General features: G+C 39.8%; 2 long non-coding RNA genes across 3 annotated transcripts; one reads left to right on the top strand and one right to left on the bottom strand.

Annotated features, from left to right (window-relative positions):
• The first annotated feature begins 24,191 nt into the window (after window positions 1-24,191).
• Window positions 24,192-49,045, top strand: LOC116420837. Of its 2 annotated transcripts, none has more exons than XR_004231299.1 (2): window positions 24,192-24,400; window positions 48,656-49,045. It is a non-coding gene; the product is annotated as an uncharacterized LOC116420837 (long non-coding RNA). The 2 variants fall into 2 exon arrangements; XR_004231298.1 differs by lacking the exon at window positions 24,192-24,400 and adding an exon at window positions 33,259-33,290.
• On the bottom strand, window positions 43,290-51,330 carry LOC116420836. The gene is made up of 3 exons (XR_004231297.1): window positions 51,102-51,330; window positions 48,606-48,738; window positions 43,290-43,858 (listed from the first exon to the last, which is right to left on the bottom strand). It is a non-coding gene; the product is annotated as an uncharacterized LOC116420836 (long non-coding RNA).
• Between the last annotated feature and the right edge of the window lie 16,999 nt (window positions 51,331-68,329).

Below are 68,329 nucleotides of genomic sequence, written 5' to 3' on the forward strand. Positions count from 1 at the left end.
TGAGAATTCAAAGCAATTGCAGCCCATAAACTTCGAAAGCAGGCAGAGATAAATATCTTTTAGTCATAAAAGAACAAACGAAGAGGGGAATAAAAAGAGAGAGAGAGGGGGGAAAAAAAGGTTGGAACTTTTTTTTAGAAATACAGTAAAATATGCTGCCAAGTTTTCCAGGAAGCACAGTGGACATTTAGAACATGTGAATTAGTCTTGAGAGAGAGAGAGAGAGAGAGAGAGAGAGAGAGAGAAAGAGAGAGAGAAAGAGAGACAGAGAGACAGAAAGAGACAGAGACAGATAGACAAAGACAGAGACAGAGACAGACACAGAGACAAATAGAGAGAGAGGAGAGAGAGACAGAAAGGCAGAGAGAAACAGAGAAAGACAGAGGTAGAGAGATAGAGACACAGAGACAGAGAGACAGAGACAGAGAAATAAAGACACACAGAGACAAAGAGAGTAAGAGAGTCAGACAGAAGAAGAGAAAGATGTACAGAGATACAGATACACAAAGAAAGAGATACAGAAAGACATACACAGCCACATAGAGGCAACATAGAAAAATGCTTAGCATAGTGCCTGGCAATCAATAGGTGCTTAATATTTGTTCCCTTTCCCCTTCATCCCCTTGCTTTGGAAAAAAGAAAACTAGAATAGTAGACACACCAAACAGTAAAGCTGGGAAGGGCTTAGAACAGGAGATGTCAGAGCTATAAGGGCCTCAGAACAGGGAATGTCAGGACTGGGAAGGACCTTCGAGATCTTTTAATCTCATTTTACAGACATTCAGGTAAAGGGTTTTCCCCCTAACCAGACCCTGCAAAATAGAAGTCCCAAGTGACAGAGAAATTTAGCAATGAAAACCAAGAGAGGGAAAACAATCAGCTGATACTTGCCCCAAATGGAATCTGTAGCCTTGGCCTTGAACATGTGCTCCCAAAATGTTTCCACCTCTCTGCTCTCTTCTTACACATTTGCAATCCCATTGGGGATCCTTTACAAACAGGTGATTAGACCCAGTGACCCGAGAGCCGGGGGTGCGGGAGTTGGCCCAGGATGAAACAAGGCTCCCAGGATGCTCCGAGGAGATCGTGCTCCCCACCACCCGCTCTTACTGCCTGTGTGCTGTGCAGTGGGGTATTTTACCTTTCCGAACCTGAGTTTTCTCTTTTGTATGTTAAGGGCATTGAGCTAGAGAGCCTCTAAGCTCACTTTCAGTTATGTCTATTTTTTTCTAGTGAGTTAGCAGGTAGGGATGGAATGTATTTCCTTGCTAAACCATGAACATTGACTTCCAGTTTTGCACAAGGTGTGGGGGCGAACACCTCTACCCATCACCCCATGGGGCACACAGGATGCAGGAACTCTGGGAACAAGATTTAAAAAAAAATTTTTTTTTTTTCAGAGGGGGAATGTAGTTGGTGCTTATAAAGTGCTTTTAGGTCTGCAAAGCAAAGCAAAAGAGGTGATTTCTTCTGAGCTTCCTAACAACCTTGGGAGGTTGGTAGCATGGAATGGTGAACAGTATCAAGAAGATTTGGGTATAAATATTGCCGTAGCCCTACTAGCTGTTTGACCCTGCATCAGTAATTTAATTTCTCTGGTCTCATCTTTACAAGGAGGAAATGGGCCTCTAAAATTCTTTCTAGATTGAAACTGAGTATCTTTTGGTATTATTCTGTTTAAATATGGGAAATCCAAGTTTCATAGAAGTGAAATAGCTTCCTATGATGTCACAGCTGGTAACCGTTAGAAGCAGGATTTGAATCTGGTTCTTAGGTACTCCAAGGGCCTTTGGATCTATGTTACACCACTTACTTCTAATTTGTGCCCTATCTGGTTCCTGTCTTGTCTAGGCTGTGAATTCCTGGAGTCAGGGCCCACATCTTCCCTTCAAAGATCTTCCATAAGTCTGAGCTCCCAGCAAGCTCTAGAGATCCTTGGTGTCTGGTTTATTGATATTTGAGAACAATACAAGGAAAAGGAGTGGTTTCTTCAGTGTTCTTTGGAGTTGGAGGAGTTTCAGAAGAGCCCCAGGCTCCCTCCTTGGAGCAATACAAGCTGTTAATTTGGAGGCTTTGTCTATGAGGATGGGTAGCAGTTTGCTTCCTGGCCAGTCAGTCAGCCTTTTCCTCCTCTCTTTATTGTTTTCCTTTCCTTTCTCTTTCCCTTTCCCTTACCTCCTCTTCTTTCTCTCCTTTTCCTCTTCCTTCCTTTCTACTTTCCTCCTGTTCTTTTGCTTTGATTTTGAATTCTTTCCTTTTTTTTTTTTTAAGATATATATTTCATTGATGGATTTGGTTCTTACAGCACAATAATTTCCATATACACAAACCCTGTGCTCTGCCCTTGCCATTTTTCCTCATCATGGGGCTTCTGCATCTGTTCATAGAAGTCTTCCCATGTTTCTTTGAATCTTTCATATTTGTTATTTTTTTTTAAAACTTAATTAGTCAAATGCACCTATGAGTTCATTACAAAGTTTTCACTGAAATGATATCTATCAGCTTTCTCTGATATCAAAGAAAATCAGTTGGGAAAAAACCATTTGAGGAAGTGACCTCTCTGATAACTTATTCCTCAATAGAAATTGCGACAGCCAATTTAAAGTCTTCTCCAATTAGAACTAGAATTCTAGACATGGAATGGGTTGCCTTAGGAGGTATTTCCCCCCATTCTTTTGAGGAGGCTAAGGTTGGAGATTCATTTTGGGGTTGATATGGATACTAAGTCTCAACTGATATACCTTTCAACTCTAAAATTTGGTGATTCTATAACTCATTCCTCTCTAGCAAGACTGATCGATATAGTTACTCATAGATTACCTTCATTTCAGTGATTTTAGAACAATCTCATTAATGTCATTGGGCTTGTTTTTCTCCTTTCTGCTTAATATTAAGAGCTCACAAAGGATCAGAAACAATGGATATCCACCAAATTGGGAGTGATTAAACAAATAATGGTTCATGAATGTGCAACATAAGAAATTATGAATATGAAGAACATAGAAAATACGTGAACTGATGGAAATGAAGAAAACAGAACCAGGAAACCAATATGCGAAGACTCCAGCAATTACATGGAAAATAGGGGTATGTTGGAGCTACCAGAGCCAATTGTTAAAATTTCCCTGTGAACATTTTATACTTTGTAAATGTCAAATGCTACAGATCAGGACTCGATCAAACATCTTGTTGATTTTCAAGATTTAAGAAAGTGATGGAGAAAATGTAAGCAATCCAAATTAAATTTAAAAGTTTTTCTTATGGGTCATTTCCCCACCTCCACCCCAGAGTTGTTTGTTAAACATTTATCCGCACATCCCTGATGGAAAGTGTGTCTGCTACCAAACAATCTCAATTGAAGCTTGAGAAATTATAATGACCAAGCTCAGTCCCAAAGAAGAGATATTAGAAAACACTTCTCCCTGTTTTTTTGACGAGATGGGAGATCATGGGTATAGAAGATTGAAACTATACAATTTTTCTCTGTGTTAGTTTTTTTGGAACTTTTGTGGTCCCTCCATTGTTAACTCTTCTTCTTTTTTAAAATAAGGAATATAAGGGATGTAAGGGATGGACCTCTAGGAAAGGGAAGAGAGGAGAGACAAAATGGGAAATATGGATGATGTAAAAGAAAAAAAATCAATAAAATTTATTTTAAAATAAGTTTGCATTTATATTATACCTTACAACTTGCAAAGTGCCTTAAAACATTCTAGAATTCTTTGAAGAAGAATCTACAGTTACTAAGAGAAAAGTGTGATTCAAAAATAAAGCTCCTGGTCCAAGGTCATTCAACTAGAACTTTTCATGTAACAAACTTTGGTTTCATAGGTCCTCAGAATCCTGGATTAAGAATTGAAAGGGGTGGGGGCTAGCTAGATGGTACAGGGAATAGAGTATTGGTCCTGGACTCAGGAGATCTGAGATGAAATCAGATCTCAGATACCTAATACTTCTTAGCTATGTGACCCTGGGTAAGTCACCTAACCTCAATTGCCTGGATAAAAAACAAACAAAAAACCTGAAAGGGACCTCATCTTGTCCTATCCTTTCATTTAACAGATGAGGAAGATATACCTTTCCAAAATTAGGTTAGTTAAACATTAAGCTAGAATTAAAACTAGAATTAAACTAGAATTAAAACTAAAATTAAACTAGAATTAAAAATAAGATAAAAAAGAAAAAGAAAGACAGTTCCAAGAAGTCTACCTTTCTAATGTTGTTCAATTATATTGTTCAATTTCTTGGCAAAGATCCTTAAAAAAATGATATGAAATATCCACTGATAGATCTTTGAACTCTAAAATTCAGTGATTCTATAACTCATTTCTTTCTAGCAAGACTGATCGATTTGGTTATTCCTAGATGACCTCCCTTTCAGCCACTTTAGAAAAATCTCTTTGATGTCATTGGGCTTATTGTTCTCCTGTTTTTGCTTAATATTAAGAGCTCACAAAGAATTGGAAACAAAACAGATATCCACCAAACTGGGATTTCCTTCTCCAATTCTTGTTATAGATGAGGAATAAATTTAAGTGACTTGCCCAGGATCACACAGCTAGTAAGAGTCTGAAGTTAGATTTGAACTTATGAAGATAAATCTTCCTAACACCAATCATACCACCTAGATGCTTTACATGCATTCTAATGGGACAGAGAATATATAAAAAGTGAAATGGCAAGGGAAAGGAATGGTGGGGAAAAAAAAAAGTCTAGACAATCCAAAATGGAGGAGTAACTATGGCTAACTTGGGTACTTTTCTTAAATTGGGGTAACTAACTAACCAGAGGAAAGTGCTAAAGGGTGAAGTGATCTTTCAAGGTGAGAAGCTGCTGGGCTGGGGTATAGGAAGATGTCCAGAGAGTAAAGAAAGAGCAAGACCCAGAGGAGAACTGAATGACAAAATTGGGATTTAAATCCAGATCCTTTGACTCCATACTCAGAAATACCCATGTCTACTTTCCATGACACTGGGTTGCTGTTACATGAGTCTCCCTCTTCCTTTCTTTCACAGGCAATCACTTACTGAATCCACATAATTTTTTCTACATCTCCCATCTACATCCTCTCTTTGCTCCTCTTCCTCAGTACAAGCCCTTCTTACTACCCACATGGATTATTTCAAAACCCTTCTAATGGACCTTTTCACTTCTGCACTCTTTCTGTGCTGTAATTCATCTTATATTGAGCCCTGCTGGACTGACATATATTTTTTAAATGTGTAGATGGATAGTCCCATTACTCCACTGTTCAAGACTCTGTGAAGTATTTGCAAAGTATCTCGTTGTCCATCAGAACTCTTAGTCTGACATTCTGTACTCTGCAGTGGATTCAAATTCTGCCTTTGCAACTTAGCATCTACATGACATTAGGCAAGCCGTTTCACCTCTTTTTGCCTCAGTTTCCTCATCTGTAAAATGAAGCCATTGGATTAGATGATCTGAGGTCCCTTCTAGCTTTAAATCTATGGTGTTCCCTCCAACATTTGCTATCAGTGTGATCTTGAACAATCACTTCTCTTTCCTCAGCCCTTTCCCCCCTCATCTGTAAGTGAATGAATGGGACCAGATTGTCTCTGAGGTTGATGATTTATGATAAATAGCTAGATGACTCAGTGGATAGAGTACCAGGCTTGGCTTCAGGAAATCTGAGTTAAAATTCAACTTCAGACCCTCACTAGCTGTGTGACCCTAGGTAAGTCACTTAATCCTATTTCCCTCAGTTTCCTCATCTGTAAAATGAGCTGGAGAAAGAAATGATGAACCACTCCAGTCTCTTTGCCAAAGAAACCCCAAGGGGGATACGCAGAATCAGACATAATTGAAAAACAACAACATGTTCATCAAACAAGTATTCACTAAACACCAACTGGGTGCCAGGATCTTAAGGAGTGGAAACACAACATCAGAAATCAAAGTTCCCAGCCTATTCTGTTGGAAGAGAAAGCACATACAAAAATTGTGTCCTCCGAATGCCTGGAAAACAGACTGTTTGCCTATCTCACTTGTCTGAAGTCCGGGAGAAGTGGCCAAGGAGTTTCTCCTAGTCCAAGAATCATCTTGCTGACCAGATAAGGCTTCATCTCCAGCCTTCAGCGGGGAGGTAAACAGAGATGGTGGCCAAAGGAGCGTCAGGGAACATTTGCCATTCATCTTGTTCTGGACTCTCCAGATCCCAGGCAGAGGTGAAGACTGGAGCTCCCAGGCCCGAGAGGATACAGTATGGGATCTGGCTCTGTTTACCCTTCAGCTTTGAAGCCGGCCTGGGAAAGACTAACAACTCGGAAAGTCACAAACACTTTGTCTTTTTTTCTCTTGCCAAAAGCAATCTTTAATCAACCTACCGAGTAATGCCCTCAAAATAGCATAATAGAAACAAAGCGCTTAAAATACTTTCTTTGGTGAATAAACACAGCAGGGGGAAGAAAGAAACCTCAACAGTCCCATCCTTTTTTTTTTTTTTTTTTTTTTTTTACTGTACACACAACAAACAGCTCCTAATGATAGGGGCTGGAGGATAAGAGACAGATGTGATAACAACTATAGCACGGTGGATGATGGAAAGAGAGCTGGATTGGGAGTCTGGGGACCTGGGTTCAGATCACATTTCATTCACTTACTGCTTGTGAATTAGCCTCTCCAATCCTCAGTTTCCTCCTCTGCAAAATGAGGGAATTGGACTAATCTAAAATCCTTTGACACTAAAGGATGGAAAGAACAAGGCATTTGATGCACCCAATGGGGGCTGTAATTCTCTGTTTTGTGGATTATCGTATGGGTGACTACAGCAGGGGAACTCAGGATTTGATCTGGAAGGCAGAAGAGTAAGACTTAGGATCTTAGGATCTGAAGAACTTTGGACAAATCCCTGAACCTCCGTGGTCTCAGTTCACTCTTTTGTAAAATGAAATAGTTGCCTTGCTACAATAAAATTTATCTCAATTCCTTTTCAGTTCCTAATCTACAGTCTTATAATGGAAAGAAAGGGCAAATCTTTTATCCCCACCTTAGTTGATGAAGAAACAGAAAACCCAGAATATAATGGGAAGATATAAATAAAGTATTAAACTAAATTCCCAGATCTCTTTGGGGAGTGGGAATATCTTTGATGAAATTAAGAGAACTCAAAAGAAAGACTTCAAATAGCCAAATCACAAGAGCATGTTAGGATATTCCTTGTGGAAGAGATCCTTGCAAGGGGGGAAGAGGGAATTTCTTTCTTTCTTTCTTTCTTTCTTTTTTTTTTTCTTAATCCCACTCTATGCCCAATGGCCAGGGGACTCATAACAGAGAGAAAAACACTATATCCAGTAGTTCAAATGCTCATTTATTTGAAATAATTTGAGGTGTATTGAAGGAACACAGACGCATCAGGTAAATATGCATACAGAGAAACAGTTATCTGTGGAAAGAGCCAGTTTCAAGGAACAAGACCCCCGGTTGCAGAGAAAAAAGCTATGGAGAGGAGCTGATCCTGGGGACCTGACTGAGCAACCTGCCCAGCAGAACTGCTGTCTCCAAGGATTGCTAGATGAGAACTCAGACCCTTCGGTCCCAGGAATTGTGAGCTGCCTAATGCCATACAAAGTATCCTACACACGTACCTCACTATGGTTGCACTTTAAGGTTGAGCCCACTTGTATCTGTGTATCCATTGGAGATTATATTTTAATTTTAACTGGGGGCAGGATACTTTATAGCAACTTTTTTTGTTTATTTTGGTATCTGAATAATATTTTTGCGAATAGTTAATAGTATCCATTAGCTTTTGATAGGAAGAATACCAGGGGAGGCTTGTGAACATTAAGAATATCATTCAACAGGGTTATACCCTATAGCCTCTGATCAGAAGCTACACTCTTCAGACCCAGTTCATTAATGGGAGAAGAATTGGAGGAGCATCTAAGAGGACATGTTACCTTTTGAAACCATAGGATTGAAAGACCAAGCTCTACACGCTGACATATGATATACCTAACCTGAATGTTTTTAGGAAACTTACCTTTTGAAACTGCTGAATTTTCCTTCTTTCATGGGTCATATCGGTCCAGGGCTTTGGGGTTCTCACTTATATCTTTGTCTCTCATCTCTCTCCTGCCCTCTCAGACAGCCACCAGCTCAGTTCAAGACTCTTATCACCTCTTGTCTCAACTGTTGCAACAGCCTCCTGAAGGATCTTCTTGCTTCCCATCTCTTCCCTTCTCCAATCCTTCTTCTAAACTCTGATCTTGTTCCTGTCACCTGTCCATCTTTCAGTGCCTTTGTTTTGCTCATATGGAACACAATCTGGGTATGGGCTCAGTGGGATATGGATGGAGGCAGGACAAGGGATGCTTGTCTATTTCTTTGGGTTCACCTTATATTCCTTCATGTACTTTCTGTTCTAGTCCACTCGGGACCTACTAACTGTTCCTGGTGCCCAATATTCTATATCCTGCTGCCATTTTTTTTTTAAACAAAAGCGTCTCCCTAGGTCTGGAATACTTTTCCTTTTCACTTTTACCTTCTAGAATTCCCAGCACAGCTCACAGACTTCCTTAACAGCCTCCTCCCTGAGGTCCTTATTACAAGTATTACAAGACCTTGGAAGACCTTCTTAAAATAGGGATTCTTCATTTTCTCCTCTGGCTACATATTAATAAAATATATCCCTTTTCCACCTCAGTAAAATATAAGTTCCTTGAGGTCAAGGAACCTTGGTATGGCTGGAGAAAGTCTGGCACATAGGAAGTATTTAAGTGTGTTTGTCTGGTTGAATATGTTTTTGTTTCTATTCTTGTTATAGATAATAGCTTAATATACCCTTGAAAAGTTGTAGTGAATAACTTTTCCCCCTCCCTCCTCCCCTAATTAGCTTTAGTTCCTTGGCTTTAGGCTTACATAACATCTTGTTCCTTTTGGATCGCCCCTTTGGATCTCATTATGTGATAAGACATAGGAATGACTAGGTAGCGGACTGGACTTTGAATTAGGAAGCCCTGGGCTCAAGTCATACCTGAAATACTTGGTAGGTCACACAACTAAATGCCCCTCAGGTTTAATTTCTTCAATCTATAAAATCAAGGGATTGGACTCAATGACCCATCAGGTTCCTTCCAGGTCTAAACCTATGATCTTGTAACCTTATTCTCTTCTCCTTTCTTCCACTCTTCTTCTCTCCTTTCCTTTCTTCTTCTCCTCCTCTCCTCTCTTCCCTTCTCTTGATAGGTTTAAATAGCCTTGGTGGCAAAGTAGAAGGAAGCAAAGGAAGGGCTTTCTTGGCAAAAAAAGTTTGCTATTTCCTTCTCTAGATCATTTTACAGATGAGGAAACTGAGGTAAACAGGGTTAAATGACTTGTCCAGGATCACTCAGCTAGTAAATGTCTAAGACCAAATGAATCTTCCTGATTTCAAGCCTGACACTCTATTGCATCACCTAGCTGCCTCAGTCCTCTCTTTAGGATATTGTACATAGTTTGTTCTTAATATTTTTTACACATGTTGTTTTCCACAATGCAACTTAAGTTCCTTGAGTTCTGTGAGTATTTTATCTTTGTATCCCAGATCTTGGTACAGTGCCTAGCACCCAGTAGGAGCTTACAAAAAATGCCTGTTGAAGAAAGGAATGAAATAACTGGATGCTACATCCCACTGTTGAATCATGTTGAACTTGCCATCCTTGTGGATCCATGAACTTTTTTTCCCCCTAGAACATGCTAAAATATTTATCTTCCCAGACTCTATCCTCAAGCCCTGTTGAAATGAAAGGACATCCTTCCATGACTAATGATACAGAGTGAGAGAACAATAGAAATTGGCCTCAGTGTTTGGAGAGGAAAATTTGGCCCCCAGTCTTCTGACGTAGTTGCTGGTCCCGGGTTGCTAATTGTTTCATATTCCCTAAATATCCATCCTGGGGATGTAATTGATGACATCATTTCTTTCTGAACATTTTGGTATGGCCTTAGTAATCCCAATGCTTCTGATGCTTACAAAAACTTAGGATTTGCTGCCAATGCTGTTGGGTGATTTTGAATGTTTTTATTTGTGGGTGTGTGTTTGGGGAAAGGCGACAGGAAGCAGAGGTTGTAGGTGCCGCATTTTGATTGCAAGGCAAAGGAGTGATTGCATTAGAGTAGGGAGAGATAGTGAATGATTATGCTGAGGCTGGTTAACAGTCAGAGCTTTCCTTGAGAATTCTGGTGCCTCTGTGGAGCACAGTTGGGAAGAAGCCTTTGGATATGGGGGTGGAAAGAGGAAGAGAGACCAGAGACTTTGGAACACATGTTTCCATTGAGGAAGAAACCCTAATATATTAGACATCATGGGTAATGAACTCTGGAGATGTTTCATCTGCTCTTCCCACACTCAGACCACTATAAGTCAGTGTGATGTCAGGGAAATAGTGCTAGCTTTGGATTCATAGGCTTCAGATTCAAATCCTGCCTCTGACATTTATTACATGGCTGATCTTGGCCATGTCGCTTAACTTTTCTGGATTTTAATTTCCTCATCTGTAAAATGAAGGTGGGTTTGGTTGGCCTCTAAGGTTCCTTCCAACTCCGTGATCCTATGAAGCCTCCAACCAGAGAAGAAATAGCCCAGGGCTGGTCTGAAGCCATAGAAGAAGGAGCCCAGTTTTGGGGAGTTTTTTATTTAATGAATTATTTTTGCTTTCTAGCCGGATAGACATGGTATGGTAGCAGTTTGTGTAGCCTCAGAGACTAAGTCAGCTTCCTCAGTCACATCTGAATCGTGTGATCTTGGACAAATTGCTTAATTTCTCAGTATCCTGGGCAATTGTCTAAAATTAGAAGTTGCAGAATTCTTGCATTAAAGGGAATTTGGACATCAATAAAGGGAATTTCCTCATTGGGAATTCCCCATATCAATGAAATCATAGGTACAGAACTAAATAAAAACTAAGTGTTAAGATTAGCTAGTTCTATGTACTGTAGGAATATCAGTATTTTCAGTGTCCTCTAAATTTCAACAACCCGAGACAAAGCCCAGATGGCCCTATCCTAGTTACAGCTTTGCTAACAGTATATACAATGCACTCAAAACCAATCTTTAGCAAGTTTTTTTTTTCTTGCCCTCTTGCCCCAAGGGACCAATCTTTTCTCCTTGATTCCACCTATTTGATAACAAAGCATATGGCTTAGGGGAGTTTATAATTTTCAGTAGGTCCATTTGGAATTTCAGGTATTATTATTCCCAGAGATTTTGAGGACTGGGATGTAGTCTCAGTGTTGCAAAAAACACAGAGCATAGATTTTTAGCGATCTCTTCTGGCCGACAGAGGCAGAGGTGGTGATGAGGTCCAGATGAGACTCTATTTGGGCTGCTTTGGCAGGAGTCATAGATGTGCCTCATGCAAGCCAAGGATGAACCTTTGAGGGGAGAGAGAGAAGAAAAGAGGAAAAATGAGGCCCAATTCCCAAAAGCCTTCCTCAGAAATTCAACTGCACTGGCCAAAAGAAAGGGTGGGGGGGGGGAAGCTAGATTGAGATGGAATGGAACCGACAGGGTGCTCAACACACGCAGGGCAGAGCTGTCACTGAGCAGAAACTCAATTATTTGCTTTCTCTCCGAGATGCAGCAAAAGTTTTTTTGACATGCTTGCTATGTATCCTGTCATTAAAGCTGAGACATCTTGATAATAATGGGGAAATTACACTTTTAACATCTCCTCTCCTCCTCCAAGTGCTTTGCATATTTTCCAGTCTTTTCAACGATTCCTTAAATCTTAATGAGCATTACAGATTGGGTTTTTTTTTTTCCCTCTGCATGCATGCATGCAGAGTGTGTGTGTGTGTGTGTGTGTGTGTGTGTGTTGCTCAGGCAGGCCAGCATATATATATTTTTAACTTTTGCAAGAAAAAAAAAAAAAGACTTCCAGAGAATACAATTGGAGAAGTTAGAAAAGTAGGAGAGCAAAAGAAAAGAGAGAAGAGAAACTGAGGAAAGAAAAAGCAAGAAGCAAAATTTCCAGGATTGTTCTATTCAAGTGAGGAATTGGACCAGGTGTTGGAGTCAAATCAGAACAGTCAAGAATGGAGAAAAGTGAGGATGGGAGACTCTGGGCTGCCTCATGAGATTTAACCGGCCCTGTTGTTGAGGTAGAGCTCGCCTTAGTCTTGAAGTCAATTATATTTGCTTAAAGGTTTTACTCTTATCATCAAGTTGCATTTTGTAGGGGAGTTAGGAGAGCCTGGGGTCAGTTAAACAGTCACCCTTCCATCCATTCAGGTATTGATATGTGCTTTGGTATCTCTGGAAGGAGCATAGGGATCAAAAGTTTAAGGAACCTTACAAGCTGGATATTCCAGACCCTTCTTTTTATGGAAAAGGAAATTGTAGTTCAGAGAAGGAAAGGAGTTTACTCAAGGTCACACATTTAATAAGTATCTTAGTGATCCTGGATCTTTCTAAGTCAAAGGTTATTGCTCTTTCCCTGTCCCCTGCTCCTTCCTTATACTTGAAGAAGAATCCTTTCCTCTCCTCTATTCAGAGTCATTCTGCTTTCATCTGAAGCTGTCCAATGGAGGTCTTCAATAAGCTTATTCTCTCCTGAGAGGGTCCATGCAACTGGTGAAGACTTTGAATCCCTAGGGATTTTTTTTTTTTTTTGATGAAGCCTAACTTGGCCTTTGTGCTTCTTGCCCATTGCTTTCAATTCTATTATTTGGGGTCAAACAGACCAGGGCTAATTTTTCTCTCATCTAATAGTACTTTAGTTATTCGAATACAGCTCTCATGTTTACCCTACACCCCACTATATATATATATATATATATATATATATATATATATATATATATATATATATATAAATTTCTAGGATAAACAAACTCATAAATGTAGCCAGAAAGATCCTCCAAGGCTTCTTTTCTCCAAAATGACCTCCCAAGTTCCTTCAATGAATCCATTCTGATTTACTTTCTGTGAATGTTCTCTGCTTTTCGATGTCTTTGCTAAAAACATTTGGTCTGACCAATGGAGGAGTAGGAGAAGGAGGCAATGTTTTTCTCGTTATAGCCTACCCATAAAGCCTTTTTGGTTTGCCTGTTCCCCCATTATTAAATTTGCACTTTAATAAAATCTTTTCCTTACTAAGATCTTCTCAATAGAAACTATTCCATCCAATTGATAGAATGTAAGTTACCTGAGAGCAAAAAGTATTTCACTCTTGACTTTGTTTCTTCAGTGTTTTCTCTTCCTCCTCCTCCTCCTCTTCCTCCTCCTCCTCCTCCTCCTCCTTCTTCCCTCCCCTTCTTCCTCATCCTTCATTTTTTTTGCAACTAACATATAATAAGCACTTAATAAATGTTCATTAATTTGAATCAAACTGATCCCCTCACTTATGCTGAGGTGAAAGGCAGTTTGGGAATAGTGGTAATGAAATTGGAGTCAGGAAGATCTGGGTGGGAAACCCATTTCAGATACTTACTATCTGGGTGAGCCATTTAACTCATTGACTCAGTTTCCCCAAATGTAAAATGAAGACGTTGAATACTGATTAACTTTTATGATCCCTTCTAGCTTTCAATCTCTAGTCCTATGATGAGGCTCTGTTGTGCCTTATCCCAAGATGGAAGAGATGAATGGAAGTGAAGTTAGACTTTTCCCTACTGCATCATGAAGTCTCATTTCCTTCTCTCTTCCCTTCACTTCTCTACCCTCAGCAGAAGGTCAGGGGCCAACTGCTCAGTTTCCTGAACTGATTTTCTTCACTCCTTTCCATTCCTCTAAGGGACAATCTCCCTGCCTCAGTTAAGGTTTGGTTTGGGGCTGGGACAGGAGGTGGATGTTTATATGTGTGTTGGGGCTGGAGGAACTGGAGTCCTCTTTTTTCCAGTAGCCAGTTTACTAGAGCCTGGCACAAGGTTGGAAGAGTGGATGAGATCTTGCATCTGGAACGAGAGACTTCGCTTTTGGGTATGGGGTGGGGGACGTCTCTGGGATCTGTCAAGAAACAGATTGTGAGGGTGGGTTTGCTGTTCCCTCTGTTCTCCCTCCCCCATCCTTCCTTTTTAGTGCTCCCTTTATTAGATGAAATAACGGGGCCATAATCAACGTGTTTGAGACTGCCCAGCTGTGAGCTGCCCAGCTGACAGGAGGCCACAGCTGGAGAGAGAGTAGCTGGGACATTCCAGCTGCAAAAAGAGAGGTCAACACCTTGCAACAAAAAATAAAGGGAGGGAAGAGAGAGAGAGAGACAGAGGGAGGGAGGGAGGGAGGGAGGGAGGAAGAGAGAAAGAGAGAGAAAGAGAGAGAGAGAGAGAGAGAGAGAGAGAGAGAGAGAGAGAGAGAGAGGCTTCAGCTCATGGAAATGACCAGGCAGTTAATAATAATTTAAAAGGAAGGCAAGGATCTTTATTGTTTTAATTGGCAGCCCTCTCTGGATTCTTTTATCAGACAGCTTGGAGCCCACGACAGGGAGAAAAAAAAAAGTCTGTGCTTGTGTCTGTACATATGTGTGTGTGTGTGTTCGTATGCATGTGGGGGTTGGGACACGTGCGAGTGTGATGTTGGTGAATGTGAGGATGGAGAGACTGGGGGGAGGAGGGGAGGAGAGCTGGTCTGCGTGAGGGAGCATCGTGGGAGGCAACAAAGAGACAGTGTAAGTGAAAACAACAAATCAACAAGCAGAAGGATGAGAGGGTCCCCGAACCCATGTGGGTCCTAGCCAAAGGACCCACCAGAATGTGTCTAGTTCAGAAATAGTTTCCTGAAACTGAACTCCCCCTCCTTCCCCCCTGCCTGCCTCCCTTCTTTGTCCTGAGGAGAGATAAAGTTGTTGGCTGTTTGTTTTGGCTTCTGATAAAGCCCAGTAAGACTGAGAAATCCTTTGATCATCAGGCTATCCGGGGCTGGACCTCTGACAGCCAATTCATTTGGCAGCTCCGCCAACTGTGCCAGCCCCATCCCGGCTCCATGGACCTCTTCAGACAGGACCGTGCCTGGGAGGTAGAATAGGGGAAAGCTCCCCAGCCTTTAAGAGCTGCCCTCAAAGGCATCCAGAAAGAATTTCCCAGCAGTCCACTTTAGCCTGATGGGAGCCTGGGGGTAGAAGTCAGAATGAACCAAGGAGACATTCTCTTGGGGAAAAGGAAAGTGATGGATATGGCCTGGACTTTAGAGTGAGTGAATCAGAGTAACCGAGCTGGATAGGAAATGAGGGGCTTAGGACAATGTGCCACGTCAGAGAGGGTTCAACCAGAATGGCAGCCTTTTCCATAAGAAAGAAATCATTTGTTAGACTCTCCTGTGCGAGGACTTGACATCCAACATTCCATGGACATCATTCTGATAGAGATATCATGAGCCAGGTTCTAGTTGTGCCTTTTCTGCTGATCCATTGTATGATCTTGTTCAAAACCCCTTTCCCTCCCTGTGATTCATTGTGAAATAATAGCATCAAGTTCTAAGATCAGGTCTAATATTCCTTGTTCTAAGAACCCTCCCAGACCTGACATTCCCTTTCTAAGGCCTCTCCCACCCAACATTCTTTCTTTCTAAGAGCTCTCCTATCTTGACATTCCGTGTTCTAAGGTCCTTCCCAGCTCTGACATTCCCTGTTCTAAGTTCTCTCCTTTTTCTGACATTCTGTGTTAGAACACTTTCTAGGGTTGCCAATCTATGTTTTAAGGTTTTTTTTTTTTTATGTTCTGATATTTCTTCAATCTCCTATTTTCTATGATCACTGATTTGTTGAGTCCCACACAATTCAGGAGAGAAAAAAATGTACACAAAATTAGAAAAGTTGTGTGTGTGTGTGTGTGTGTGTGTGTGAGAGAGAGAGACAGAGACACTGAGAGAGAGAGAGAGAGACAGAGACAGAGAGAGACACAGAGAGAGACAGAGAGAGAGAGACAGATAGACAGACACACTCACACACACACACACACACACACACACACACACACACAGAGAGAGAGAGAGAGAGAGAGAGAGAGAGAGAGAGAGATCTGGGGTGGGGGGACAAGGAAATAGGGAAGTTTTCTCCAGTCACACTGGGTCCTACTATTTCATTTTTTGCTGTTTCTGGTTTGGAAGGATACTTTGCTTCTACCTCTTAAAATAAAAGCAAATAGAGTCATTTTTCTAATCCTTGTGGGCAGTAGGGAATTACTAATTTGAGCTCTGGTTCTGTAGCAGAGGTATGAATGTTTTCCTTAATTTCTAACCCCAGAATTTCTCATGGGAAATGGACTGGCTGCATATCAGCTGATGAGAAACTAGTCCATCAATTAATCAGTATTGATGGAGCCAACTGCGAACCCTGTCGGGGGATTTCAAGGAACATAAGCATCATGTCCATATCCTTAAGCTATTGTTGGGCTGAGTAGATGAGAAATTACACAGAAGAATGATTTAATGGAAAACCTCCTGATTGTTACAAAATTTACAGTTAGAAGGCTTCCAGAAAGTCAACTAATCCAGCCCCCCCCCCTTTTTTTTTTTTTACAGAAGAAGAAACAGAGTAATAAGAGAAGGCAAGTGATTGCCTTTGGCTCCTTTCTGGAAATCCCAGATCCACCTCTCCCTTTGTCTCCCACTCTGACCAACTTGGTTCTACTTCAGAAGAGATGCTCTTCTCCCACTTTCATACACACCACAATGCCCCTCTTGATAGCTTTTCATCTTCACCACTATACCATCTCTTATCATTGTAAAGTGGGACTCCCATTCTATAGGGAGAGCCAAATCTTTCTTCTTTAACTGGGATTTAATGTTTTTAGATCTAATAATACTACTGGTATTCTCCCATATCTTCTCTCCCATTCCTTCTTTGAAAACTTTCTTGATACATTTTTTTAAAAATATTGCTCTCACCTCCCAATACTCCCCATTCCTAAGACCCCTTCCTTATAACAGCCATACCATTAAAGAGCTAGGTAGCAATGTGGATAGAGTGCTGGACCTGGGCCTCAGAAAATTGCTAGCTTTGTAAATCACTTCATTCTATTTGCCTCAGTTTCCTTATCTGTAAAATGATTTGGAGAAGGAAATGACCAAATAGTGTCTTTGCCAAGAAAATCCCAAATGGATCATGAAGAGTTAAACAAAGCAAATGGAAATATTGACTGTGTCTGCCATTGTTTGCCTCTTTCTATACTCATTGTTCACTACTTTCTGTTTTATTATCAGTGCTTTTTTCTCTCCTGAATTGTTTGGGACTCTGTATTTCCACCCTTATGTCCTCAAGGGTTTTTTTTTTCTTTCTAGGTGTTCAAGACAATTCTGCCCCTGGATTCTTTGTTGATCTCATCAGGGCTTTGGACTTCTTAGCTTTTGGGCCCAAAGGAAAATGTAGGGAGAGGTCTCAATTCAAATGTGGACCTTGCTACTTATTGTGATATTACTATATCACAAGATCTTTGTGATCTTGGAGAAAGTCCCTTCCCCATTCTGGATTCAAGATTTTCTTTCTGTATATAGGAGATCAATCAGTGGAGTTCCCTAGATGAGTTTATGGGGAGGTGAACTTTTGTTTGTGGTTTGATTAGCATCTTCCCTGTAGAAGGTACAAACAACAAAGGACAAAAAACAACTCCTATCAGATTAAATCTGAGGGATCTAGGGTTGTTTTAAGATGATCCAGTTGACTGGGAGTCATTGTTTGATATCTCCCACAGAGTTAATCTCGGTTATTGAAGCTGCCTCCAAGGTGAATGGCTTGGGCTGGGCTGGATCTTGAAGAAACTATCTCTTTTTAATTATTTATAAAAAGGAACTTGGCTTACCTCTGATACTTAGGAGGCAATTCATATAACCTTTCTGTGTCTCATTTTTTTCCATCTATAAAATGGGAATAACAATATTACCTACCTCTCAGGATGTCTTAAGGGTCTTTTCATGAAGATCAAATGACATAATATCTAAAAAGCATTATGAAAACCTTTGCCAAAAGAAACTGAAATTAGGGTTACTAGCCAGGCAATAGAATCTCCCTTCTACATAAGGATCTCCAAAGTCCCTACATAAATATTATATAAATTCTTCTCTATATATGTTTGCATATTTATATCTATCTACCTACCTATCTATCCATCTTTGTGCATGTTTGTGTGCACCTTGTATATATTTTACCTCAAGTACTTATCAGAATAATTATTAAGGAATTAATATAAACCTAGACATGCACATGAGTGAGTTTCAGAGATTTTCCCAGAGCAGCTCTTGGAGGGGGCAAATCATCCACAGTGATACTGATTTTTAGAGTGTAGCCTTCAATATCAGACCTAGTCTGTGTGTGCCTATAATCTGGGAGTATTGGGTACCATACCAAAAATAAAATGGAGAGATTGAACAAGATAATCTCTACAATTCTTTTCAATTCTAAATCCTTTATATCCAAGTTGATGGAATTATACACACATACACACACACAAACACACACACACACACACATAAAATTGTTCCTATTTATATTTTTTATGTCAATCAGGCCTCTCTTAAGTCCTCTTGTAGTCTTTCTACCCTTTCTCTTGAAGTGATCCTGAAGTTATAGGAGGTTGTGATAACTTCCTTATTCTGGAAAACAAAGGCTATGTCCATCGAGTGGCATGGATCTGTGGAAATAACCATACAAATAGGCTGGTTTGGAGGCTGAGGAAGAACCTCCTTTGATTTCCTATAGAAATCTTGTCCATTTTGGGAACCCGATTTCTATTTCACGCCCACTTGGAGAGAGGAATTTGTTCCTTTGGCAAATCTGTACTCTCGCCAACATGGCGTGTTCTGTGTTTGGACCCCATTCCCCTCACGGCCTTTCAAGATCATTTAGTCTCCAGTAACCCTGGTTTCTTATTTCCATAGAAAAAGAGGTCTTACACTCCTGTCTCTGAAGGCTTTTTGGCCATGAAACAGCCCTTTCCAAAGAGCATTTGAAGAGCTAAGTGTAAATAAATCAGAAACATACCGATTGCTTTTCCCTTGAAGTACACATGCATAATTTCATTAAAGTGAGAAGTGCTTTAGGCAAACTGGGTTTGGGGTTTGGCTGAACCCACAATGCTCTCGCAAAAGTTGGAGCTGTTTGGCCAGCTTATGAGGGGGGCTGATTGGTCTACCCCCTTAGGTATTTCACAGGCATGAGGTCATCGGAAGGAAAACTGGCTTGAAAAAACTCAGGAAATCACCAGGATTCATATGATAACATTTCCAGTACTATCACTTGAAGGAAGAGAAGGCAATCATGACATCTCCCAGCATCCTTTGTAGTATTAGAAGCAGTTCCCTAATGTGGAAAGCTTTCTTGCCAACCTCTTGTTTCTGGATGGTTTTATCTATGGGAGCCCAGCAACACTCATCATCATCCCTCATCCTCCTCCCTTTCCAGCTCCTGTCCCTCTTTAGTTTGGAAATCCAAGTTAGTGAAGGCAGGTAGGAGTATAAAGAAAGGAAAAACAAATGCCAACCCTTACCCCCGGGACCATTTCCTAGTTGTTTTCTCAAATTTCTTCCTGGAAAAGGGGATCTTGCCACAAAATAAACACTCAAGAAAACACATGGCTTAGAGACATGCTGTACACCACTTAAAGAGAACCATCTCTTCTGACTGAATGTATGGTGATACTTGACAAGTCTGGCAAATGGTACAAACTATAAATCAGAGGAGGATCACACATTTTGGGGTGCAGTGGAAGTGGCTATAATCTCACAGTTTCCCTCTTCTATTTACAGTTTTATCTTCCAAAAGTGGCTTTTGTTTCAGGATAGTCTTCAGCTGTGTCTCTCATATCAAAGTTTCATCTATTCTAACTATTTATTCTCTTACTACGGGCATATGTTCAGTTGCTTTGGTCATGTCTGACTCTTTGTGACCCCATTTGTGTTTTTTTGGCAGAGATGCCAGAATAGTTTGCCAATTCCTTCTCCATCTCATTTTACAGAAGTGGAAACTGAGGCAAACAGGGTTAAGGGATTTGCCCAGGGTCATAAGGCTAGCGAATGTCTGAAGCCAAATTTGATATCAGGGTTTCCTGATTCCAGGTGTGGCATCCTGCACAATATGGCACACCTAGCTGCTCTTGCACCATCCAACTCAGGCCATATACATCAGAGTTGGGATTTGAACTCAGATCATCCTGGCTATAAGGCCAGTGCTGTATTAGCCCCTCTATTACACTGCCTCTTAGCTGTTTGCTCAATGATAAAAAATGTAGAAAAGAACCTCCTGCTAAATAAAAGTTGACTGCTCACTAGCTCCAGCCTGCCTTTTGTGCCATTTTTTTTTTCCAGTAAGAGTCACTATGATATCTGCTGAGAATACAAAGAGAAAAACAAGAAAGATCTCTGCCCTCAGACATCTTACATTTTATTGAAGGGGGAATATATAAAAATAAATAAGATAGTTGGGTGGGAAGTAGAATCTTAACAAAAATGGTCTCATAGAAGAAAACATTGGGTTGGGTCTAGAGTTGGAAAGCACCTTACAGACCATATAGTTCAACCCTCAGATTTTACAGATGGGGAAAATGAGACACCGGAAGATTAAGGGACTTGTCCAGGATCACAAAAGTAGGAGGTGTCAGATATGGGATTTGAATTTAAGTTCTTTGATTCCAGAAGTAGTATCCTGTACTGTGCTATATCATTTCTTATGTCATGTGAGTTAAGTCTAAAGGAAACAAATGACATAACTTAAAATACTTCGCATGTGTTAAATCATCACTTATGGCTAGCTAGCATCGTCATCATCATCACTGTGGTCCTCATTGTCATCCTCCTCCTCTTCTTCTTCATCTTCATCATCATCATTGTGGTCCTGATCATCATTTTCATCATTGTGGTCCTCCTCCTCCTCATCATCATCATTGTGGTCCTGATCATCATTCTCATCATCCTCATCTTCATCATCATCATCATTATCAACAACATTGTGGTTCTGATCATCATCATCATCATCATCATCATCATCATTCCACCATTATGATATAGATGTAAGGAGGATAAATATCCTAGGAAGAGGGGATGGTCCGCCCAAAGGCACTTTCTAGATTGGGTACCAGGACTATGGCACTGGTTACAAGGAGGTCTGGCCAAGAGGGCCTTTATTTTAAGATTCACAGAGCAGGAGGAAATCAGAATTGGAAAAACAGAGGTCTAGGCTGCCTTAGTTGTCTGGCCTTCATTGAGTCCCTTCTTTCTGGAAGAAGACTCCTGGGAAAATGGCTGGATTGAACTCTCCATAATCTCTAAACCACTTTAAGCCCTGACATTGCATGATTCTCATCTCTCACATGGTTCAATTCTAGGTTTTTCCTCTCCACTCTGGGGAAATTAGCTTTAAAAAAGCAGTTATGGTTGAATCAGTGCCATGCTTTTTGTCTCTGTTTTAAGCAAATTAATATTTCAAAGTATCTTTATCACCCTGGCTCTGAAAAGTCTGTTCTGTTCCATGCTATAGAGCATCTCTATTGGACTGGATCATTTGTCATGGAATAGATGTCTTTGAAGTCAGTCTTCTTTACTTTGATAGTGTTTGGTTTTTCCAAGCAAATGCTGTGCTTTCCTTTTCTTAAAAAGGAACATATTAATATCTACTTTGAAGGAGGCTTACATGGCAGCTTAGCAATAGCTGGAATTGGGACCTTTTTATTATAGATTGGGAGCAAACACATGTGACAGGAAAAAAAAAAGAAAAGAAAAAAAGAGAAAACAAAAGCATGTCAAATCAATGAGCATGGATCAATGCAGGTAATTCAGGGGAGAGAGTTCTACCTTGTGATCCAGAGAACCTGAATTCAAATCCAGACTCTTATTAGTAACTATGTGGATGACTTTAAACAAGTCACATTCTCTCTATCCTTTGTTTTTTTTTTTTTTTTTCCCTCAACTATAAAATGAGGGAATCAGAACCATAGGAGCATACTTAACCTATAGGAAGGGCTTAAATTTGTGCTCATTGTTAATGTAAAAATCTGGCCCTTCTGGCTGCTTTTAGTCTGAAATCAATCATCATACAATCCTGGGCTGTAGCAGAAATCACCAGACACATTTCCAGTTGTTGACTCTCTTTAAGGGCCAGGTGCTGGAAGTGACTATATGCAAACTCTGTCAAGGTGAATAGAGAAAGAAAGTTAAGGGACATGTGAGATTTGTGATATTTGTCTTCTAGTGTTTGAACAACTGTTGTGGAAGGAGGTATTAGACTTGTTCTGATCAGTCCTAGACATGAAATCTAGGAGCAAAGGGGAAGATTTAGGTTTCATGTCAAGAAACAACACAATAGCAAGCTTCCCAACATACAGAAATGTCCAACAATGGTATGGGATCCTTAGAAACAAATCAATCAATCAACAAGTCTTTATTAAGCACATTAAGTTCAAACCTAACTACAGATACTTATTAGCTGGTGATTTTGGGCAAGCCATTTTACCCTGTTTGCCTCAGTTTCCTCATCTGTAAAATGAGTTGGAGTAGTTAATGGCAAACCACGCCAGGATATTGACCAAGAAAACTCCAAATGGGCTCACAAAGAGTTGGACACAATTAAAAATGACTGAACAATAACAATGTACATATGGGGTATATGGGATATTTAGGGAGTACTAGCACCATCAACGAGGAAGACTTTTCAAGTCCTTTTCGGGGGTGCTCATTCACTTTGGGTGTCTCTCTGCTTCTCACTACTGTCTATTGCTGTTGCAACAACCTAGATGAGAGGTGATTGATGGGACATGAGCTAAGGCGGTAATTGTGTGAGTGAAGAGAAAGGGTCTGATGTGAGGGAGGTTGTGAAGATAGAAAGAATAAAAACTTAGCAACTGATTGGAAATATCAGGTGATGAAGATGACAATATCAAGGTTGCAAGGCTGGGAGTCTAGTACAAAGTTTCTTAAACTGTAGGTCGAGAAATTGAATGCAGGAGTTACGAAATTATGATTTCTTATCAGTAAATGTTTGATTTATATAACTATTTTTGTATACCTATATGCCTGGGTCACATAAAAATTTCTCTTGTGAAAAGAGATCACATGTGAAAAAAAGTTAAAAAAGCCCTGGCTTAGAAAACAGGTGGTGCTTTTGCAGGAATTAGTAAAGTCTGGAAGAGAGAAGGTTTTGGGGCAAAAGATAATGAATAGTTCAGTTTTAGACAAGTTGAATCTAAAATATTTCTGAGACATTTAGTATGAAGTGATCAATGGGTGATTGGTGACATGGTACTGAAAATTTGGGGAGAGAATAAGACTAGATCTACAGCTATTTGGGAGTCACTTGCTTGAAAATAATAAAACCCTAGTAGCTGATGAGTATACCAAAAGGAAATGTGTAGAGAGAGAAGAAAATCTAGGGATAGAATCTTGGGGGGGGGTACCTCTAGTTATAGAGCTTGATATGAATGATGAACCAGCAAAGGAGACTGAGAAAGAGCAGTAAAATAAGAGGTGAAGCACAAGAAGCTAGTGCTGTGAAAACCCAGAGAGAAGAGAATATCCAGGAAGAAAGAGTGGTCATTAATGTCAAATGAAACAGAGAAATTGAGAAGGATAAGCATAAAGCATAGATGATCAGATTTGGCAATTAAGATGCCATTAGTAACTTCAGAGAGAGCAGTTTCAGTTGAGTAATGAGATAGGGAGACAGATTGGAAAGAGCTGGGTAGAATGAGAAGAGAGGAAATGAAGGTAGCAAATGAAGTCTTTTTTTTCCCCCCAAGGAGTTTGGCTGGAAAAGGGAGGTGGATTATAAAAAGTAATTTAATGCATTTTGGTGAAGGTACTTTTTTTTAAAAGATGGGGGAAGAGACTAAGACATTTTTTGGACATAGTAGGGAAGGAAACACTAGAGGAAGTTAAAAAAAATTGAGAAGGGCCATCTCTTTGTCAGAGACTGAACAAAGGAAGAGAGAGTGAGAGGTGATGGTAAAATATTTTGAGGTGAAGAAAATGGGACAAAAAAAATTCATGACTTTAGCTTTTTTATCAGAGTAAGAGGCAACATCTTTAGCTGAAAGAGAAGGGCAAAATGTGTGTATTTATAGAGGAGTTTGTGGAAGGAAAGAAAATTTAGATTAACTTCTGTGGGGAGTTCAAATTCACTTAGGAAGAATAAAAGACTGTCTTGCTGCAGTGAGAGCCCAATTAAGGAAGGATAACATGAATTTGTAATGAATCTAATCAATACAGTTGGGAGACTAATTAAAGCTTCAATTAGCCTCTGGTGGGTCGGAGCAGAAGAGTTGGATGATGGGAGTAATCCATGTCTGAGATTTGGGATATAAAAGTTAATAGGACAAGGGTATCAGGAGCTCAATGCTGTAGTCTGAATAGAATTGAAATGTTTAACTATGAGGTAGAAGTTGGAGGAGGAAAATAAAATCAGAACCGAGAAAATGTCATAAGAGATTACTCATGAACGGAGGGAATGGAGAGCACCTGAAGACAAAGAACATGTCTAGAAAGGTAAAAGTATTTCCCCTTTCTGGGGGGGTCTTTAAACTAATGCTGATGATTACTTATGAGAGGTGTAGTAGAGAGGATTCTTTGGGGAGTGTGAGTTGGATGATGTGTTTTGGTTTCCTATTCTGAAATTTTCTGATTCTGAGTAGAAATGATCAGGAACCAAACTCTTGAGTTCTTGGATCTAGTTCTGGAAAGTGATAAGATGGGGATTATCTGTTCTCTGTGTCTCTCAAAATCAATAGTCTAATATTCAGTATATATAGGACTGCTTGCCATCTAGGGGAGGGGGTGGAGGGAGAGAGGGGAAAAATCGGAACAGAAGTGAGTGCAAGGGATAATGTTGTAAAAAATTACCCTGGCATAGGTTCTGTCAATAAAAAGTTATTATAATAAATATAAATAAATAAATTTTAAAAATCAATAGTCTATGTGCCACAGACATATTTAACTGGTCAGACATCTTGAAAACCATGTTCTGGTCATATGTCCTTAGACTGAACTAGTCATGGAAGTTTACTGCACATCAACAGGCACAAACTGCTCCTGTGGGCAGTCTTTCTTTACAAATGGAGTAATTCAGCTTTTTGTGGTGACAAAGAACTGAAGACTAAAAGGTGTCCATCAAATGTAGAATGGCTGAGCACCTTAAGTTACATAAATGTGATGGAATATTATTGTATTATGAGAAATGATGAAAAAGATAACTTCAGAGAAACCTGGAAAGACCTATATGAACTGAAACAGGATGGAATGGGCAGAAAACTTATACAATAACAATAACATTGTGAAGATAAAAAACTTGGGAAGTCTTAATAATTCTGATTATTTTTTAGTGAAGAGGAGGGAAGGGAGGGAGGGAGAAAACTTGGAACTCAAGAAATTTTTTAAATGAATATCAAAAATTGTCTTTATGTGTAATTGAAAAAGATAAAATATTATTATTATTATTTATTATTTTTTGCTGAGGTGTAGAGGGCTAAAACTCTTGAGCTGATGCACTGAGGTCAGGACAGCCAAGCACTTGAGTTTAACTACTGATTGGACAATACTCTATGGGCATATGCTTGGAAAATGGCCCTTCCCACTATCCTGTGCTGGCTCAATGATTGATGTATACAGAGGACTGTAGGAGGGACTAGGGGGTGGAGTAAGACTAGCCAGAGTCACACTTGGTGGTAGATGAGGAAGAAGGTGACCAAGAATAAAGACCAAAGATGATTGCGGTCATCACATTGAGGCAATTTGGGTTAAGTGATTTGCCTAGGGTCACACAGCTAGGAAGTGTTAAGTGTCTGAGACTGGATTTGAACTTGGGTCCTCCTGACTTCAGGGCTGGTACTCTATCTACTGCACCATCTAGCTGGCCCAATAAAATGTTATTTTAAAAAGGACTCTGATAAACAATAACCGACCACAGTTCCAAAGGATCCATGATGAAGCAGGGTCCCCATCTCTGAATAGAGAGGGTAATGGGTTAATTTAACTTAATGAGATGATGTACATTTCTGACATGATCTATATGGGAACCCATGTTGCTGAACTATGCATAATTTTTTTTTTTTTTTGCATAATAGTGGTAGAGAGAGTGAAGAATTGTAGGGAAAGAATTGAATGCTAGTTAATTGAAAAATGGAGAAAAGAAAAAAAAAATGAAATGGATCAAAAACTTGCTTTGTATACTAATGGTTCATGGTTCTTTCACTAAGAAACTTTTTTTTTTTCCTGAGGCAATTGGGGTTAAGTGACTTGCCCAGCATTACACAGCTAGGAAATGTTAAGTGTCTGAGATCAAATTTGAACTTGGGTTCTCCTGAATTCAGGACTAGTGCTCTATCCACTGCACCAACTAACTGCCCCCTTAGCAAGCAACATTTTAAGAAAGAATGCATACTGATGAAAATAAAAGCAAACTCTTTGTCTTCCTCATCTCTAAGTTGGGAGGCTAGGAAATGGCGTATTAGACTGCATAATGGTTAGAGAGCTGGATTCTGACTAAGGAAGACAGTGGATTGGGCACCTCTCTAAGGCTGTTAGTTCCTGAGAAAGATCCTGTGGCTCCCTATACCTGTCTGGTTTAAAAAAAAAAATGTCCATACTTTGAAGGAGTTTAAGGTTGGACTGTCCTAGTCCTAGACTTTTCTCAAATTCCTCATAGGAAATTAAATGAGAAGGGACTTAGAAATCATCTGGTATTCTAAAGGAGTGGAATGATTTATTTCTAATTATATTGGTAGTATGAGGAAGGGCTGGTCCAACTTTTGTTTGTTTGTTTTTTGTTATTACACTTAAGTCCATTTCCCCTTTCCCACTCCTTTGCCTCCATCCCCACATCCTACTGCTTCTCAAATGGATGTAATGGGAATGTTATTAGCCCTAGGGCTTTCTCAAACCTCCTTAAGCCAAACTTCCACCCCAGTTCCAGAGTGCCAGGGGACATATCTCACATGATTGGCTCTATGGTTAATGATTGAAATGTCTCAATGCCCCAAACACCCAAAGCACTAAATGGAAATGGACCATAAATATTGGACCAACCTCTGCTTAGAAATGTACCTAAAAAAGAGAGGCACAGAATCATAAATGTCAGAGTTGGAAGGGTGTTCTGTGATCTTTTGACAATCAGATCCTCCTCTCTTTTGGGAATTGGCTCCAGAATAGAATAGCTCTCCCCTTTGTTGGGGCCTCCATTTTTTGAAGAATGAAATTAATGGAATTATTATTAAAGTCATAGACAAAAATAGACATAGAGACAAACACAGTGGCACAAAGACAGAGAGAGAGGCAGAGACAGTAAGAGACAGAGAAAGAGACAAACAGACAGAGACACACAAAGACACAGAGAAATAGAGATCGAGACAGATCATGTTCTGGTCATATGTCCTTGGGCTGAACCAGTCATGAATGTTTACAGCATACTAGCAGGCACAAACTGCTCCTGTGAGTAATCTTTCTTTACAAATGGAGTTAATTCATCTTTTTGTAGTGACAAAGACAGACATAGAGACCAGGAGACATGCACACAGAATTAGAGAGGTAGAGAGAGACCAAATCAGCAACAGGGAGAGACAAAGAGGCTAAGAGAGAGACAGACAGAGAGAAACAGGGAAAGAGAGGGAGAGGGAAGGAAAGAGAGGAAGAAGGAGAGGAAGGAAGAAAGAGGATGAGGAAGGGAGAAACACACAGAGAAACAGACACAGACACACACACACACACACACACTCAGAGGGACAGAGAGAGAGATGGAAAGATTGGGGACAGAGACAGAGACAGAAACAGACAGAAGCAGAGATAGGGTATAAGACAGAGGGGAAGGAGAGACAGAAACAAAAAGAAATGTGACAGACACATACAGAGAATGTGAGACATCAAAAGGGAGAGAAGGAGGAGAGATAATAAGGGGAATGTCAGAAACAGACAAACTGGGACAAGAACTGAGACATTTCCAATGTCAGACTTGGCAGATGTCTGGGTAATTGAAGTCTTCCTTCACAACGTATCATATCTTTCTTTCCAGCTTCCAATGTTTTTAAACAAACCCCTCATCCATTCTTTCTAGGATTCTGTACCAATACCCAAATCCCATCTCTTTATCCTTGTACCGATCTTCACCCAGATTCTCTCTACCACATTTCCCACCGCTGTTTGTGGGATATTCCCCTGTGATTAGATATAAAGCCATCCCCCAGGGGCTCATTTACATAAAATGCATCTACCCAGAGCCCTGATCCATCTATGATTCTGAGTATCACTGTTATGCAGGAGGTCAAACTGACCTCTTGGCTTTAGACTTCCTAGTTCATTTGACTTTTGCAAGATATTCTGGGGAAGTGATCCATTGGGGGCTTAGAAGTGACTTAAAACCAAAGTATGACCATTAGCATCTCTCAAGACAGATTTTTAATTATGAATGTATATTATTTAGAAGAGAATAAGATCTTGCAATATGATCACAAGCAAGTCACTGACCATCTCTGAGTAAGCCAAACCTGTGGAATGAAAGATCCGGACCAGATAATTCTAGGGAGAAACAGAGTGAGAGGAAGAGAAAGAAAGAGAACCAAGAAGGGGAAAAAGAGAAAGAGAGACAGACTCAGAGAAAGAAAGAAAATGAGTGAGAAGAGAGAGACAGCCAGCATTTTCACTGTTGTGACCCCTTTCCCAGGAGATGTTTAGAAAATGTTAAAAAGTTACAGCATCTCCAGATGGTCTCAGGATGAGAAGGAATGGCAGCCCCCAAAATTTAGAACTGGGCCCCCAAAGCTTATGCCTGTAAGAGGGTTGAGGATCAGGACCTATGACTAAACAAGCTTGAAGTGGGTGCTTGTAGCTGGAAAAAAGGCCAGATTCCCAATCTCCCACTTTCCTCTCCTTCCTCCAGCCCAGGCTCTGTGTAAACTGTATGTAAATGTGTTTACTCTTCAGTCGCTTTCAATCCCAGTCAGTCAGCTGTCAGGCCATGGATCAACATGTCAGTCTGTTTGAACAAATAATCTTTTTGAGTGGAAATATCTCTGATAAACAGACAAAATGTTATGACACACCAAAACTTCCCCAACATGGGCTGGGGAGCCACAGAAAATGGATATATTTACTCTGGCAGATGGACCGTGTGGTCAGCTTAAAACGAAATCGGTTTTTTATTACTTTGGTGGGGAACAAAGTTTCTTTTTTACATGGTTTTAATGGGTTCTGTCAGCTGAGAGGAAGGTCTAACTGGCTGGTTCCCATAAGTATTTTTGGTTCTCCTCTCCTCCGCTGTAGAGGAAATCAAGAAAGCAAGGAGGAAAAAAAAAGACCCATCTGGATTAACCTCATCTATGCAAGTTGGGGGAAGCAAACTTTTGGTCTGTACAGCAGATCCAAAAAAGTCTGTTCTCCAGCTCCTTACCAAATCAAGTGATTTCCCAGTTGTTTTAAGGATGACAAATATAATCTCCTCTCTGGGTCTCAGTTTCCTTATCAAACTGTGGGAAGAGTAGGAGTAAGAAGGAAGTGTGAGTACAGAGGAAGAAGTTTTGGATTTGGAGTTGTTGAGCCTGGCTTTAAAGGAAATCTTTGCCTCTTATTATCACTCGATCTCTTTAGGTCTCGGTAATTTCCCTTGTTAATTATGGGGCTGGACCGACTAACTCCTCAGATACCTTTTAGCTCTAAATCCCTTGATCTCTAAGGTTCCTTCCAGCACAGATAGAGTCTATGAGTCTTTAGGGAAGAAGGATACAGCTCTTGATTTCTGAGGTTTCTTCCAGCACAGCTAGTGTTTATATATCTTGGGGAATAAGGATATGGCTCTTGATTTCTGAGGTTCCTTCCAATACAGATAAGACTAAGAGTTTGGAAAACAAGAACATAGCCACTTAGAACAATATAGTGAATTAGTGCAGTCTAGTGGATAGAGAATTGATTTCGTAACTAGTTTTAACCAATTTCCCCAGTACCGATGGATTCTATCTTGGGTTCCTACTAGATGTATGACACTGAGGAAATAATTTGGTTTCTTTCAAATTAGTCATCTCATCTGTAAAATGGGAATAATAAATAGTAATTGATTTACGGGACAACCAGGTGGTACCATTATGCATAGAGTACTAGGTCTTATCTTCCCGAGTTCAAATTTGGCCTCAGAGATTGACTAATTGTCTGAGCCTGGACAAGTCCCTTAAACATATTTGCCTCAGTTTCCACATCTGTAAAATGAGCTGGAAAGGGAAATGACGAACCACTCCAGTATTTCTGCCAAAAAAATTTCAAATGTTGTCACAAAGAGTCAGACAATTAAAATAACTGAACAACAAGTTTCACAGGGAAGATGGTCATGACAATGTATGAAAAACAATTTATAAACCTTAAAATAACTTATAAATATAAATTGGTCTTGGTTTGGCTAGATATTTTTTTAGGAAATTCACTCATCCTGAGTCACACTTTTAGAGAAAATGGGATGATGCAGAGGAGATATTGTAGTTATGTATTGACTGACTGGGTCCCTTCCAGCTCTGAGTTTTTATGATTCTATGAAAAGAGAATCACAATGATGTGGGCCAAAGGCCAGATCTAGTCCATATATGAAGAAGGTGGCCACCCCTAAGGCAAGAAGGAAGACCACCCTTATCCTTAATATCTCCCATATTCCTTGTTTTTTCTCTTTGTGTCTAAAAGGTCTTTGCTTTTTTTTAAAGTATGACATTCAAATTCCAACATTTTGGGAGGAATTTTTATAATCAGTTCATTTTCATAGAATCACGTCATTTTAGAATTGTCAGGAACCACAGAGGCATTTCCAGAGCTGACTCTTTTGGATTAAGGAGAGCCAATTATTAAACTTTCAGTCTTGGAAATTAACACATTATATAATTCGGCGCTTGTTTTATTGTTGAGAATTGTATTGCTAAGAGAATGATGGTGAGAATGTTAAAAATGTAGGTTAAACTTAAAAGTAGGTACGTTCCCTTCCATATTATAGAGCTTGTTGTTAAACAATTAAACTTAAAAGTGGTATATTTCTCTCCCCCAGAGAGTCTATTGTTAAATGATTAAACTTAAAAGTAAGCATATCTCCCCCCCCCCTCCTTCTCTTTCCCAAGAGCTTGTTGTTGAATATTTACTAGGATGTTCTTGGATTCAGCCCAGCTAATATCCAAATCAATAAACAACTAATTATAAAATAGCTACTACAGTCAGACACCATATTAAGAATGAAAATCCCCCCTGTAACATCAGAAAAAAAGGTCTTCTAGGCTCTGCTTGAAGAATGCCAATGAAGGAGAAAACTCTGCCTCTTAAAGCAACTCATTTTACTTTAGAATAAGTCTCATTATTAGGAAATTTTCCTGACATCTAACTAAAATTGGTCTCTTTGAAACCTTTGCCCATTGTTCCTGATTAGTTCTGTCCTTTGAGACCAAGCAGAACAATACCCATCCTCTTTGTAGGTCATAATTTTGTTGTTGAATTGTTTCAGTTATGTTCAATTCTTCGTAACCTCATTTGGGGTTTTCTTGGTAAAGATACTTTGGTTTTTATCATTTTCTTGTCCAGCTCATTTTACAGATGGGGAAACTGAGGCAAATAAGGTGAAGTGACATCCTAAGGGATACACAGCTGGTCAGTTTCTGAGGCTGGATTTGAACTCAAGTCTTCCTGATTTCAGGTCCAGCACCAACTGTTGTTGTTGTTGTTGTTTTTTCTAGGTCACAAACAATCCTTCAAATAGCCCTTCAAAATAGCCTTTATAATCCCCTGAGTTTTGTTCTACCATGTAGCCTTTGTCTTACTATCTCTTCTACAAGAAGAAAATAAATTACTTTATACAATTCCTGCTTAACATCCATTTAAGTTTCTATTGGAAGCATCCCCTTGCTCTTCCAGTTTATTATGCATATTCAATTAATTTAAAAATAATTAAATTAATATGCATATTAAAAAATGCACTAAAGTAAGTCTGGGCAATAAGGTGAAGCTATGGATAAAACTATGGACTTGGAGTCAGGAAGACTCATTTTCCTTAGTTTAAATCTTTTTTTTTTTTAATTAAACATTTGTATCTTATTATTTTGCTGAGACAATTGGAGTTAAGTGACTTGCCCAGGGTCATACAGCTAAGACTTATTAGGGATTTGAGGACTGGTTTGAACTCTGGTCCTCCTGACTTCAGGGCTGGTGCTCTATCCACTGCACCATCTATCTAGCTGCCTCTCTCAGTTTAAATCTAATCCCAGGCACTTATACTAGCGGTGTGATCCTGGACAAGTCACTTAACCTTATCTGCCTCAGTTTCCTCATCTGTAAAATAAGTCAAGAAAGGAAATGGCAAACTACTTCAGTATCTCTGAGAAAGAAAATCCCAAATGGGATCATGAAGAGTGAAACACAATTTAAACAAATCAACAACAAAGCTGAGTGTGGTCCAATCTGTTCTAAATAGAATCATATCCTGTTTCCTTTTGTTAATGTTCACTAAGAAGCTTTTTATTGATTGACTTGAGATTTTTTTTCCAAAATCTTATAGTTTGTACCTCCATTCTCTTCTCTTATTGGAAAAATCAGGACACTAGCCCTTTATTTAATCCTTCAGAACTTTTTATTAATGAGGGTCAAATCTCTCTGAATTGGGTTCATTAATCATTTTCAGCAGTCTTTTTAGTCTCCAAAAATATAGTCCTTCTGTATTTGAGAACTTAAATTTAATAGTCAGGCCAAGTCAATAAGCCTTTATTAAGCACCTACTCTGTGCTAGGCACAATGCTAATTACTAAGGATACAGAGAAAGACAAACCCAGTCCTGGCCTCAAAAAGCTTCCAATCTAATGAAGGAACAACATACAAACAATTATTTACAAATAAAATGTAGCCCAAACAAAATCGAGACAAAAGGTAATTACCTGTTCTCTTATCATCATTTTATTTTTATCATAACTATTCATCTTTAAAATTTTAAAAATCAAATTGCTTTATTATTATTATTATTATTATTTTTATTTTTTTTTGTGAGGCTATTGGAGTTGACTCGGCTCACGCAACTAGTAAGTGTTGAGTATCTGCTGTTGGATTTGAACTCGGTTCCTCCTGACTTTGGAAGAGGTGTTCTATGCACAAAGCCATCCTGCTGCCCCATTTTTTTTAAACTTTATTTTTTCATTTTTATTGTTTTCTTTTTTTGTTGGTTATATATGTACATTATTTTTAAAAATATACATTTCTTTATGAATCATGTTGGGAAAGAAAAATCAGAACAAAAAGGAAAGAAAAAGGGAAAAGTGATTATGACATGTGTTGATTCACATTCATTCTCCATGGTTCTCTCTCTCACTGCAGATGGCATTTTCCATCCAAAATTTATTGGGATTGCCTTGGATCACTGAACATCTGAGAAGAACCAAGTCTGTCCTAGGTGATCATTCCACAGTCTTGCTGTTACTGTGTACAATGTATTCCTGGTTCTGTCTGTCTCTCTCAGCATCAGTTTGTGTAGATCTTTCTAGGCCTTTCTAAAATCAGCTTGTTCAACATTTCACATAAAATTTGTATAGAAATTTTATAGAATTGTTACTTTCACATATCATAACTTATTCAGCCATTCCCCAATTGATGGGCATCTTACTCATTTTCTAATTCTTTGCCATAGCTGCCCAATTTTACTTTTTTTTCTTTTTTAAGTAAATTCTAGTTTAAAGAAAATCAATAAGCATCCATTTTCTCTTCCTCTCAGTTTCTTTCCCCATTAAAAAACAAAACCGGCAAAACATTTCTAAATACACACAGCTTTTAAAAATCAAAGGGGATTCATGGGCACTTGGGAAATTTAAATAGGTGTGTATAGAAAATTCCCATTTTTTTCATAGATCTAATTCTGGAAGAGATCTAGAAAAGACTAGACTAAGGGCATTATTTCATACGTGAGAAAATTGAGGCTCCCAACAGTGACCTGTTCAAGGCTAATAGGAAGCCTCAGAAGCAGAATTCAAAGTTGGGTCCTTTGCCCAAATAGTGCCGTTTCTACTATGCCACACAGGAGAACTTCTCTTTGTGTCTTAAGATTTTCCTTCTTGGCAGTTACCCTAGTCTAGCATCCAGGCCCAGAAAATAGTAATGGGAAGAGAATAGAATTTTATTTTATTTACCTACTATGCACTGGCCCCATGCTAAAGCTTTACAAATATTGTCAATTTTATCTCGCAACAAACCTGAGAAGTAGATGCTGTTATTATCTTCATTTTACAGGTGAGTAAAGTGAGGCAGACAGAGATTAAGTGCACAGGATCACACAGCTAGTAGATCTTTGTGGTGTGAAGATGTGATGTCAGATCTTTCTGACTCCAGACCCACTGTACAACCTGGGACCTGCTAGAGTCTCTGTTTGGGCAAAGGCTCAAGGTGTGAGGAGGAAAGTATTGAAAGGGATGTGGGAGATTGCCAAGGGCAGAATGTCACAGGCTGCCCTGAGAACAAGGAACATTGTGGGACTTTGGACCTGCTGCTGTGAGTGGTTCAGCTTTGGCTGTTGCTTAAAGGGATTCCTGGCTTTAAGCCCAGGATGAGGGGATTGAGTGATGCTGGACATTTTAGTCAATATTTCTTCTAAAAATTAAGGAAAAGCTACTAAAAGGGAGGAGATTTAGTGTGGAACCAACCCAGAAGAGCTGAACTCTGCACAAGCATGGTATTGTAGAATGTCAGCCCTGGGAGGGAATGTCAAAGGTGGGAAGGTTCTTAGAACAGGGGATGTCAGGGCTGGGAAGATCCTTAAAACAGGGAATGTCGGAGCTGGGGGACTTAGAACAGGGGATGTCAGAGCTGGGGGGCTTAGAACAGGGGATGTCAGAGCTGGGGGGGCTTAGAACAGGGGATGTCAGAGCTGGGAGGGATGTTAGAGCTGGGTGGGGGGCTTAGAACAGGGGATGTCAGCATTGAGATGAACTTTAGAGCAGAAAAGATCAGGGTTAGGAAGAACTTCAGAGAATTCAATGTCAGAGGAAGAAAGAACTGTGGGGGTGAAAAAACACGGTAGGGATTTGAAAAGATCAATGGTTTCGAATTCATATGACCAGATAATCTGCCTCTGCAATTTGCTATCTTGCTTGATCTTAGCCCTGTCCCCCCTCCCACTGTCTTTCTTCCCCTCTTCAGTTTCCATATCTGTAAAATGAGTTTTGAATCAGGTCCCCTCTGAGGTCTCTTCTAGGTGTGAATTTATGATTCTATTAAGTTTAGAGGGAGAGGCAAGATCACTGCCTACTTCTTCAGCCTCCTAATCCCAGTTTCTTTCCAGTTACCAAGGGCCATTATTGCATTTTCAAAAATGCATTATATGTGAGGACATAAAACTCTGTGTTTGACTATTTAGGTATGTTGGAGTAGAGGGTGAAAAAGGAAAAAAAAAGGAGAGAAGAGGGGGATAAAGAAGAGAAGAGTGAGAAGACAGCATGAGAGAGAAGGGGAAAAAAAAAGAAAAGTGGGGAGAGATGAAAGAAATGAACAGCTGGAAGAATGGATGAATGAAATTGGTCATTTACTATGTGTTGGACCCTTTGCTAAGGAGAAGAGAGAGAGAAGATAAATAGGAGAGAGAAACAGAAATACAGAGATAGACAATGACAGAGGCAGAGATTATAGGGAAACATAGAGGTGTATGCAGAGATGGAGACAGAGAAAGAAATAAAGAGAGAAAAGACAGAAGTAGAGACGGACAGAGAGGAAGAGACACACAGAGTGACAGAGACACACAGAGATAGACAAAGAGAGATTCAGAGAGACAGACACAGAGACACTGAGAGAAAGAGACAAAGAGAAATGGAGACAGAGATAGACTTTGATAAAGAGACAGAGATAGAGACAGGAACAGAGATAGAAACAGAGACAGATGGAGAGATAAAGAGCACAAGCCCTCAGTTCCCTCCTAGAATTGAATGATTTCCAGTTGCCTTCTCCAGTTAATGCTGGGTAGGGTCTTAAGCCAGCAGAAACTCCCCGTCTTCCTTGGACATGGTCTCTCCCCTGGCCACTCCTAGCCTCGTATGTCCCAGGCATGGTGACCCACTTCCAGCAGCGTGGTGCCCTGTGCCAGCGTCTCTGCTGAGACTGCCAGTTACCCTGTGGACGGGAGCAACTGGATTGGGGCCACCCAGCAGATGGTAATAACTTTCAGTTACTGCTCCCCAGGCTTGACTGGAACCACTGACCTGGAGCTAAGTGACTGGCCACCAACCCTTACTCTTTAAGTTTTGTGAGTCTCTTCTCCCTTCCCTGCCAGAGTCTGCGCATCTTTTAACAGAAGACAGAGGATCCAGGCCCCCTTATCCTGCATAGATAAGGCCTGCATGATGGCCTCTATGTGCCAGACCCATGGCATCAGCATTTCTCTGGGTGGTAGTTAAGCCTTGTACCATCACCTGTTACTCTAGGTGTAGCCTTCTTATGGAGAGCTCAAGGTGGCTGGGTCTAGGGACTTCATTATTCTTTCTGCCAGGTTTTGTGAGCTATCATTATACCCATTTTATAGTCAGAGAAACTATGGCACACAGAGGTTGGCCCAGTGACCCATAATTCTAGTGGTTTATTGGAGAGTTGAATGCACAAAGAGAGGTGGAGAATCCAGGCAATTATTGGGATCATTTAAGCCTCAAGCCATTCTCTTAAAACACTGAGATGGAGGCAAAAGTATTTTTTTTAATGATAGCTTGAGAAGAAGAATAACATATTGAGGCGGAGGTAGGGAGGACAGAGTCAGAGACAGAGTGTGAGAGACAGAGAGAGGAATAATGGATAGAAGCTGGAATCAAGTACTGCTTTGGACATATACTGTGTTGTCTAACCCTGAACCAGTCCTGTAACTTCTTAGTGTACCAGGCAACCCTTGGTTCTATTCCATTCATCAAGTATTTACTACTAAAAGCCAGTCACTGTGCTGGTCACTTGAGATAAAAAACATACAAAAGATAAAATGGTCCTTACCTTCAAAGACTTTTTTAGATGGGGGGAAAATGAAGGGCAGAAAGGGCGGGCAATGTGTCAGGGGTCCCCCAACTGCTGAATGGGATAATCAGCACAGGGAGGAGGCAAGCCTCCAAACTCTGAGCTTAGGGACGTAGATGTAGCAGTGTTAACTAAAGTATTGTGAGATCAAAGAGCATGAGAAAATGGGAAATTTCAAGGAAAATCTGGATTTTCCTGTTTGCAAATAGGAAGCAGATTACCTTTGAACCAACTCATACTTGCTTGTCTGTCATCTGTCCATCTATCCATCCAGAGAGGTGGATGTCCACCTCTCTGTCCATCTCTTTCTGTTTCTCTTTTTCTATTATCTATCGATCCCTCTATGTCAAACTATTTATTATCTATCTATCATCCATCTATTAAAAACATATCTAATCTATCCTTCCACTCATCTAACTAAAATATCTATCTATGAATAGATGTATATCTTCTATCCAAAATATCTATTCATACAAAAAATATCTATTATCTATCAGTACATTTACTAGCCACTAATCTATCCCAAAAAATTATCTCTGTAATCAATTTATTTGCCAATCCATTTATTCAAACACTTCTATCTATTCATCCATCCATCCATTCTCTATCCACCTATCTCTATCCATTTATCTATCCATCCATCCAAAAATCTCTTTATTCACCCATCTATCCAAAATATCTATTTGTAATCTGTCTAAAATACTTATCTATTTATCTATCCATGTATCCCAAAATATCTATTTAACTCTCTGTTCATTAGTCTATATATTCATCTATTCATCTATCTGTTTGTTTAATTTATTCCTTCAATCATTTCCACACCAAATGTTTGTTGAATGCACCTAATACTGTGCTATGGCCTCTGCCTTTGTAGAGTTCAAAGTCTAATAGAAAGATAAGACAGGAAAGTAAAGGAGGGAAAGATGGAGGGAGGGAAGGAAGGAAGGAAGGAGAGAAGGAAGGAAGGAAGGAGAGAAGGAAGGAAGGAAGGAGAGAAGGAAGGAAGGAAGGAGAGAAGTGAAGAATATGTAATGTGAGAAGAAGGAATGAATGAGAATTAATGATGAAAGAATGAATGAATGAGAATGATGAATGAATGAAGGAGATGAATGAAATAAGGAATGAATAAATGATGAATGTAAATGAAGGAAATGTAATGAAATGAAGGAATGAATGAGAGAAGAATGAAATGAATGGAAAGAAGATAGAATGGAAAATGGAATGGAAGAATGGAATGAATGGAAATGATGGGAATGGAATGGAAGAGAAGAATGAGAAATGAAGGATGGGAATGGAATGGATGGAATGGAATGGAAGGAAGGAATGGAATGGAAGGAATGGAAATGGAAGAATGGAGGGAAGAAGGAGGAATGAAGGAATGAAATGAGGAAGAAAGGAGGAAATGGAAATGAGGAAGTGAAGGAGGAATGGAATGATGGAAGGAAGGATGAAATGGAAGGAAGGAAGGAAGAATGGAAGAATGAGGGATATGAATGGAGGAATGAAATGAGAATGAATGAAGGAAGAATGGAGAAGATAGGAAATGTTTAATGGAAGAATGAAGAGATAGGAATGAATGAATGGAGAAAAGGAAATGAATGGAAGGAAGTGAGGAATGGATAGGAAGGGGAAGGAAGATGAAGGAATGGAAGGAAGGAAGGAAGGAGAGAAGGAAGGAAGGAAGGAAGTGAAGGAGAAGGAAGGAAGGAAGGAAGGAAGGAGGAGAAGGAAGGAAGGAAGGAAGGAAGGAGGAAGGAAGGAAGGAGGAGGAAGGAAGGAAGAGAAGGAAGGAAGGAGAGAAGAAGGATGAGAAGGAAGAAAGATGAGTGAAGAAGTGAGAAGGTGAAAATGAAGGAAGGAGATGAAGAAGGAGAGAAGGAAGGAAGGAGAGAAGGAAGGAAGGAGAGAAGGAAGGAAGGAGAGAAGGAAGGAAGGAGAGAAGGAAGGAAGGAGGAAGGAAGGAAGGAGAGAAGGAAGGAAGGAAGGAGAGAAGGAAGGAAGGAGGGAAGGAAGGAAGGAAGGAAGGAAGGAGAGGAAGGAAGGAAGGAATGGGAGGGGAAGGAAGGAATGGAAAGGAAGAGGGAGGAGGATATAGGAAAGAGGAGGGAAGGAAGGAGGGAAAAGGAAGGAAGGAGGAATATGTATAAGAGAAGGAGGAATATAGGAAAAGGAAGGAGGGAAGGGAACTAGGGAAGGAAGGAGGGAAGGAAGGAAGGAAGGAGGGAAGGAAGGAAGGAGGAAGGAAGAAGGAATATAGGAGAGAGGGAAGGAGGGAATAGGAACAGGAGAGGGAAGAGGAAGAGAAAGAGAGAGGAAGGGGAAAAAATAGGAGAGAGGGAAGGAGGGAATATAGGAATATAGGAGAGAGGGAAGGAGGGAATATAGGAATATAGGAGAGAGGGAAGGAGGGAATATAGGAATATAGGAGAGAGGGAAGATGAGGGATAGTTAGGAAATACAGGAGAGAGGAAGGAGGAAAAAACATAGGAGAGAGGGAGGAGGAGATAAGAATACAGCGATGATCGAAGCAGGAGTTAGAACTATCAGGAGCAACAGGAAATAAAGTAATAGAAGGAAGTCAGTGCACATAAGGGAAGCAACATGAACTATGAGCTAGGGATACCAGAGGGAAAAGAGACAATAGGGAAGAGGAAGGAGGAAATACGCCAAATAGACCCTGAAATCTGATCAAATACTGTGAGAGAAAGGTAGTGCTTTGACCCATTTCAGGAAACAGGGATAGGAAGGTAAAATAGAAATAGAATGAGGCCAAGATTTGTGATTGCAGTATTATAGGCAGTGAAGAGACCATTAGCAACAAAGAAAGGAGGCATTCTTCACAAGCGTAGATGAGGTTTTCTCTCAGAAAGAAAATGAGGCAAATAGGAAAGTTATGGAAGGATCAGGAAGTTAAAACATGGCTAAATTTGAGACTTGTTGTGAGATTTAGATGAACTCCATCTGTACACCCATGGAACGTTACATAAGATATTCAAGCATGAATTCTCTACACTGTTATTAGATGCAAAGTACTTTTCTAGGAATACGAGGAAAGTAGAGACTTGAACATAATGAAAGTGGATAAACCCCAGATGACTTACATCTGTCATTCCTGTGCCTAAGGTTACATAGTTCTTAGCCAAGCTTAGTCCCGGGCTGTTACCTCAGGATCAGATATTCACCTTTTATGCTCAGACATGTAGCCCATTAACAAATGCTCATTGATTACCCCATAAGGGCATAAGAGAGCCAAATAGCAAAAGAAGTGAGAAAACACTTGCTTCTACAATAAGACCTTCTTGTAAATCCTTGACTCACCAAAACTCTCAGAAAAAATTGTACGCTGCTTTATGAACCTCCCATTTTTCTAGTGAGAAAGCGGATCCAGGAAGGTTAAAAAAAAAAAAAATGATTTGCTCAAGATTTTTTGTTGTTGTGCAGTTATTTTTCAGTCATGTCGAACTCTTTGTATCCCCATTTTGGTTTTTCTCAGCAAAGATATCAGCGATTTGTCATTTTCTTCTACAGCTGTTTTTCAGATGAGGTTTTTTTTTCTTCTTCTTCAGATAAGGAAACTGAGGCAAATAGGTAAAGTTACTTGGCCAAATCACACAGTTAATAAGTGGCTATATTTGAACTCAGGGAGATGAGTGCTCCTGACTCCAGTCCTGGTACTCTACCCACTGTGCCACTTCAAGGTTACAAAGCTGTTAACTAAAGCTCATGAAGTTCCGGTGGCTTCCTGTTACCTCTAGGATCAAATGTACCTTTTATCTGACATGTAGAGCCCTTCATAATCTGCCTCCAATCTGTCCTTCCAGACTGATTACACTGTTTTCTTTCAGGTACATTGAGTTCAGCCAAGCTAGCCTGCCCGCTGTTCCCAGTTCTTGATATTTCATCTTCTATTTCTATGCTTGTGTATCAGCCAGCTCCAGTTCACAGAATGCTCTCTTCTCACCCCTTGGTACCTTTATCTCCTTCAAGGCTTAGCTCACAACCACCTCCTCCAGGAGAATAGTCTTGTTCTTTTCCTGAGATTGTCAACATTCTCCCAACATCCCCCCTGCTACTCTGAGCTTATTTAGTATCTACTTTCTGCATTATTTTATGCATTTAGGCATTATTTTTTTTCTGGGAGAATGTAAGCTCCTTGAGGGAAGAGTCTATCTTACTTTTTTTGGTAGTCCTCAGAGCCTAGCACAATGCCTCGCACACAGTAGGCAATTAATTAATATTTATTAAATGGAATTAAGTAGCACTGCTGTGATTTGAATGTGGGCCTTCCTCTCACTAGATCCAATGTGCTCTCTTTTAGATTTTTATTTCTATCTTTCATTTTAAATAGTGTCTTTACCCTTCTTTCTTCTCAACTCAGTTATCCAGTGATGATTATGGTGACGATAGTAATGATGATGATAATGGTGATGATGATGATAATGATGATTGTGATGATGATGGTGATGATGATGGTATCAATATTGATTATAATAATGACAGCAACTATTCTGTTTTTTAAACTCGTGCCTCTTGACTGTTTCTTCTTCACACAAGCATCTTAAGTTAAGGTTGGATAGTCACTTTAATCCAATCCCTTCATTTAACAAAGGCAGAAACTATGATTTAAGGGGGGGGTGTTAAATGTCTGTTCTAAGTCACAAAGGTTATAAGTGACAGAACCACAATTTTATCCAGATTCTGAGCCTCTACTCTAGTGTTCTTTTTGTTGCCTCATAATTGCTACTTCAATTAAAGCAGTGAGAAAAGAGCCCCCCTCCAGATGCTCCCTACTGAAACCAGGCCTACTGTAGTTGCTTTTGTTTCTCTGATCAGCAGAAAAACTCTTGGTGAAATGAGAATGTGTCTAAAAGGATAACTTCTGAGGCCTTCAAAGTTTCCAAGTCTCAGATAGGACCAAATAGCAGTCAGGGGAAGGAGGATAAAAGTCTGTTTTGGACCATCTGTTTGAAGGGTTGGCTATTTTCTTGATGAAATCATGGTGTTAAGAGTTTCAGGGCACACAATTTTGGGGTGGTGGGTGGGCTTCTTTGTCCATGATGGAAGAGAACCTCTCATTTCCATCTTGCTCATTCTTGACAGCAGTTGAACTGAGTATGTGACAAAAAACTGCCACATTCTGTTCCACTGACTTAGACAAGAGAGAAGAAACACAGGATAATGGTACAAAAAATGGTATCTCTTCTCTTTTCCTCTCTTTTTCTTTCCTCTCCTTTCCTCCTCTCCCTTCCCCTTTCTTCCTCCATTCTCTTTCTCCTCTCCTCTTCCCTTCTATCATCCTCTTCCTCCTCTTCCTTTCCCTGTGACCCTCAGTGCCTTAAACATGTCTTATACACAGTAGGTACTTAATAAGTACTTATTGCTTTGGATTGATGGGAATCTCCAGGGAATTAGGAGGAATGTTTCCTGCTGAAGTGAAAGGAATTTGGTGGATGAAATTATATTGGGGGCAGACTAGGAAACTGGTGGAGGGGATTTGATGTTGGGTTCCCCAAGGATAGTGTAGAATAAATGACAGTGATTAATCATAGTCTACATTTATAGACATGCTTTCATCTAGAGGATCCCCAAGCATACTCCAGGCATGGGTAGCAGCCACAGCTTCACCCGCTGACATAATAACACTTCCCGTTTAATAGAGGGCCTTTCATCCAAGGATTAGGGAGAGCTTAATGATTATTAACTCTTGGATGGGCACTCTGCCCCTTTCATCCTGTGGCATCATTAATCTCATTTTAAAGGGGGGAGAAACTGCAGGGCAGAAAGTATTAAATGGCTTGCCCTGAGGCTCTACCTCAGGGTAGAGGGTAAAGCAAGGTCTCTAACCCTTGGTCAATTTTACATGTCTTGGTTTTTCTACCTGTGAAATGGGAAGAAAAAGGCTTCTCCCTACTTCTCTCGTTAGGATACTTGGATCATTAAATCTTTTACCTAGCATTGAAAAGGTATCCAGGGGCCATTTATTCCAATGTCTTCCTATTACAGATGAGGAAACTGAGACTCAGAGTGGTTAAGTGTTTTTTGCCCTAAGACCCACTGATAGTAAGTTTCAAATGTGGGATTTGAATTTAGGTCTTCTGACTTTAATCAGTGCCGTTTCCACTGTAATGTATATAGTGCTGTGAGGGCCCATTTTTACACATTGCAAAGTTCTGAATAAAGCCAAGTTATTATAATTACTTCTAAAATGCAGATCTTAATGGCAAACCTTGTCCTTCTACTGTTGACTAACGTTAGCTTTAGTTCAAGACTGAATTTTCATGAGATCTTATCAAATCCCCTTCCCTTCCTCCAGGAATCCCTCAACACTGTTTTTATGTATGAGTTTTCTTTATATATTTTCAACTCTATTTTTGGGCTGTTGGTCCTGTTTCCCCCATTAGAAAGTGAACTCCTTGAAGATATTCACCATTTCTTTTAATTCTGTTTCATTTTCTCACTTGGTGAAACATTCTGATTATCGCTGCACTCATTCATTATTCATTGATTTGTTCATTGATTCATTCATTCTCTCACTGGTTTGGCCATCGGTCGGTCCATTCATCCATCCATTCATCCATCCATTCTTTTATTTAACTGCCCTTCTCAGTTTGTCCTACAGTCAAGGTAACTCAATCCTATGCCTGCTTTAGGCTCTCATTTCTTCTCCCTTAGATTACTTTAAAAGTCTCATGCTTGATCTTAATCAACTTTCAGCTTTTCCTTCATCCAATGATCTTTTATAACCAGAGCTGGAGATTATTTCACAGAATTTCAGGATCTCTTCAATTGGAAGGGACCTCAACAACCAGGTAATACAATCTATTTGCAGGAATTCACGTCTGCAGTCTTCTGAGAGATATGGAGCCCCATCACCTAATACAAGATGGAAGAAGATGTATACCTTCCTAACCCTGCCCTAAAATCTTCAGGATGTTCCCTTGGTTGGCATCTGAAAGACTTTGACCTCAAATCCCTGTGAATAAAAACCTTTGGGAGAGAAAGGGAACATTTAGCACATTTCATCATCTAATTACATTACTAATCAACATTCAACTAATTAATCCTCCAACACTCTGTGAAGTCAATTTTATTGTTTCCTCCCTCTCCTCTCCTTTTCACCACTTGGTAGACACTTGGGGATAAAGGCACTTTTCCTGAACCATGGGAAAAATCTTAAGGCCAAAATTGGAACACAGGCTTTCTTTCTTTGCTTTAGGTCACAAGGGCTGGCTCCTCCTAGAACAGGAGCCCAGGAGAGCGAGGAAGACTAAAGGAAGGGGTGTGGATCCCCAGAACCATGGAATTGGACAAGTGGAAAGAACCAGAGAGCTTTCCAACCCAGAGATTTCGAACATACCCCAAAACACTCCTATGTGGCTCAAACCAAATTAAAATGTAATTGGGAAATATTTAACCGAAAAATAATAGAATATAGATAATGCTAATGTGTGGTTTTCTAGGTCCATTTGTACCATCAGTGCTCTTCTTTATTATTTGAGATTGATGATACTAATCTAGTCCTCTCTCTCTCTCTCTCTCTCTCTCTCTCTCTCTCTCTAAAACACATTCCTCTTTTAACAAATCACTTAATCTGAGGCTCTGGGTTCTAATTCTACCTCAAAATGTTTATTACCCAGGTGACTTTGGCAGAGTAATTTAACCTCGATGAATCTCACTTATTCCATTTTAAAATGTTATTAGAGATCCTTTCCTGGCTTAGATTTGGGCTTAGTCCTGTCTTACTCATTAGAAAGTGGGCTCCTTGAGGACTCTCTAAACATTTCTAAAACTCTTTGTATCCAGGAGCCAGGTAGCCCTTTAGTGGGTAAAAAATCCTGTCCTGTAGTCTAGAAGACTCATTTTCCTGAGTTCAAATATGGCCCCTGAAAATTTACTGGCTGTGTATCCCCTAAGTAAGTCTCTTAACTGATTTGTTTCAGTTTCCTTACCCATAAAATGAAAGGATTAGAGTAGATAGCTTTTTAGCTTTGTAATTTTATAATATTGTTTGGGGAAGAGACCTATGTGAGATCCTGCAGCTATTTAGAGGCAAGGCTTCTATTATAACAGTTAATCAATTATCAATATTAAGCACCTCCTATGTGTCAAGCACTGTGCTAAGTACTGGAGATAGAAAAGGAAGCAAAAAAAAAAAAAAAAAAAAAACCCAAAACAAACCCATTCCTGTCTTTAAGAAACTCACTATAATGGGGAAGACAACAAAGAAATATATATATATATATGTATATATGTATGATAAATAGGAAATAATTAATAGGGGGTAGTGCTAGAGTTAAGAAGGGGTTTTACAGGACAACTGAAATGATGTAATTCACCTAAGTTCATCCACTTAGTAAAGCTGTGCTTTGAACCCAGGCCTTCTGATCTGAAATCCCACCTTGGAAGCAAATTCTGTCCAGTGGACCTGTGAGCCAATCTAGTGAGATCAGGATGTGACCAGTGAAACTTCTCCCTTGACCACTTCTAACTCTCACGTCAATTAGTCCTGTCCCTGTCAATCACCAGTGTCTTCCCTCTCAACCTACCTTGTGTTGAAATTCTTTGGGGTGCTTCTCATCTTTTATACTGGATCTTTTATTTGTTGAGTTCCCCATTAGAATATATGTTTCTTGAGGGGAAAGAAGCCTCTACAGGATGACTGCTAATTAAGTTTTATCTCTAGTCTTGTGAGTCTATATTTATCTTTGTATCTTTAATATCTAGAATTGTGCTTGATGGTTACTTAATGCAAGGTCATTCAGGGACTGAATATTTGACTGATGGAGGCTTAGACTGGAAGCATTGATCACACACTGAGGAGGCAAAACCTCCTTGGTACAAAGATCCAGCTGTTCTTCCTTAGTTACACTTCTGCCTCAGAAGCCAGGGCCAGGACTCTTTCCACAACTACCTGCTCTTTCTCACAGCCCATGCTGAAGACACTTGAGGCAGAGATAATCCATTTTTTTTTCCCACTGAGAAATTTCTAAAATGATGCTTTGGCTCAAATAGCCTGTTCTGTCAAGGGGAATAAAATGGATTGGTGAAATCCCCCGAGTTCTTCTCTGGGAAGCTTGAGACTCTGGGGAAAGCCAATGGAAAATGGCTTGGAGGTTGTCGGTTGTGGAAATATATGGGATATGCCAACAGTTTGCCATGTGCAATTGAATCTCAGTGAATTGAGCTTCTGGGGGAATCCAAGGGGGAAGTAGCCTGGCCTGAAAATAGAGGAAGCTGTAGGAGTGACATACATCCCATCTGGGAAGCCTTTATTTTTGCTCTTTGCATCTTCCAATATAATGCTTGATGCAGAAAGCTTTAAAAAAAAAAATCAAGGCTGTCTATATGAAGTCCCTACTTCCCTACAAAACTCAAGGATTCACAGAGCTCTTGTTTTGTATCATACAAGATCACTGTTCTCTCAGAACCTTTGGGAGACAGCAATCCTGGAGTTGTAATCCAGAGAATCACAGAAATCACAGAATTGGAGCACTTCAGAACTGAAAGGGAATTCAGAGGCTATGTAGTCTTTTTTTTTTTTTTTTAACACTGACAAAAACAATAGATCCTTTATTATTATAATTCTCTAGGTTATATATGTGCAATCATGTAAAACATTTCCATATTAACCATTATGGGCAAGAAGACTCGAACAAAAAAAGAAATAGGAAGAAAGAAAGGAAAAAGAAAACAAAGAGAAGGAAGGAAAGGAGAGAGGTAGGAAGAAAGGAAAATATGCTTTAGTCTGTATTCAGACTCCATCAGTTCTTTCTTTTTTCTTGATGAATCCTTTGGGATTGTTTTGGATCATTATATTGCTGAGAATAGCAAAGTCATTCATAGTTGCTGTTACTGTGTGATATTCTCCTGGTTCTGCTCATTTTACTCTGCATCAATTCATGTAAGTCTTTCCAGGTTTTTCTGAAACCATACTTTGTCATTTCTTATAGCACAGTAATATATTCCATTACAAGCATACACCCCAACTTGTTCATCCATTCTCAATTAATGGGGATCACTTCAATTTTCAATTCCCAGAAACAAAAAAGCTGCTTTAAATATTTTCATAGAAACATGATCTGTCCACATCTGAGAAGAAATCCCCAGTGGGAAAAATTCAATTGTTGAACTTACTAAATATCAAACATTGTTTAAAGTGCTGGGGTTAAAAAAATTTTTCAAGGGAAACATTCCTTCCCATAAAAAAAATTATATTTTAAAATAAGGAGACAACAGAAAAGAGTTTTGGCCAGGGATGGAGTGTTTTGATCTGCTAAATTAGCAAGAATGATGAGCCATACAGGTATGGACTGAAATATCTTTCCCAGTAGGAATGGCAGTGTTAGTTTGATTTTACTTCCAGCTCATACTTCCACAGAAAGAGATAGAAAGCAAGGGGGAAAAGAAGTTGCACTGAATGGATGACATCTCTTAGGACATGATCTCTGGAAGATGCAACATGGTGGCTGAGGCTACGTGACTGGGACCTGCTGAGATAGTAAAGCTGGGATAGGTGAATGCTGGCTAATCAGGATATCTCAAGCATCAGAGCAGGATGCCTAGAGTTGAGCGGGTTAAATCCCCCAAAGAGCTCTCTGGAAGTGATAGGATACTGAGGATGCCAAGGAATGGTGGAAAATAAGAAAGTTGGGTTAGAATAACCATTCACCTGAAGGCCTCTAGGGAGAAGACATCCACCTCCTCTCAAGCTATCCCATTCCACTTTTGAATCATTCTTATTATTAGAAATTTTTTCCTAACCTCAAGTCTAAATTTGTTTCTATCTTTCTCTCATTTATCCAAGTTTGCTGTCAGCGGTCAAGTAGAAACAGGCTAACCTCTCAAGCTCTTCAGGTACAAGTTCTCTTCATATGTGGATTGTTTCTTCTCTTCTCTATTCTCTCCACATGTGGAATAATCCCAATTCCTTAACTAATCCTCTTGAGGTAAATTTACTGCCCTTCAAAAATCTTCTACCTTATTAGTGTCTTTTTAAAAATGTGGTACCCAGAACTGCGTGTGATCCCATGTGGTTTGACCGGAACAGAGTACAAGAGGATCCTCATGATCCTGCTGATTCAGAATTTAAGCCATTAAAACCCCATGAAGAGTTGATTTCCACTTCCATTGCTAAGAACTACTAGCTGTACAACTTTGGGAAAAGTAGTTTTCAATTTCTTCATCTGTGAAATGGGCATAATAATGTCTACTAACACTCCTTCCCTTATTTTGAGCAAAGCCATTTTGTAATCAGGGAAGCACTCTTATAGATGAACTCTTGCCAGAGAATCTACTACTGTTTTAGACATTGAGGGTAGAACCAGAAGGAACATTTAAGGGTCCTCTAATCTGCTCCCCAGTTTCACAGATGGGGAAAGCTGAGGCATAGCCAAGTGATTTGTCAGGGGTCATAAAGCCAGAAAATAGATGAGATGATTTGAATCCAGGGCTTTCTGATGGCACACTTAATACTCTTTTCATAAAATAATTGTTGAACTTTCTGCACTATGGAGATGGCAGCAGGGTATAGGGAAGTCGGTTCCAAATTATGACAGAGTATATCTAACCATGGGTTTTCTTAAGCAGTGGACAATGATTCAACATTTGCTGTGATGGAAGTTGGAAAGGAAGAGGAAAGTAATTTTTTTTTTAATCTTCTAAAGGATTCCTAATACTCAAAACAGTTGGAAATGCATGAATAATTGAACCAAAAACATCTATATCCAGTACTTACTTTGTGTTAGGTATAGGGAATATAAATTAAAAAAAAATCTCTGCTTTCAGGGCACCCCTCCTTTAATTGGGGAAGGCAAAAGGATATTTGAACTGCAAGACAAGGTCCTTAGGCTGGCGAAGAAGATGAGCCCCTGGGGAAATCAGAAAGAAGAGAATCAGAAGATCTAGTTGGGCCCAGCTGTACCAATGACTGAAGGATAAACTACTTCTCTCTTAATTTATTTCCTTCTCTATAAAAGGAAAGGCCTGAACAAGAGGATTCCTACCTGTAAAGTCTTTCAAACCTTAAGATTCTATGTTCCATAAGAATCTGGGCTAAATTCACGAATAAAGTTTAAAAAAAATAGATGCTTTAAGATGCACTTAAATTAAATTAAATGATGCATTTTTAATGCCTTAAGTGTTTGTGGATAAAAATATTTTTGTATCATCTTGTTGTTTAGTTGTTCAATCCCATCCAACAACATGACAAAAGTCTTTTCTTGGGAAAGACAATGGAGTGATTTGCTCCTCCAGCTCATTTGACAAATGAGGCAATGTTAAATGACTTGGCCAGGAGACACAGCACTCTATCCACTGTGTCATCTAGCTGCCTTTTTTTTTTTTTATTACCTACCTTTCCCCAATACATACTTTCCCTCTCCCATACTCAGAGAGCTATCCTTTAGAACAGAGAATCAAAAAAGAAAGAGAAGACAAAAATTAATTCTGCACAAAAACAACAGCAACAACAACAAAAAACAAATCAATGTAATCTGATCAGTTTTTTTTTTTTTTTAAATCTTCCCTAAGCTCCTAGTGCCCTCCTTCCTCAAACTAACTTGTATATATCTTAAGGCAGTTATATGGCACAGGGAATGGAGCATTGAGTCTGGAGTTAAAAACAAAACAAAACAAAAGCTTGAGTTCAATCTAGTCTTAGGCACTTAACTTGTGATCCTGGGCAAATCGATTAACTTCTGCCTGACTCACTTTCTTCATCTGTAAAATGGGGATGGTATTATTGTCTATACCCCAGAATTGTAGTGAAGACCAAATGAGATAATATTTATAAAGTACTTAGCACAATGCCTGGTAAATAGTAGGCATTGTATAAATGCTTATTACATTCCCCCTTCCTCTCCAGGAGGATAATGAAAATCAATGGTGGCCAATAGTTAGGAAGTTGTCCAATATTTCTCTGTTGAGCCCCTGAAGAACTTTGGTTGTTGTTATTCAGTTGTTTTATCATGTATGACTCTCCAGGACCCCCTTTGGGCTTTGCTCATCCCATTCCTTAGGTTTTTCTTTCTGCTACTCCCTTAATTGGAGAAGTTTGTCTCCAAGAGCTCAAGAGAGGAAATTTCCTATGCACCATCAAATATTGTATTCTGCTTACCTATTATTGTATTGTTGTTCATCCTTCCTTCTTTGAAAGGACCGATGACATCACAAGGGTGATGTCTTGACTTGTGCTGTTTCTGTTTATACTTAAATGTATACCCCATTAGAATAAAAGTTCCTTGAAGATATGAGTTATTTCACCTTTGACTTTATATCCCCAAGATTTAGCACAGTATCTGGCACATAGATGGTGCTTAACAAGTGATTATTGATTGATTTCCTGGTAAATGGTGATTTCTAATGCCTCCCTTACTTTATTTCTTTTTTCTTTGGTTTATACCTTGTTTGTATACATTTGTTTAGTTGTTGTCCCCTCTCATTCTATTGTAAGCTCCTTGAGGACAGGGACTATCTTTTGTCTCTTTTTGTAACCCCAGCACTTAGCATAGGGCTTGATAGTAAGTCACAGACAATAAACATTTATTATCCCATTAAGCATCATAGGAACATAGTTCCATTGTTCAATAAATACTTGTCAATTCATTAATAGGTTATGTTCCATACCCATAGTCCCCTACTTCTTCAAAGAAGGGAGGATGCATTTTATTTTTACATGACATTATTTTCCAATAAGCCCCATCCCTAGTCTAGCAAACTTTTTTGATGTTGTTAAAAAAAAAAAGGTCAAAGATAAACAAACAGAAAATCAGCTCAGCAAAACCGAGAACATCTGTAACATTTCATAGTTCCTGGCCCTCCTATCTCTTCAGTGAAAGGGGGAAGCACGTTTTCTCGCAACATCTCAAGAGCCAAGGTCGGTCGTTATAATCACACATCGTTCAGTTTCATAAAACATCTCGTTTTGGAAAGCGAGATTGGCAGGGGAGAGGGTGTGTGTGTGAACAATATCTGGCCCGGGCCGGGAGTTCAGCTGGAGCAGTCTGGATCACACCCGAGAGCATCCCGGGGCCACCCTTTCTCCCTGGCTCCTCTGTGATGGATCCAGCCGCTTCATAAATGCACGCATGTATTACACACTTAGGCACATACATTTTTATATCAATAGAAAATGTTTTCCATATGTGGGAATCAGCCCTTCTGATTTTCTGTCGGGTCTTGGCTCACTAAAGCACACCAGTGATTGCTTTCATATCAAAGGACTTGGTCTTACCTGCCTAATAAGCCCGAGGAATTCTGAACAACCTGCCGGGAATTGAAAGAATGCTGCCTTTTGATCCGATTAGGGCTGCCAGGGGACCTCTCACAATGGCACCCATTGTCTCACCCACCCCTCCTCACACAGTGCATCAGGTTACCCGGCTGCTCGCTCCTCTGTCCTGGTGGGATGGCTCCAGGACTGTCCCGGGCCAGCAGGAAGGGCATCCATGGGGAGACGGAGACAAAACGTGTCCGAATGACGGCCTCGAAAAGTTTGTCACTGCCCCAGCCTTCAGGAGCTGCCCCTCTATAAGCCAGGGCAAGTTGAGAACCCTCGAAAATCAGTTTCAATTCAGCTTACCCCGAGAATTTGGTAACATCCTGGGACAGGATCATCGGAAGATTTGATTGATGTACAATGTGTAATGAGGGCTTGCTTGATGATAACATGTTAAAATTTCTCTCCTCTTTCCCCCTTTCCTCCCCTCCTATTCCCTCTCCTCTCCTCTTCTCTCTCTCCTTCTCTTCTTTCTCTTCTCTTTTGCTCTTTCTGTGTCTCCTTCTCCTTTCTCTCTCTTCCTCCTTCCTACTCCTCCTTTTTTCTCTTTTCTTCTCTTCTTTCTTTTTCTGTCTCTTTCTTTCTCCCCCTTCCTCTCCTCCTCTCTCTCCTTCTTCCTTCCCTTTTTCTCTTCCCTTCTCTTTTTTCCCTTTCGGTTTCTCTTTCCTTTTTCTCTCTCCTCTCTCTCTCTTCCTTCTTCCTCCTCCCTTTCCTTTTTCTCATCTCTTCTCTTCTCTTTTTTTCCTTTGTTTCTCTTTCCTTTTTCTCTCTCCTCTCTCTCTCCTCCTTCCTCCTCCTCCCTTTCCTTTTTTTCATCTCTTCTCTTCTCTTTTTTCTCTTTCTGTTTCTCTTTTCTTCTCCTACTTCCTCTGTCCTCTCTCTCCTTCTTCTTCCTCCCTTTTTCTCTTCTCTTTTTTCTTTTTCTGTCTCTCTTTCCTTCTCTTTTTCCTTTCTCCTTTCTTCTCCCCCTTCTCTCTTTTCCTTTCCTTCCTTTCTCTTCCTTTTCCTAGAAGGAAGAGGTCACAGGAAGAAGAAAAAAATGCTCGGTAATTGAAAAAAATGAATCATTGAGTATTTATTAAGCACTTACTATGGATCAGGCAATGTTCCGGATGCGGGGGATGAAATCCAAACCAAAAAGTTCTGAGTCTTAGATCTAGGAATGGCTTCAGGCCATTGAGCCCAATTTCTTTGTCTTATAGGTAACAAAACTGAGGCTGAGGCAGGTTAGGCTTCTTGCCAAAGTCTTATCACTTAACCCCATGTCCTGTGGTCTTAGAGCCAGTGTTCTTTCCACGGCGCCATATTGCTTCTCCTCCTCAGATCTAAGAGCTCGTTCTGGGAGGAATCTCAGAAGCCAGTTATTCCTTCTTCTGTTTTTACAGATGAGAAGACTGAGGGCCAAGGAAGGAAAGTGCCTCCACCAAGATAACTCATACCAGAAGAATTGGAGCTCCTTTTCAAAACCATGTCTGGTGATTCTGGAATCACATTTTCCATTGTATCATCCTTTCCCTCTCTCCACTTTCCTGTCTCCCTGCCCTGACCTCAAGACCGACATATTGGGAGGGAGCCAAATCCCCAAGAAATATTTGGAAACCCATAGGTTATTGACTCTCCATTTTGAAAAGACAAATCCTAAAATATCTCTAAGCATTTTCATCTCCTTTTTGACTTTCAGAGACAACTTTCCTTATAGCCAAACACCAAGGAACAGGTCAGCTGGTCAGTCTATAACACAGCTGCTGTTTGAGATTTTGTTGTCTTAAAGATCAACAGGGATTAACCACTGGGCCAGACAGTCTGGGGTGCAGGGAACAAGTAGGGAGGGCTTCTCCCCTCAGAACAGAGCCGAGAATCTTGAATCGGTGGGAATGTCAAAGAGGCCTCAACCCCCAAAGAAGCAGGAGGACATCCAAGGGTTTTGAATGTCAGCTAAAGGTGGCGCCGCTTTATGCTGTAGGCTGTGAGGAATCATTGGAAGTGCTATGGTTCTTTCTGATTTAATCTTGGAACTCAACTCTGTGGGGGGAGGGGAAGGGAAAGAGAGGGGGAAGGGAACAAAGAGGGGGATGGAGGGAGAAAGGGGAAGAGAGAAAGAAAAAAATGAGGGAGAGGAAGGAAGGAAGGGGGAGACAGAGAAGAAGGAAGGGAGGGGGAGAGAGAAAAAAAGAGAGAGAAAGATGGGGAGGAAGAGGGAGACAGAGACACACATAGAGAGAGACAGAAAGAGATAGAGAGAGGCAGAGAGGAGAGCCAAAAGAAGAAAGGGTGAGAAATAGAGAAAGAGGAGAGATAAAGAAAAAACAGAGAGACAGAGACAGAGAGATAGGGACACACACAGAGGCAGAGAGACAGAGAAATCTTCAAGGTCCCTTCTAGTTTGAAATGTATGAACCAATCCCCTCTTTGAATCTCAGTGTTTGTGAAAACCTCTTGGTTGGGCTAGAAGGCCTTTCTCTTCAATTCCAAATCTATGATCCTTTGATTTATTTTGGGCATTGGGATGTGAGTGTTTGCCTTCAGTAAGCTTCTGATCCACTTGTTGCTGGGGAGGGCGGGAACTGTTTTATGTGGTGTTTCCCCTACTGACACACAGTATCAGTAAGTGATACTTATTGACCTATTAATACTCAATAAGAAAGGCTTTTTCATTGGTGGCCCCAGTGCTAGAGAACTAGCCCTACAGTAGTTCATTAGATGAATGATTATGCTTCTGTTCCTGGATCATGCCACTGAATCCTTTTCAAAGGTTCCCAGGTTAACTGTGAATAAATGCAAAGAAACTCCAGCCTCCTAAGGTTGAAAATAGAGGCTCATGCCAAGATCTAGGAGAGGACCAGGGTATTTGCAGGATGTTGTGAAATAGACAGGTGAGGGGAGGAGTAGTGAGAGCCAGATGCACATTTTGTTGAGTCCTCTGGATTCTTTGTGAGATAAGTGTTATTATTATCCCTACTTTACAGATGAGGAAACTGAGCCTGAGACAAATTAAGTTACTAACACAGGGGTCATACAACTAAGTAATATCTGAAGAAAAAGATTGCAAGTCCAGTATTCTATCCACTGTACCACCTCCTTGCCTGACCATCATCCTGGTCTTTTCCTGAGGAGAAAAGTAGAAACAGACTATGAAGTGTGTCCCTAGTTTCACCCTATTCCATTCTAAGCAGGCTAGAATTTATACATGGAAAGCACTTTGCAAAACCGAAACCCTTATAAATGGGAGCTATTATTCTTATTAGCCTCTGCCCGAGCTCTTATCCTCAGCTAATGAGCCACCTGTAGACCAGGATGTTATCGCATGACCTGGGGAATGGCTCTCACTTCTCAGCATCCACATACTGTGATGTCTGGGGCCATCCTGCTTCCATCCAAATGTCTTTCCCCCAACTGCTGGAGAGGAGAAAGAAACCACAGGGAAGCCTTTGATCTCAGATCTTCTTGATGGATTGCTATGGCAACAGGAATAACCCAGGCAGTCCTGAATGGGTCCTATTGTGTGGCTCCCACCCCTTTTCCCCATCTACCTCAATTACCTGTGCCCCTTAATGTAGGCTACATCTTGAGCCCAGTTTGAGGAGCCAAAAGGACAAATCTAAGTGGAAAAAAGGTAACCTGTAACTCATAATACTTCCACTCCCAGCTCTCCACTCTTCATTTCTCCCCACTCCTCAAGAAAAGGCTCTGTAGAATGGGAGGTCTGCCCTACTCATGAGGTTTACCTCTGAAGTCAAAAAGAATGTATTTTAGCAATCAGTTTTCTTCCAGTTCTTTGAAGATTTGGTCCCAAACCATTGAGAGGAAATAAAGGCAAGCTAATTCTCTAAAACATTAGAACTAGGATGGCCCTTAGAACATAGAAAGTCAAATATGGGAGGGAGCTTAGAACAGATGTCAGAGCTGGGAGGGACCTTAGAACACAGAATATTAGCATATAGATGTTAGACATAGAAGAGACTTCCCCTCATTTCACAGATCAATATGAAATTCCCTTATTAGATCTATCTCTGTGTGTCTCTTTCTCTTTCTGTACTTTTTTTTCTGTTTCTCTGTCTCTCTCTCTCCCTATGACCCTCTGTCTCTCTGTCTCTGTTTATCTGTCTCTTTCTGTGCATTTCCTCATTTGTATAATCTATTTCCCTCTACACCAGGCCCTCCTCCAAGGAAGGTAAGCACTGTTTTATCTTTATCTTTGTAAATTCTGTTTTTAGCGCACTAACTTGCATATAGCAGGGAATCAATCAATATTAGTTGAATTAAGGCAAGAGAAAGTTGAGATTATAATGAGGGAATGCTCATGCAAAGATACTGGAAATGTTGGATTTTTTGCATATTGTTTCCCCCATTAAAATGTGAACTCCTTGAGGGCAGGGACCGAATTTTCATTTTATTTTTATCTTTTAAAAACTTAGCACCATGCATCCTTATTAAATGCTTATGGATTGACCACTATCCCATTATTTTCCTTGGGAGCCTAAAGTAGCAATGGGGCATGGTGGACAGAATACCGAGTTTAGAATCAGGAAGACTTGGTTTGAAAGGATTTGAACTCAGACCCTTACAAATTATGTTCTTCTAAGCAAATTTTATCTGTCAAATGAGCAGGGGAGGGAGGAGTCACCTCTAGATCTGGATGCTTATTCTTTGTTTAACTTTGGCAGCTTATTTTATCTCTCCTGGCCTCAGTTTCCTTAAATGTAAAACGGGAGTGATCACATCTGCCTTTCTTGCCCAACTTGTTTTAGGACTGTTGGGAGACTCAATAAGATAAATGTATGTAAAGCATTTAGCAAACTCTAAGTCACTCGATGAATGTCAGTTGTTATTATTGTTATCCAAATAGACATTCTGCAGGAACTGGGTCTAGGGGCACATTTCCCAACTGCTCCAGGACTGTCCAATCTAATATCCGATCAGGGGGAGGTCAAGCTTCTCTCTTTCTTGCTCTTTTCCCTCCCTGTAAAATGTTGATATGAATCCCCCAATTTCAGGGGTTGACCGAGGCCCAAACAATTTCCTATAGAAAGCTACTCCTCTCCTTCACATCTGTTATGCACATTGCCACGAAGTATTCCCACCGTCCAACAATGAGCAGAATTATTTCCTCACGTTTCCTTCCATGTTGCTTCCAAACCACACTAGGAAAAATGAAACCCACCAAGAGGGCTTTGGCCAATCAGATCACTCCATTGGTCTAATTGGCACAATTCCATTAGACTTGGAAGTCAAGGGGAGCCAAGGGGTGCAGTGGGTCTGGGAAATAAAGAGTCCCGCTCCACAGCCAGGAAAGTTCCCATTGTAACAGCCATTTCTGGCAGGTAAGGTGGGGAGAGCCCATCTCTGGGTCCTTATAACTTGGTTGATTTAAAAAAAAATAAATTGTGTTCTTATTAACAATGGAGACAGTTGTAGGTCACCCAGGGCCCTAAAATGGAAATCCGGAGATGTAGGTTCTGTTCCAAACTACAGCCCAGATGGGTGTGTCTACACTGGAGGACAGACTTGGGATGCTCTGTTGGAAAATTATTTGGCTCTCAGAAACTCGGAGTGTATATGATGAGTTGTTAATCTTGAGGAGCAGAAGGATGAATACTACTCCAGTCGTGCTTATGAATGGAGATACTTGCAATGAATTCTCCCATGAGTCATAAACTGGCTATGAAAACCTTACTAACCATCCCATTTTTTTTCCAGGAGTCCCAATAGCTGACCTATAATAGAATTTGCATTCATCATTTCTTCTTCCAGTTTAAACCTCTGAGACAGTCGATGGTTGTCTTAAAGTTCGGTTTTGGCTCAAAAACAAGTTCCAGTTCCCAGTCATAGACCTACAAAGCAAGGTGACATCTTATAGTAATAATGATCTCACAGCACTTTTACACAGCTAAATAGATTTTCTTTTTCTATCTCTTCCTGCTGGGTTTTATTGGTAAACACAGAAAGACAGGTGATTGTTTTCTTTGTTTATACAACTGGGAAATGAGTAATTTATAGACTGTCTATTGCTCAAGCTAACCTCTTCACAAATTTAGAGAATGCCAGCTTAGCTTCCTTAGCCCTTTTTTTAGCCCCTAACTTTGGTCTTTTCAGCTTTTGTGTCGTTTTTGCTTATTTGTGCCTTCAGAGCGTAGGATAATACCTAGCACATAGTAGGCACTTAACATTTAGTTGATTGTTTGAATGGGTGATTGATTTGAAAAATAAAGTGAAGATGAAATGTGGTCCTATCAATTATAGGGAATTTATATTCTTGACTCCAGACCTATCACTCTGTCCACTGTGCCATCAGTGTGTTATTGTATGTATATTATGTGTGTGTGTGTGTGTGTGTGTGTGTGTGTGTGTGTGTGTGTTAAACTGGGAAGAATTAGAATCTATTTTGTATATTGCTTATTTGTGTAAATGTTATTGCAAATGCCTTCAGAAGAATGTAGGCAGAGACTATTTCTTCGTTGTGTTTGCATCTAAAGTGCCTGACACATAGTAGGCATTTTATAAATGTTGAATTGCCTTGAACTGGTGAGATCCAACCTATATTATGGGAGAGAATATCCTGGAATGGTGGGTAGAAATCCTGTTGATTAAAGGAAAAAACTATGAATCCTTCTGGGCTAGACTTTGAAACCATGTACTCCTTCTGGGCATAGAATCCTCTTAATAATTCCTTAGTTGGGGCTCAGGAGCTCAGTATTTAGATTTTCACCATTTTAGTGGTATCTCCAGAAGATAGCACAATACCAACACATCTTAGACATGTACCATCCTTTATATCCAGTCTATTTGTAGCTAAGTCTTGGTGATTCTATTTCTCCTTATAACATGTGTCTTTGTATGAACAACTCTCATCCCTAGAAAGATGGTCTTTCCCAATGGAATAGTTGGATGTGATTATTTCCCTTTTAAGAGATTCCAGTGGGCATACCCAGATTACACAGGGAGAGATGTGAGCTCATCAAAATGGGGGCAATCTCCCTGGATCAATCTACCCCATTCTCCAGTAAAAACCTTAACTTCCTGTGAGTGGAGAGGGTTGCAGGATACTCCACTGGCTGAAGAACAATGTCACATGTCATCACCCTAAAATTTAGCACCCCAAAGTGTTTTATTTGGATTTGATTCAAGGCTTGATTGATAGGTTTGGATTTGACCAAAATATGTTTTTTACCCCCGAAACTTGACTCCACATGCTGTGGTTAGATTATAAAACATCTTAGTATTATACAGATAAAGAAGATTCCCTCCTTCTCTCTAGGGTATTGTGATTTAAATTGCACGAATGTAGTAATAAAGAAGGCTTGTGTCACAGAAATGTGTGTCACACATACATATAATATAGTTGAAGTAATAATAATAATAATAGTCCCTATTTATTTCTTTATTTTTAATTATAGTTTTTATCAACAGAACATACACATGGGTAATTTTTACAACATTGTCCCTTGCACTCACTTCTGTTCCAACTTTTCCCTTCCCTCCCTCCAGCCTCTCCCCTAGATGGCAGGCAGTCAATAATGCCATTTATTAAATTTCTTTTATATGCCAGATACTGTGCTAAGCACTTTAAAAATATCTCATTTTGTCCTCACAATAATCCTGGGAGGTAGTGCCATTATTCCCATTTTACAGATTAAGAAACAGGCCACAGAGATCATGTCACTTGCTCAGTAACACATAGGTGGTAAGTGTCTGGGACTGGATTTGAATGCAGGCCTTACTGACTCCAGTTCAACACTCTGTGTCACCTAGCTACACACACACACACAATATACATACAATAACACACTGATGGCACAGTGGACAGAGTGTTAGGTCTGGAATCAAGAACATTTGAGTTCCAGTTCAGTCTCAGATACTTACTAGCTGGATAATCCTGGGCAAGAAACTTTATCCTGTTTGCCTCAGTTTCCTCATCTGTAAATTGTGCTCAAGAAGGAAATAGCAAAGCAATCTAGTATTTCTGCCTAGAAAACCCCAAATGGAGTCATGAAGAGTTGGAAAAATTACTGAATAATCAACATACTTGTATACATACATTATATAACATATATGTTTTACACATATCCAATATGTGTAAAATGCACCGATGTTTCCAGTGTGGGTCATATGATACTCTTTTTTTTTGGGGGGGGGAGAGGGAAGACTTTCAGAACAAAACCCACTTCCCCTGATCCTCCTAGAGGGATGTATTCTTACTCAATTTTGAAGTAATGTCTGCATGTGGATTTGAATTTAGCTAAATGGGAAAATGGGTATGGGATTTGTGATTAGCTTACTCTGAAAGCTTAGGTTCCCTCCCATTAAATGTTTGTTTGCTCTGTCATATTGGCTCTGCCTCCTCAGTCCCTACTTTCAAGGGGCTTGGATGATGATGCTGATTTGGAACCAGACTAGACCTGCTTGCCTAACCCAACAGAGAAGGAACCCAAGGTTCCCCAAGAAGGGAAGGGACTTTTCCAAACTCACATAGGTAGGAAGCAGCAGAACTGGGATTGAATCTAGACCCCCAACCTTAATCTATGATATTTTCCCCACCTCCCCAAAGGAGTGTATGATATCTCTTGTGGTGGTTCAGTGTCCATTCCAAATACAATTCTCAAGGATTCTTTGAGCTCATCCCCATAGTTTTTACTTTGAAAAGTTAGACCCATTCCACAATGAAGCATGATGATCTAGAAAGAAAAGTAAGAGGGGTCTTGGTCAGAGAATCTCCATAATCTCAAGACCAGCAAACACTTCTGGGCCATGAGGAAGAAGACATACGTCTCTGATTTCACAAAGCTAAGTGATTTCAACCACAGAAAGACATTATTGCCATGCTCCAGGATTATAGATGACAGGAAATCAACTATGTTGTTTGGCCCAAGCCAGGCTGGACTGTTTCCTGAGGAGGCTGGAGAGGCAGCTCTCTTGCAGGCACACCTGGAAATGGCCAAGTGAGTTCCCCTGGATCAAAGGTCCCTTTCCAGGGAATTTAGGAACCAATCACCCCCATTTAACAGATAAGGAAACAGGCTCAAGGGCAAAGGTCACACAGGTAAAAAATGTTAGGATTGGGATTTGAATCCAATTCTTCTGGCTCTAGATTAAGGGATGTTTCCATTGTTCTACATTTCCTCTCCTAAAGCAAGACCTCAAGTTTATTAGATGCGACTTAGAGGGGTGAGCCCTGTGACTATGTTCTGGTGCCAGAAGGAGAAATAACTTTTCCAAAAGGGACAAAATAGATCAAAAGGAGGTACCTATTTCAAGGGGTTGTGAAGCTCAAATGAGATTTCAGATGTAAAGCCATCTGCAAATGTTAAGTAATAAATAAATGACTTCAAATGATTGTAAGCCCCTTGAGGATAAGGCCTGCCTTTTGCCTCTTTTCTGTGTCCTCGGTGCTGAGCACAGTGACTGGCACATAGTAGGCATTTGATAAATATTTACTGAATTGAATAATTACTTTTGAGGGACAAAGCAGCACTGATTTTTGGTAGACTGTATTATACATACATACAAGTATATGTGTGTGTGTGTATATATATATTTGTTGAGGTTTGTGTGTATATATATATATATATATAAGTATATAGAGAGAAGATGTATATGTATGTATATGTATATTTAAAAACACATGAACACATATAGGGAGGCAGATGGATACATATGTGCATATATATATACATATATGTATAGTATTTATCTTCTGTTTTCATAGAGGATCATTAACATCACAGGTATGAAGTCTTGACTGTATGATTAAAGGGATTTAAGGGAGACTGAGTTGCACAAAATTATCAGCCTCCCTCTCTCTTCCAGGATCATTGATGTCCAGTGGGAAGACAAAAATCAAGGCTACTGGCAATGACCCAGAATGCACTGGATGACTGAATTCCAAGCTCTCCAGAGCCCCTGCTTCTGTTGCCCTCATGACAGTTGGACAAACTGTTCTCATTCACCTATTCTAGTCTGCACATGATTGGAGTAGACATCTCCCCAACTCACCAAGGGTTTCCAGACCCCTTGGTCCTTCATAATGGTTTCGTCCATCTGCCGAGAAGGTTTTGCCGGGTGTAGCTGCTGTATAAGGTATAGCTTCTTAGAGCCACAGGTGAGAGTTGGCTGAAAGGTGGTCCCCAAAGGTGGGTGAGCGGCCCTTAGACTAGAGGTGTTAGTCTCCTGAATGCCCCCCACCTATGCACAAGCATGCCCTCCCTAATATATATATATTATATATATATATATATATATAAACACTTAAAGGGCTGTGAATGTGTATCATATGTGTATACACATGTATTCTTGTAGAAGTGGGTTTGTGTTTGTGAGTTTATATATAATACCCACTCTCCTATAACATAATTATATATATATATATATATATACATATATATTAAAAAAAATAAAATTTTTATAATATATATTTTTTAATAATAATTTATAATATATTTAAATATTTATTAATAATAAAATTAATTTATATAATATTTTTAATTATTTAATTTTTTTTTTTATAAAAAATATATAAAAAAATTATATATTATTTAAAAAATATTTTTAAATATAAATATATTTTATATATAATTAATTTAAATAAAATAAAAAAAATATAAAATATAATTAATATATATATATATAATATAAAAATTTAATATAAATTTATAAATAATATTACTATAAATAACTTTGTTTTGCATTTAAATCTTAAGTAATTGTTTTTAAAATTTTTTTTTTTTATATCATTTACATGCTAAAAAACAATTTATTATTTACTAATGAATTTTATAATTGGACCCTGCCTCCATTATTGGTTCTTTGCATAACAGGAATAGGAACCCTTCACACATATAACCAAGGTATTATTCATCCCCCTTTATCCCCAAAAGTTCTTCCAATACAGGGGCCCAAAAGTTGTTCTTCCAGTTTTAATAAGGAAAAAGTACTTTATAATTAATAAAAATTTCCCATATTTTGCCCATTTTTTCTTGATTTTTTACAAAAAGAAGTTGAAAGGGGCCCCATAATAGAATGATTTGGCCTCGGAGCCGAATCCCCCTTGATGAACAATCAGACACGAATGTCAATAACAATTAGATTGTCGGAGGGCTCCAGTCACTTAGGACTCCAGCTCGCTGTCTACAAGGCTCAGATTGAAACCCTCAGCTCCGAGAGCTCCAAATCGGGTTTGGCATTGGGAATGAAAAGACATCAACAATAATGGTATTAAGGGGCTGATGGGCCGAATGAGAGTGAAAGACCCACAATAATACCGGGGCCCTGTGCATGTCAGGAGGCAAAGAAAAAGAAGGAGGGAGAGAAGGAGAAATATATAGAGAGACAGACAGACACAGAGAGACAGAGAGAAACAGAGCCAGAGAGCCAGAGCCAGAGAGAGAGAGACAGAAAGAGAGAGAGAGAAACAGACAGAGAGAAATAGACAGAAAGATAGAGAGAAAGAGAGAGAGAGAGAGAGAGAGAGAGAGAGAGAGAGAGAGATGCACACAGACACAGAGAGTCAGAGACTGATTCAGACAGAGACAGAGAGGAAGAAAGGAAGAGTGAGAGAAAAAAGAAAGAGAGAAGAGATGAGGAGAGACAGAGAGGGAAGAAGGGGGAGAGAGAAAACAAAGGGGAGAAGGAGATAGATAGCCAGATTGATATGAGATGCAGACAGGTACAGACTGAGAGACACAGACATAGTCAAAGATAGAGCTGTAGAGCAAGAGAGAGTAACAACAGACAAAAAAAGAGATCATTGAGTCACCAAGAGAGATAGCTGTTTTAGTCTGAGAAAAATGAAACAGGACAGCTTTGTCAAGGACATAAGAAATCTTTCCTAAATCCCCAATAAACTTGACTGATCAAGAAAAATGGGTGTTAGGAAAAGAGCAAGACCTATTTCAAAGGGCCATTGGATCACAGGATCTTAGATTTACATTTTGAAGGGACCCTTGGGTACATCAAGTTCCACATTTTCCTTTACAGTTGAGGAAATTGAAGAGCAGAAAGTTTAAATGACTTGTCCAGACTCTTCTGTAGTAATTTTCTGTGCAGAAATTGAACTCATGACTTTCTGACTCGGAATCATATTCACTCTTGGAGGAAATTACCTATATGATTAGAAGAAAATGAATGAATGGATTAATGAATGCAAAAACATTTATTGAGCCCTTTTATGTGTCAGGCACAATAAGTGTGGCAAATACAAATATAAAAGAATCTGTGCTATCAAGGAGCTAAAAGCAGGGAGGTAACACGGATACAGGAGTAGGGGTCAGTAGTGCTTTGGTCTATGAACTTACAAGGATGGTGAGAGGAACGATGGGGCCAACCTCCATTGTTGTCCTTTCTAGATGTGTCTTGTCTAGAAATAATGCTAGGTTTTTCTACTTTTACTTTCTAGACTAAGAGGTGGAAAATTGTGTCACAAAAAACCAATTGGGTCTAGGGCAAGCCACAGAATAAGAGTGAAAAGTATGGGGGCAATCCTCTTCCTTTCAAGGTTGGTAATTCTGAGCACATTGGATGGAGATATAAATGAAAAATAAAATATCTGGACCAGTTTGAGTTGGATTGGATCACTTGTGTGTGTGTGTGTAATATTTTATTGACTTCTTGTTTTATATTACCCAAATTTCCCCTAGTGTCTCTTCCCCTTACCCTCCCAGAGGATCATCCCATACACTGAAGAATATTTTTAAAGGGGCAAGATGGGGGAAGAGAAGAGGAAGAAGAGGGGGGAAAAAAGGTAAAACCTTTCAAATCCATCAATACATTGAATAAATATTTGAAAATTTTATACCCATGGACTTCCTACAACATCCACTTGTGATTGTTTTGTAGTTGTTCTTTCCATTTGCCTTTTTATAAGTCATTGTATGTGTTGTGTTGGTCTTTTTATTTCATATTAATTTATATGAATCTTTCCATGTTGCTCTTTATTCATTATGTTCTTCATTAATAAAGAGAACAGTGATTTTTCCATTATATTTATGAACTGCAATTTGTTCGGCTATTCCTCAGATTCTCCAAAATGATTGAATCAGTTCACAATTCCACCAACACCTTATTAGTGCCCCACTTTTTCCATATCCTCTTCAATATTTGTCACTTCCCCTCCTTCCTTCCTTCCTTCCTTCCTTCCTTCCTTCCTTCCTTCCTTCCTTCCTTCCTTCCTTCCTTCCTTCCTTCCTTCCTTCCTTCCTTCCTTCCTTCCTTCCTTCCTTCCTTCCTCTCTTCTTCTCTCCCTTCCTTCCTCTCTCCCTTCTTTTTTTTTCCTCCCTTCCTTTTAAATTTGTGCCTAGCATTTAGTAAATGCTCATTGAATTGAATTGGATTAGAGGGTAGGGAAAGGTGATAACCTTTGATCATCTCATTATTACCCCATTTGGGATTTTCTTGGCAAACTAACTGGAATGGTTTACCATTGCCTTCTCCAGCCCATTTTGAAGAAGAGGAAACTGAGGCAAACAGGTTAAGTGACTTGCCCAGGGTCGCCCAGTTAGGAAGTATCTGAAGTCAGATTTAAACTCAGAAAGATGAGTCTGATTCCAAGCCATAGCACTACGTAATTGCCCCAAGAAAGCAGAGATTTAACTAATAAAGGTTCAGAAAAAAAGGGTGAAAGCTTTGAGCTAAAGTATGGGGAGTAAGGATTGCCCCAGGTAAATTTGACAACTAGGTGTTTAAGTGGCATGTCTCTCCTTTTAGCACATCCTTCTTCCTTCCTCCTCTTCTTCCCCTTAGCCTGCCCTTTCTCTATCAAAACTTCCTTCTCTGTATTCTTAAGCCTCAGGGCTCTACTCCTGCTGGACTCTAATCTGATAAATTAATTTGAGCGAAGGTGTTAATGGGTGATAATGGCTCACAGCAGCTCCCAACCCCTCTCGGGTGTCATTTGCTTTGGAAACAGGCTCTCCAGGCTTTTTCTGTTGGGGGTTTCAAGATTTTCTCAGTCATCAGCCATGAGCTGTCTTTGATTTCCTTCTCCCAATCACTCCCAGTTAGTTGCCAGGTGCTGTCAATTCGACTACGGTGATATCTTTCACTTCTGGGTCTTCCCTTCTTCATCACAGCCACAGCCACTGCCCTAAACCAGAACCTCTTCATATTAGTCCTAGCTCATTATAGTCAACTAGCACAGGTGACCAGCCACACCTTCCTAAGAATGTTTTTATTATAACTTTCCTCAGATGAGAAGCCAGACTGAGCCAAGAATCAGACTCTTTCTCCCCAACTTCATCGCTCATCACTCCCCTTCACAAACTCTTTCCTTCATCCCCTTGGAGCTAGAATTCTAATGACCTGAGTTCAAATCTACCTCAGATCCTTATTAGATGTATGATCCTGGGCAAATTACTTTAGCTCTGAGCCTCAATTTTCTGGGTCTTCTCTGACTTTCCACCATGTTCCAGGAAGTTCATTATTGGGATAACTCTCTCTGCCTCTTGGATTGAAATGGGGCCATGAACTCCCAAACTCTTTATTTAAGAAGGGAGCTTAGCCCAGCACATCTCCTTTCTAACCTGGCTGCTCTTTTGGGACTTTTCTAATTAGACTTCTCCATCAATCTGAGTACCTTCTCTTCCTTGCCTCTCACATTGCTCACTCTTCAGTCTTTTGTGCTTTGTTTTTTCCCACTGAGGAGGCATCTAGGTAGATAGAATGCTGGGCTTGGAGTCAGGGAGAACTGAGTTTAAATCCAGACTCAGACAGTTATTAACTGTGTGACTTTGGGCAAGGTGCTTAGTGCTTAGTGCTTAAGGTGAACAGGTGTGGAGGATTTTTATTCTGTCCCACTTACAAGATCATAAATCCATGGAAGTATCATCAAAAGGAAGTTAAATGCATAATATTTATCTTAATTAACTATAAAGATAAAGATACCTCTTTACTTGTTGAGCAGATCTCATTAATAGCAAAGCATTATTATTTAGAAAACCTGATTATGCAGAATTTTAACTAATAGATACTTGCTGACTGGTTAATTGTTGTAAATATAAAATACTAGATTTGAAAGAAAATATGGTGAAGTGGATGGAAAACTGGATTTGGAGTTAGGAAGACCTTGTTTAGAATCCCACTTCAACAAGTTAGCTTTTCACCAGGACAAGTCAATCATCTTCTCTTGAGGGTCTCTTGGCCTCTATACCTTTCAGTACTAAATGATTTGTTTAAAATCATTATTCATTCATTTTCTGCTTTGTCCAACTCTTCTTGACTCCATTTTCTTAGCAAAGACACTGGCGTAGCTTGCCTTTTCCTTCTCTGGCTCATTTTACAGATGAGGAAACTGAAGCAAACAGGATTAAATGACTTGCCCAGGGTCACACAGCTAGTAAGTATCTGAGGCCAAATTTGAACTCAAGACTTTCTGCCTGACACTCTATCTACTGTACCACCCAAGGCCAATATATGTAAGTTCAAATCCTAGCTCTTTCACTGGCCATCTCTTGACCTCTGGGTTCCTCCTCTATAAATGAGAGGGTTGAATGGGTACATCCAACAACCTCTCTGGGTCTCAGGTTCCTCATCTGTAAATTTAGAGGATTAGATTGGATGACAACTAAGTTTGTTTCCAGGTCTAAATCTATCATCTTACTCTCTTTTTCTTGCTTTTCCTTTTCTTCCTTTCTTTTTTTCCAATTGCGATTAAGTGGCTTGTCTGGGATCACATCGCTAATAAATATCTGAGGCTGATTTGAACTCAGGGTCTCCTGACTTGGGGCTGATGCTCTCTATCTACTACATACTTAGCTGCCTCTTGACATCTCTAATACTAAGATCCTGTAATTCTACCCTAAGATAGATCTCACAGTTCACTTAAAAAAAATCTAAAGATGTAGAAACTTTCATGAATAGGGAGATTTTCATTTCTTACAGTTATACATATCTATATAAAAGCATCTACAGACTTGAGAGCAGGTTTTTTTTTTATCATTTAACTTAAAAAAACACACACAAAAAATAGATTAATCAATACTGAACATTTTAAAGTACATGCCGTCACTATGCTAAACCCCAGGATACAAACTATTGGCAGATTTATTGATTATAGGCTCAGTGTTATAGACTGCACACAGTCTACAACATCCAGGTACTGAACTTACTTTTGAATAAGTTTTTTTCTCTCCTGAGATAGGGGATACTACTGTGATTCTAGGGGTATGGGGTATTCCAGGAAGCTCTCTCACTTTCTCCACATTATGAGTCACAGGAATCGATGTGAATGGTGACCTAGGCATTGAGCCTAGTTCTATATACATGGAATCACCATGTCTTCTCAATGCAAATTAAACAGATAGGTGGGGTAGGGTGGGGTGGGGAGAGAGACAGAGATGAAACAGAAAGAGAGAATACACAGATAGAGACAGAGAAACAGAGAATGAGAAACACATACACAGAGACAGAAATGAAACAAAAAGAGAAAGGAGACAGAAACAGACAGAGAGACAGAAAGAGAGGAGAGAGATAGAAAAAGAGTGACAATGAGACAGAGAGAGGCAGAGATGAAACAGAAAGGAGATAGAGTCAAAGAAATAGAGACTGAGAGAGAGATGGAACTGAAGAGAAAGGAAACAGACGTAGAAAAAGAGAGAAAGAGACAGAGTTAGATAAACTGAGAGACAGAGAGACAGAAATAGACAAAACGGAAAGAAAAGGAGACAGAGACAGAAAGTCTGAGAGAGACAGAGACAGACAGAGACAAAACAGGAGAAAGGGGACAGAGAAACAGTCTGAGAGAGACAGAGAGAAACAGAGACAGAGATGAACCAGAAAAGAGACAGACAGACAAAAAGATCAAAAGAAAGAAGAGATAGAAAACAGAGAGTAGAGACACATGGAGACAGATACAGAGATCATGATGGAGATAAACAAAGAATGAGAGACAGACCACTATCAAGTTTCGCTTGGATCTCAAACTGGAATCCATTCTCTAGGCATCCAGAGGTGACTCATCTTTGCTTGACCGCCCTGGAGGAGGGGGAGCCCCCACTTCCCGGGCATCCCCCCAGGCCAATTTGGGACCACCCTCAAGTTTTTCTGATACCCCGAGGAGTCTTCCTCTCGGCGCCCCTTGCCCCATACTCCCAGCGGCCTCTTGGACTTGCTCAGGGCCGCACCCGCCGAGCAAGAAAGCGAGTCGGACCGGAAGAAAGAAAATCTTTTGAAAACATGGATTTATAGAATCCTCAAAA

Source organism: Sarcophilus harrisii, chromosome 1 (genome assembly GCF_902635505.1).
Source record: "Sarcophilus harrisii chromosome 1, mSarHar1.11, whole genome shotgun sequence".
Taxonomy (NCBI): Eukaryota; Metazoa; Chordata; class Mammalia; order Dasyuromorphia; family Dasyuridae; genus Sarcophilus; species Sarcophilus harrisii.